Source organism: Capricornis sumatraensis, chromosome 2 (genome assembly GCF_032405125.1).
Source record: "Capricornis sumatraensis isolate serow.1 chromosome 2, serow.2, whole genome shotgun sequence".
NCBI classification, from domain to species: domain Eukaryota; kingdom Metazoa; phylum Chordata; class Mammalia; order Artiodactyla; family Bovidae; genus Capricornis; species Capricornis sumatraensis.
Genome location: NC_091070.1, coordinates 112,504,768 through 112,566,879, shown reverse-complemented (window position 1 = coordinate 112,566,879; position 62,112 = coordinate 112,504,768). Strand labels below are relative to the sequence as shown.

Here is a 62,112-nt window from a genome sequence, read left to right as displayed (position 1 = left end):
AGTCAGCCAAATTTAGGAAAATCACTTGGCCTTTCATATGCTCCACCTTTAGTTCCATATTGAAATGTATAGCCAGTGCTTTGGTTAATTATGTAGATTTAATTGTTTAATGTTACCATTATTAAGATTGTTTTCATTTTTGTCCATTTACTCACTAAAATTTCTGAGAATGAAAAAGATTAACAAAATGCAATCCATTTCCTTCATTTCTTTAACTGTAATGACTTTTCTTACTCAAAATAAACTAAATAAATATGCTGTAAGAAGTGGTACTGTAATTTCAGACAATGACACATTCACCAATTTTCCTATTACAGCAATTTCTAGTTAAAGAATATCACATAGAATTAGTATGAATTTTGTACTATGTCTGGACTAACCCAAAACATTTTGCTCATGTACATATGACAAATAACAAGAATAAAAGTTGACTTGTTTTCTATTTGTTAAAATTCTTCTTTCTGTTACCAATACATCTTTGTTTTTTCCACATAGTTTAAAGAGGTTTTTAGCTTTTATCTTACATTGAAAGATAAAATTTCTTTAAGATTTAATTTCATAACTTGTTTTTCAAGCACATGTCAGGTGCAAGATGCCTGTAAGCTGCACACACAATGTTCTTAAATGGTAAGAAGGAGAATGTAGCTTCCAAGGAATGACTGCCTTGCATCTTTTTACATTCCGTTTCTCAGCCCCTGCTTTATTTCTAAATGATCTCAAATCCCTTTGATGTGTAAAAGTTCCTTGACATACAAAATTATAGGCAGTGTGGTTAAATAATTGCACATTTGATGTAGGTAATGTTTCTGGAGATTATAGAATTCCATTAAAAGATTATTACCAATAAAGTGTTAAAATATTTGTAACCCAAAAGAATATCTTAAGATTCAGATAAGAAGCATTCATTATTAATTTCTGCAATCTCAGGAAGGTACAATGTCAGACAAAGCCTACACACGGCAGTGTATGTAACTTATTAAGTGTTTCAGACATTGATATTAAAATAATAATCATTTATCCTCACACTTAGAAGTCTGCTAGTCAGTTGCAATAGGGAGAGCTATGCTCAGCTTCAGACTCTGAGCTCTGGGTTGTGGACTTCAAACACCAGGCTTCAGGCAAGTTACAGTTCAGGTCAGCTCCATGTGTCTCTCATTCTCTGAACCACTGACTCTCGGAGACATGGTTTCATGTGAGTCCAGTGCTGAAAGGGGAGCAGTTATCTGAAGTAAACCTGACTGTAAAGGTACATATTCAGTATCTATAATATTCATTGCTTTCCCAAGAGTCAATTAAAGGAAAAGCCCAAACCAAATATGTGGGGCAGGAAGGTAAATGGTACTTACCATGAATCCATTCATTGCAAAATTATGGATTTATAAATATGTTATAGGGATGTGAAGAATTGGGACGAATGACTCCTTTTTTATAGTTGTACCACAAGTTCAGCTTGCCAGTGATAGGATTGATATTTTTCACAGAATAACTAGACTTTTATTTGATCTACACCTCAGTTGCCATACTACTGAAGTTGTAACAAAAGTGCTACACTAAGGCATTATTTGTGTAACCATTTACAAAATCAATATTTTTACCAAACGCTATGAACATTCTTTCACATCTGCTTTTAATAATGCAACTTCTTGAAATTTATCTTGAAACAGAAGTTTTTGAAATTGAAAAGGACTTTATGTAAGAAAATTATAATTGCCATATTTATAAGAATGTGTGTATGCATGTTTAGTCATGTCTGACTCTTCACAGCTCTTTGAACTGTAGCTCACCAGGCTCTTCTGTACATGGGAGTTTTTAGGCAAGAATATTGGAGTGGGTTTACATTTCTTCCTCCAGGGGATCTTCCCCACCCAGGGATGGAACCTGAGTCTCCTGCATTGCAGTGGGATTCTTTATTATCTGAGCCACCAGTGGTAATAGTTAAAAAACAATATAGAGAAGCAAGCAATAGAGAAACAAAATGGAAACATAATTTGCATGTTCAATCAATGAAGCAGTTTACAATAATTAAACTGATGATTATAAATACATAGTGGAAATAATAAATTTTAGTACATAATTTTAATATATGTATTGTCAAATTGCATGTATTATACTACAAATTACACTGACTCTAGGAAGTCAGAAGTAGGATTGATATTGCTGTCATCTCTGTAAATCCTCAGAAGACTTTCTTTACCAGTCTGTTCACCAGGTCATGGGGAATAAAACTCGGCTAATTGTATTATTCTTTGAAATTCTAGTCTCTTTGGGCTTAATATTTTGTGAAGAAGTTCCATTTGTATACAGGACTGCAGTCTAAATTACTTACCAGATATATTAAACACCTTTTGGGGAGCAAAGTAGCTTCTTAATAGCATCTTTCATATCCTTATTTCTCAAGCTATATATAATGGGATTGAAAAAGGGAGCAAGCCCAGAGAATGTTAGCGCAATGGTTGTGTCCCAGAATGGTGTAGCAAAGAATCTAAGATACATGAGAGCCACACTGCCGAAAAGCAGCAGGAAGATGGAAATGTGTGCTGCGCACATAGAAAAGGCCTTTTTACAACCCTCAGCTGAAGGGATACCCAGGATAACAATGATGATTCTGATGTAAGAAAGAGAAATAATCAGACCTGTTATTAGCAAGAGCATGAATCACATCTTGCACCAAGATCACAGAGGTATTTGTGCAATCTACATTTAATAAAGGTGTGAAATCACAGAGCAGAATATCTGATGGGTTTAGTTGGGACCACAGAAAGGTAGGGTAGAAATCCACACAATCTCAGGTAGAAGGATGAGGAAAGCAAATAAGCAAGAGCCTGCAGAGAGCTGAGCACGTAGTCGGGGAGTCATGATGGTTAGGTAATGGAGTGGGTTGAGGTGGCAACATACCTGTCAATGGCCATCACAGCGAGCAAGGCTCCTTCGGTGTTTCCAAATGGATGGAAGAAGTGCATCTGCAAGAGGCAGCCAGTGAAAGAGATGGTCTTTTGACTGCTGATCAGATTGGAGAGCATCTTAGGAATAGCAGCTGTGGTATACCACATCTCAAGAAATGTGAAGATACTGATGGGATTATACATGGGCTTGTGGAGACAGGTATCCAGTCTTACAGCAAAGATCAATAGATTCCTGACTATAATAAAGGTGTAGTTGAACTCTTGCCTGGAAAATCCCATGGATGGAGAAGCCTGGTGGGCTGCAGTCCATGGGGTCCCTAAGAGCCGGACACGACTGGGCGACTTCACTTTCAGTTCTCACTTTCACACATTGGAGAAGGAAATGGCAACCCACTCCAGTGTTCTTGCCTGGAGAATCCCAGGGTCGGGGGAGCCTGGTGGGCTGCCGTCTATGGGGTTGCACAGAGTCGGACACAACTGAAGCGACTTAGCAGCAGCAGCAGATAAAGAGTAAAGGAACAAAGTACAGGAGGCCACCATCTTGGACTCAGGGGACTCAGTGAAGATACATTCAGTCACTGCTGATAGATTTCCATCTTCCATGTCCCCAGAAGAGCTATCTGTGAATGAGGAAGATGGTACACCCAACTAATAGAGAAGGAAATCAATGCAGTGTAAATGTAAATGGTATTTTGGTTACCTGGTATTTTTGTGTTTTGCCTTTTTCCAGATTCAAAATAACTGACAATTTGTCTATATCACTAATCTTTTTATTTGAGAGATAATACAAAATGATGATTAGTAACATGGGTTCAAATCAGACATTCTGAGCCTGAATTCTCATGCTGCCACTTGAGTAAATAAGCAAGTTGTATAATCTCTCTCTGAACCTCAGAATCTTCTGGGAAAAATATTAGTGCAAAATTATGAATATTGAAAGAATTAATGTATCAGAGTATTAATATTGCTCAATATTTGTTAGTTTTTATTTCTTACCTTGAACAGCTCTGAAAGAATAGTAACAATATCTCATTTAACTCCTCAATCATTTGCTATGTGACTGCTTTCTCTCTCCTATACAGAAGCCATTCTGTCCCATGTGTCACTGATATGTTAACTGCAAAACAATGGAAAAGTTTCAGTCTTTATAACTTCACTTTGGCATTAGAAACTGCTGATTACTACTACCTGCAGATTGTCTCTCTGGGGTCTCATGAAACCACCCTCTCCAGGTTTACCTTCTTCCTGAATAGAAGCTTCTTCTTAGGTGTTTTGTTATAAAACTTTCTTATTTTATGTGTTATAAACTCACCTTCTTGGCCCATTCTCTAAGTGACTATGTGTTCCAGTTTCCTGCTGTGGTCCCTAAAATCATGTCCTGCCTTATTGTTGATGAATGCATGCCGTTCACAGTTTTTCAGTTCTTCCAAGTCTGTATTGCCAGCAGAAGTATGTTTCCTGAACTTTAAATCTGCACATGCAGTCTTCCCCATCTGCCACTCTCTCATGCTGCACTGTGACAGTTTTCAGAGTTCACCCTGATTTCTCCTGGATCGTTGCTTTTGTGAATGTTAACCCTCTTCCTAGAAGACCTGCTTACTCTTCTTCACTTAACTAACTCCTAGACTTTCCTCAAGTTTCAGCACAGGCATTGATCCCTATCAGAAGCCCTGCAACAGGTACTGTGGTTTCCTCTCCCTCCCTACATTTATACACACACACACATTTATTCTCATATATATCCTACAGAGGGTTTCTACCGTCATCCTTACTATGTTTTTATTATAACTTGTTATTTGTTTAACTTCACAAGATTGTAAGCTTCTATCAGAGCGGGATCAACATTTTGTGTTTCATAACCCTAGCATGCATTGATCGCTTGAAAATGGCCATTTTTAATGAATAAGTTTGGATTAGGCTTAGAAAAATATTGCTGCTGTTTTTTAGTTGCTATGCCATGTCCACATCTTTGCAACCCCATGGACTGCAGCACACCAGGCTTCCATGTCCACTATCTTCCAGAGTTTACTCAAATTCATGCCCATTGACTTGGTGATGTCAACCAATCATCTTATCCTCTGTTGCCCGTTTCTCCTCCTGCCCTCAATCTTTCCCAGCATCATATTAAAGCTAGAAAAATCTAGAAATAAGGCTGGTAGGAAGGAAACTTGTAAGCATTTATGTCTTGGACAGTTGTAAAGTCTGAATAACTAGATATTATTTCCGACTTTAAGTGTGAAAAGCCCAGAACCCCAAAGATGGAGCATTCTCATAAATTCTATTCCAATGCCAAAATTTAAGCCTGCCCAAATCTTCATTATTGGAATCTTTAGAGTGTGTCTCATTCCGAACATAAAAAATGAATAGTTTCTACCCAAACCTCAGTGACCCTCAACTCACCTCTGCCAAATGCAGTAGGGGGTCTTCCTTTTTCCTGGGTCTCTGCATTCTTAAATGTTCTCTCAACTTCTCTGGAAAGGATTATTATAACAATCCAAAGAAAAATACTAAAGGGGAAATGAGTTCCACTGAGACTTCTTCTCTTGGTAATAAATAGAAAGCACTCTTTCTTTTTCCCATGGGATCAGTATCAGAATGTGGTCGCACTTTTTTTCTCATCATATTTTCAGATCAAAGGAGAATCAGTGCTCCAAGGAAGATTTCAAGTTCTGGTGACCACTGTTACCTCTTTTCTTGTCATCATTGTGGATTAACCAGTCAACCTCGATTTAGGTGTGGAATTGGAAGTATACCATATAAAGGTATACTCACCTTTGATTGGACATCATCCTTTCAAAAACATAAGAAATAGGACAATGTCAAAAGACCCTTACTGACATTAATTATTGTGAACAAATTAATGAATAGAAAATAGATCAATTTTCATGAAAATATGTAAGTTAGAAGTATGCCATACTAAAGAAGATGGAAGAGTGCCAAGTTTTATCCAACAATATACACAGAGTTTTCCTTCAAATTGTTTTTGTTAATTCTGCTGAACTCTTTATACTTCCCCCTTTTCAGCACAAAATATATTAAAGATTTCTATGTGCTTCTTGTATACTACTTCCTTCCACTCCTTTCTTGCTGCTGCTGCTGCTAAGTCGCTTCAGTCGTGTCCGACTCTGTGTGACCCCATAGACGGCAGCCCACCAGGCTCCTCCATCCCTGGGATTCTCCAGGCAAGAACACTGGAGTGGGTTGCCATTTCCTGCTCCAATGCATGAAACTGAGAAGTGAAAGTGAAGTCGCTCAGTCGTGTCCGACTCTTAGCAACCCCATGGACTGCAGCCTACCAGACTCCTCCGTCCATGGGATTTTCCAGGCAAGAGTACTTAAATTCACACAATTCCTTCTCACCTCATGGCTATAAAGAAATAGCTACAGAGTAGTTAGTCCATGTTTATCATACTGTGAATGCTCACAAATTGTTTTCATGACTCAATATAAATGAGGCAAAAGCTTAGATATTTAATATTAACTTGCAGTGTATCTGTAAATACTATTGATAAATTTAGGTTAGTGTACAACTCATATATGTGTGTGCAAGCAGACAAGAGCAGGATATCATGTGATAACACAACTTATTCAAATGTTTTGGTTTTTTTGGACAGCATATTATTAAAGTTCAATTTTAATTTTGTGGATATTCACAAGCGCTCTAATTCAGAAAACAAATATTTTAATGATAAAGAATTCATGTAAAAAGTGCACAAATTATAAATACATATTTCAATAAATTTTTACTTTGTGAAAATACTTGTCTAACTCTACACAAATCAAGTATTAATTCTATGTTATCACTTACGTCCAGTTTGTTAATCTGTTTTTTAAGCTTCCACATGATTGTGAATTTCTCCATTGCTAATTTTGATTCTGTCAATTTTTGTCTTATAAATTGTAAGCCTACATTTTTTTGAAACATAGATAATACAATGTATTCCATTTTAGTTAGAAACATTTATTTTTTTCTGGCTTTGTTTTCAGATAACTTCTTTTATCATAACTACTGTAGAAATTTTACAGTTCCCTCAGGGTATTAGTCTCTTTATTTCTGGAATTTCAGTTTCATTAATATTTCATTTCTAGAATTTAGTTTCCATGCAATCTATTTTGCAGAACATTGTACATTTCTTCTTTAAATTTTATGATATTTTCTCAAGTCAAAACTCTAGATTAGTTTTCTAGTGTTCAATTTTTAAATTTCTTCCATTGAATACTATTACTGAACATAATCTAGGTAGTTTTTATCACTAACAGCACCATAACAAACTAGCACATGCCATACATTAAAAGACCTTTATAATTTCTTTATAGATTTAAATTTGGAATATTTAATTTTTTTTGTAATTCTTTCTTAGGGCATCTTATGGTTAAATATTTGCTATTATTAACAGAATATGCCCATTTTTAATGTACATTAACCTCTCTCCAACCATCACCTCGTACCTGAAAATGCAGATTCCAATGTAGTGTTCTCATAAATACACACATATCAATAAATGCCACACACTATTACATACACAGAGGCATATACACAGTGTGGTGCTAGGGAGTTAAATGGGGACATACGTGCCTTTAAAATAAACAAAATACAGAGATATCAAAAACTGATTGCTTACATTTCCAAAATTATTTTTCTCAACTAATCAAGAAGCAGAGCTTCAGATGCTAATCTGTGGTCAAGTGCACAAAAGTTTTGTGTGATATAGAATGAATCATATTTTCTGAATTCTAAGGCTTTATGAAATTTTCTGGCTAGAAATGTACTGTATTTTGCAAATAAACTTTCCTTGATTTTCTCCATTTAGTTTGTTTAAAAACCTTTTGGAAAATATAAATTTTCTAGATTGGAGCACACAGAGGGACTAAGAGAGTGGTGTATTCAGACAGGGCTTGGAAGATCCATGACCCATTCTGCCTCCTTGTACTACCTTGCTCTATACAGCTTTTCTATTTGTTTTCTTTAAAGATGTATCCTTTATAGCAAGCTAGTAGATGAAAAAATGTAAAAGTATCCTAGGACTCATGATCAGTGAACAAAGATTAGAAAAACACAGCCAATATCATGTTATGCCCTGATCAAAAAAATCATCCATCCAAAGAACCAACAAAATATGGTGAACTCATTGCTTAGGGAACAAAGACTGTCTCCCAAATGGTGATAAAGGAAGAAGGAAAAGTCTATTTGTTTTGTTTTTAAGATACAAACAAATAGAGTGAAGCCCAGCACTGTAGTTATGGCTTATTCTCCTTAGGTTACAAAGGAAATAAGCCACAAAAACCAGTATGGCATAGCATGGGGTCCAGACAGCAGTAACTGAATATGCTCATGACAGCAACATTTTTGTTTCAGATTGGTCAGTTCACTGAAAGTCTCATTAACTTTAACTGATATAGTTCCAGGAGTAAAAGTATTGGTGATTCTGACACACAGTCAGTGCAAAGCACTATATCAAGATTTGCTTTTAGAATTATATGTGAATATAATTTCCCTTTATATCACAGATATATGCTGCAGGATTTGACTCATCAAAAAACATCTTTCTGGGGAAGAAGAGTGGTATATTGAAGGAGTCAGATGGGCAGATGAATGGCTTGACCACTAATGGCTGTTTTGTTATGCATTCACATAATGGCTTCACAGAAGACTCTAGCACTGAAATATGGAGAGAAGTATCAGTGTGTTGAAATGTATTCAGCTTTGTATAAAACCAAATTAGCTCAGCAGAGAGGGAAAATGGTGGAAATTGAAATCAATAAGCTATAAGATGTCTTGTTAATTCAACTCTGCAGTATAACATTGTTGTGGCATACTCCAGAAGGCCTATTCTGCCTCCTGTAGTGAAAAATTCAGTTTTAAGGCAGAAAATCAATTCAGTGTTACCTCAGAACCCTATAGGATTCAAAACACTAGCATTTCCTAGCATGAAGAGGAAAGACGTCAATGAAAACAGCCATGGGTATTTCTAAACTGTAGCCATGTGTGTTGTTACCATAATGGGGGAAACAGAAAAACACGAGGGAAAAGGTTATAAATGTCCCACGTGTAAGTCTGTTGGTTCTTACATCCTTCTGTGGCTTGGATTTGAAGCTAGATTTTGTGTGGATCCTGGTCCTCCAGCTTTCGTATGTAGCACCTGTGATTATGGGAGTTCAGAAAAAATAACCTCCAATAGGCCCCAGATCCCACTTCTTGGTTCTCATGTTTCTTATGCAGCCTGGCCCTTTTATGTCTATTGATTGGTTGGAGAACATTGACATTATTCCCCAAGGACCTTTAACAAACAGTTTTCAAATATGTGAGGTTCCCAATCTGTTACCTACATCACATTTTCTCTAACTCTAGCTATTTGCATCAGGAAGAATAATTTGTAAAACTTTATGATAGATGGCAGCAATTTCCAAGCAAAAATATGAGAAACTCAGCAAAGAATTTTTGAAAGTACCGGACTTCTGAATTCTGAGTTTTGAAACTGTATTTTGACAAGAAAAGGCAAAATTAAATGGAAAAGTTAACCTGATGCCTTAATTTTAGTAATTGTACATTCTTCATTTTGAAAAATTGCTTTTTTTTAACTGGGGGTGCTACTGGTTCAAGCTGATTAGTTTGCAGTTTATTGTAAGCATTGTAAAATATAATATGTGTCTTAACTTTTTTCCCATTAGTATTTATATTTATTGTGGAAGACGCCTTAGAAATTTCTTGATAGAGTAGCATAATCATGGTGTCACATCCTTGGTGCATTCACAAACAGTGGTTTAGTAAGCACAGTTCAAGGATTTGCCATGCTAGGAAGAAGGACTAGAGAACTTCTCTCTTCACCTCCATCAAATAATGGGATTTAGTAGATTAGAATACATTGTGAAGTCAAATTTGTATTAACTACCATTGTGCATAATGTGTTTGTTTTTAACCATTGAAAATAATCAGGAAATATTTTTCCTTGATATTTCTACTAAATTTCTACTAAAATATAAATTTAAAGTTAAGAAATATTTTATATGCCCCTTTGAATATGCAATTTTCTAATTTTCTTCCATGAAAACCGTTTTTAGAATCAGCATCATTTGGCAGATTTACTTTTCAGATGTAATCTATGTTTCATCTGCTCACTATTTTTAGGAATAAAATTATTTCTATAAGAAAAGCATAAATTTACAAAAAAGGAGAGTGACAATTTGCTTTTAAAAAAGAAATACTTCATTAATTAGACTATATTTGTCCTTATCCAGGTGTTAGGAAATTTAGATAAAAAGGATAGAATGACAACAGTGCCTTCTTTGGTTAACCTAGCAGACTAGCTTTAACTGTGGGCTTGAATCCTGAAGAGAGTTGTCATGGCAACTCTAGTAAATGGTGGCAAATGGGCATCAATGGAAGCAGTGTGGAAGGACATATTTTCACAGTCTATTTGTTTTCTAATGTCAATGAGTTCATTGCTTTCAGAGCAAGAAAAAATTATTCTCCCTGCTCTTTTATAAAATGAGTATTTTCTTAAATTCCTCTATTCACAGATTATATAGTATCCTTGGAAAATCTGAGAAAGTCAATTACTTTTTTAAAAAATAATTTTGTTTACGTGCTGTGCTGGTACTTTATTGCTGAGTGGACTCTAGTTTCAGTGAGCTGGGGCTACTCTCTAGTTGCAGTGTGGGGGCTTCTCATTGCTTCTCTTGCTTCAGAGCATGGAATCTAGAGCAAGCAGGCTTCAATAGCTGTAGTCCATGGGCTCAGTAGTTGCAACTCTACAATTCTATGATTCTACACTCTAGTTTTCTTATGCACATGTCTAACAATATTGAGAATTTAGTCTTAATATATACGCTTATTGTAATAAAGAAGAGTTAATTATATAACTAAAAATTAAAGTGTAATTTACTTCTGCAAGTACTATTTTTGCTTTTTCTTAGCTATCTGTTTCTGGACAAACCTAATCAGGTAATGGGAATATCAGACCACCTAACTTGCCTCCTGAGAAATCTGTATGCAGGTCAAGAAGCAAGCTAGAACTGGACATGAAACAACAGACTGGCTCCAAATTGGGAAAGGAGTACGTCAAGGCTGTATATTGCCACCCTGCTTATTTAACTTATAGGCAGAGTACATCATGTGAAATGCTGGGCTGGATGAAGCATAAGCTGAAATATCAATAACCTCAGGTATGCAGATGACACCAATTTTATGGCAGAAAGTGAAGAAGAATTAAAGCACCTCTTGATGAAAGTGAAAGAGGGGAGTGAAAAAGTTGGCTTAAAACTCAACATTCAGAAAACTAACATCATGGCATCTGGTCCCATCACTTCATGGCAAATAGGTGGGGAAACAATGGAAACAGTGGAAGACTTTATTTCTTTGGGCTCCAAAATCACTGCAGATGGTGACCACAGCCACGAAATTAAAAGACACTTGCTCCTTGGAAGAAAAGCTATGACCAACATAGACAGCATATTTAAAAGCAGAGACATTACTTTGCCAACAAAGGTTCATCTAGTCAAATCTATGGTTTTTCCAGTAGTCATGTATGGATGTGAGAGTTGGACTATAAAGAAAGCTGAGCACTGAAGAATTGATGCTTTTGAACTGTGGTGTTGGAAAAGACTCTTGAGAGTCTCTTGGACTGCAAGGAGATCCAACCAGTCCATCCTAAAGGGAATCAGTCCTGAATATTCATTGAAAGGACTGATGCTGAAGCTGAAACTTCAATACTTTGGCCATCTGATGTGAAGAACTGACCCACTGGAAAACACTCTGATGCTGGCAAAGACGGAAGGTGGGAGGAGAAGGGGACAACAGAGGATGAGATGGTTGGATGGCACCACTGATGCAATGGACTTGAGTTTGAGTAGGCTCCAGGAGTTGGTGATGGACAAAGAAGCCTAGCATGCTGCAGTCCATGAGGTCGGAAAGAGTCAGACACAACTGAGTGACTGAACCGAACTGAACTGAATCAGGTAATCCATAATTCATAATTATATAGAAAATATTCCCAAGGTCTATTTCCTGAATAAACACATAATGAAGCACTTGGCCAGCTTCTGAAGTTTAATTCTAACCCTCTAAAGTGGTGAGAAATTTTTCCTTTAATTGTAACTTTTCAGAAGAAAGAAGAAAATCTCTAAGCTCCATAATAAATTTCTTGATGAAATACCCATCAAATTTCATAGAGATGGCAGAACATAAATGTGTTTTCCCAACACAATAATAATAAAATAAAATAATCAGGATAGCAGACAGATGGCTCAATGTGACAAAAAACTAGAGAGAGAATAATTTCATATTTTAATCTGTTAGAGAAATATTAAAAGGGTGAAAAGCAATCTGTGGCTCAGAATTAACCCCAGATGTGTTCAACACTATTTAAATGCAGAAGAGTTCTCTCTTTTTTTAATATAAATTTATTTATTTTAATTGGAGGTTTTGGAGGGAGGGGGTTCAGGATGGGGAACAGAAGAGTTTTCTAATTGCATCTTCATGTCCTTTTGCTCAGACTATAGATGATAGGATTGAAGATTAGGGGAAGAGTAAACATCAGTGCAATGGTTGTGTCCAAAATGAGTGAATAAGTGGCATTGAAACATAAGTACATGAGGGACACACTGCCAAAAGATATCAGGAAAACTGAGATGGCCTGGATAGGTACAAAAAGCCTTCTGTTGACTTTCAGTAGAAGGAATCTTCAAGATCATGATGATAATTCTTATATAGGACAGGGCAATGATTAAGACAGTAATGATGATGGCCGTAGCAAGGATCACATTCTCAATCAGAATCATGGATGTGTCTGTGCAGGACAGGCTCAGAACTGGAACCAAGTCACAGAAGATTTGATGAATTTGACTGGGACCACAGAATGGCTATGTTGAAATCATCACAGTCTGAGGAAGCAGGATGAGGAAGCCAAAGATGCAGGAGCCTGCAGAAAGCTAAGTGCAAAGACGGGGAGTCATGATCATTTGATAGCGAAGAGTGTTGCAGATTGCAACATATCTGTCAATGGCCATGGTGATTAGCAAGATTCCCTCTGAATTTCCAAGTGAATGGAAGAAATACATCTGCAAGAGGCAGACAGTAATAGAGATTGTCTTTTATTTCACTGATGAGATTGGAGATCATGTTGGGAATGATGGCTGTGGTATACCAGATTCCAGAAAGGAAAAGATACCAATGAAATTATATATGGGATTGTGAAGTCAAGTATCCAGCCTGACTGCAAAAAGATCAATCGATTTCCCATGACAATAAAAATATAGATGAAAAGTAAAGGAAAGAAGTACAGAAGCCTACCTTCCTGGATCTGAGGAAAGTCAATGATGACAAATTTAGTCACTGCTGATAGGTCCATATCCCCAGCAGAACTACCTGTGAAAAAAGGAAAGGGTACACACCACCTGAAGGAGATCAAACCAGTCAGTCCTAAAGGAAATCAGCCCTGAAGGCCTGATGCTGAAGCTAAAGCTCCAAAACTTTGGCCACCTGATGCGAAGAGTCAACTCATTGGAAAAGACCCTGATGCTAGGAAAGACTGAAGGCCAGAGGAGAAGGGGACTACAGAGGATGAGATGGTTGGATGGCATCACCAACTCAATGGACATGGGTTTGAGCAAACTCAGGGAGATGGTGAAGGACAAGGAAGTCTGGCATGCTGCAGTCCATGAGGTTGCAAAGACTTGGACACAACTTAGCGACAGACCAGTGAACAACATACCAGCTCACAAGGAAGAATATTTAGTGTATTGCTAAATAACTTGAATGAACAAGAAGAAATAACTTGAAAGTTTTGTTTTTCCCCTAATTTCATACTTTATAAAAAGTGACCAACATTTTATATTTTTTCTCACTTACTCCTCCAGAGTCACCATTGCAGAAATATATTTTCCCAAATGCTTTCAGTGGTAAAAAAAATTTTTTTTTTAAAGTTACGAGTATTTTTAGCTTCAGTTCAGCTCAGTCGCTCAGTCATGTCCAACTCTTTGCAACCCCATGAATCACAGCATGCAAGGCCTCCCTGTCCATCACCAACTCCTAGAGTTTACTCAAACTCATGTCCATTGAGTCGGTGATGCCATCCAGCCATCTCATCCTCTGTCATCCCCTTCTCCTCCTGCCCGCAATCCCTCCCAGCATCAGGGTCTTTTCCAGTGAGTCAACTCTTCGCATGAGGTGGCCAAAGTACTGGAGTTTCAGCTTCAACATCAGTCCTTCCAATGAACACCCAGGACTGGTCTTTTAGAATGGACTGGCGGATCTCCTTGCAGTCCAAGGGACTCTCAAGAGTCTTCTCCAGCACCACAGTTCAAAAGCATCCATTCTTTGGCACTCAGCTTTCTTCACAGTCCCACTCTCACATCCATACATGACCAGTGGAAAAACCATAGCCTTGACTAGACGGACATTTGTTGGCAGAGTAATGTCTCTGCTTTTTACTATGCTATCTAGGTTGGTCATAACTTTTCTTCCAAGGAGTAAGCGTCTTTTAATTTCATGGCTGCAATCACCATCTGCAGTGATTTTGGAGCCCCCCCAAAATACAGTATGACACTATTTCCACTGTTTCCCCATCTATTTCCCATGAGGTGATGGAACCAGATGCCATGATCTTAGTTTTCTGAATGCTGAGCTTTAAGCCAACTTTTTCACTCTCCTCTTTGACTTTCATCAACAGGCTTTTTAGTTCCTCTTCACTTTCTGCCAAAAGGGTTAACTTCTAATATAAGTGTTTGTATTTAAAAGTTATGCACAGGGACTTCCCTGGTGGTCAGGTGGAAAAGACTTCACCTTCCAATGCAGGGGCTGTGAGTTCTATCCCTGATCAAGGCACTAGGATCCCACATGCCTCACAGTCAAGACATAAAACAGAAACAATGTTTTAATGAATTTAATAAAGACTTTAAAAAGTAAAACAAAAATTATGTGCATGTACTATATTATGATGGACAGGGCATGACAACCAACTCCAGCATTCTTGCCTGGGGAATCTCATGGACAGAGAAGCCTGGGGAGCTACATATAGCCCACAGGGTCTCAAAGATTCATACATGACTGAGCGACTAACACACACACATGCACATATTATTTAACAATACATAATATCTTAAAGTAAGAAGCATTAGTAAAAATAAACATAACAGAAGTACGATTATTTTATTTTTCCACCCGTGGGCCATCTTGCACATTCCTCTTTGGAGATCTCTGTTCTAGGGCATGTAGACCAGGAGTCTACATTGAAATCTCAGTTAAGTTTGTTATTATCTATGTGTCTTTTGGCAACTTAGTTAACCCATCTGTCTCAAGTACTCATCTGCAAAATGAGATTAATAATAATACACATTCATAGATATACTGTAGGATTAAGTTAATGTCTATAAAAGACTTAAAACAGTGCTTAACAGGCAGCCTAGTGAAAGGGTAATAAAGTCCAATTCACCACACCTCTCATTTTCCTTTAACATTCTGCTTTCTGCTTCCTCCCCTACTAATCCATGAAGCTCATCTGACTATGTTAAGTAACACCCTCTCTGCTCATTACTAATAGAAACTAGCTCGTAAGTTTCCGAGAATGGTTAAACATAATAAAAGTGATAGTATAGCATGATATGATTTATATGATATTGTGAATTCTATAATAGTGCACTGATTGTTCAATCACTCAGACATGTCTGACTCCTTGTGACCCCATGGACTGTAGCCCCCCTGGCTACTTGGGATTTCCTAGGCAAGAATACTGGAGGATTTGTCATTTCTTCCTCCAGGGGTTCTTCCCAAACCTGGGATCGAACTCGCGTTTCTGCAGTCTTCTGCATTGGCAGGCCGATTCTTTACCACTGTTGCTGCTGCTGCTGCTGCTGCTGCTGCTGCTAAATCAAGTCAGTCATGTTCAACTCTGTGAAACCCCATAGATACCAGCCGACCAAGCTCCCCTGTCCCTGGGATTCTCCAGGCAAGAATACTGGAGTGGGTCGCCATTTCCTTCTCCAATGTATGAAAGTGAAAAGTGAAAGTGAAGTTGTTTAGTTGTGTCTGACTCTTCATGACCCCGTGAACTGTAGCCTACCAGGTTCCTCGGTCCATGGGATTCTCCAGGCAAGAGTACTGGGGTGGGGTGCCATTGCCTTCTCCATCTTTACCACTAGTGCCACCTGGGAAGGCCATACTGTATTACATAGTATTATGAATATTGTATGCATAGTCAGTAGTATATTATATGGTACTGAGTCACTGCGACAAGCACAAGTATATATTTCTCATTTAATGCTCAAAATGCTCTAATAAGATAGGATTATTAACTCCACTTTACAAATGAGAAAACCTAGCATAGACAAAGTAAATATATTTAAATGTTTAAAGTATGTTAGAAATGTACTAAACACTCCAAAATATTGGGCACCATTACACTGGAGTATCTGCATTATATTTATTGTATTATATAAGGATCATCATTATATTTGTTGTGTTACATATATTTATTGCATTACATAAGGATAATTTATTATATTACAACTTAGTTGTTTAACATTCTCAAGAATGAGTTCCTCCTGAAAAGAGCTGACAAGCAACATATGAGCTGGGGTCAAATAAATCAACTTGGAGCAAGGCCACCATGCACAATTATAATTAAACCCACAAGACAGTCATGAATAGTCTAGCAAAGAAAACTGAGGACTGTTTGGAAAGAAAAGTATGACAACTCAATTTTGATGAGAGTCATAATCAAGTCTGGACAAAGTAATCTTTCAAAAGATGGTATCATAAATGGAGTATTCTGTTTCATGTATTCCTCGGCCTAGTACCTCAGGAGGGAGGGTTTCTTCTAAACTTTCCATTGCCTCTCACCAAAATTCAAAGCCTTTAATTTTTATATGCAGTATAATAATAATGCAACCTATAATAATCTATATTATATAATAATATAATGCAATCTTCATGGAGTAAGATGATTCTTCTCGTGCACAGTGAGTGAATTCCTTATTTCCAAGCCTGAGTCTTCTACACTTACCTCTACCAAAGACCACAGAAACTCTTCTATGTATCTGGGGCTCTTCATCCTTGATATCCTTGAAGTCCCTCAACATGCGGACTTGCAATTATATTCACAGGTACCTCAGGGCATAACAGAAAGGGAAATGGGTTCCACAGGGGACTTCTCCCCTGCACTGCAGTAGACAGCATCACTTTCCCTCATGGGGTTAGTTATCAGAAAGCTCCCCATTGTACTTGCCTCTCATTAGTTTACAGGTCAAAGTTTTCAATAAATATTTATTTTCTGATTGCACGCCATCATCCTGAGAAGCTACTTTCTCCAGCCCTACGATCATTGTCCTTAGCTGTGCTACAGGGCACCTGGTAAATAACAGTTTTGTCATAGTCCTGTCATTACATGAACAAAGAGATATATAAAGTCTTGAATGAATATATTGACACCAGTAAAACATGTTGAAAGAAATATATAATAGAAAATAAGATTATTTTAAAATAATCATGTGATTAGGATTTTATACCAATATTGAAATGAAGGAATTTTTATTTTTTCTTTTCCTTATGCTACAAATGTATGTGAATCTCTTCAACCTTAAACAATTCTCTTTAGTCCTGTCAACCACAGTCAATATCTTATCCTTTTCATGAGATTATTGTGTACTTAATCTACTGCTCTGTTGAAAACTCAAAGTTATTTTTTTTTTCCAAATGTAGTTGATTTTATCTTTAATCTTCTTAAAAGATTATCTAATATGAGATTTTGGAAATATATTTTGGTATAGGAAGACATTCTTTCTCTGAAAGTTTTGTCTAACAATTCTTCTTGTGACTTGGAAGCTTATTTTCCTTGTCTATTTGCTTATATTTTTTCTTAAAGTTAAAACTTTCAGGTGGCAAAATTGTTTTTTTAATAATTTAGCATAGGAAGAAACCATCTTTCTTTCTCATCAGATTTATTTAAATATAATTTGTATTAAAAATTTTCTGGGAAAGATTGAAGGCAAAAGGAGAAGAGGGCAGCAGAGGATGAGATTGCTGGATACCATCACCGAATCAATGGACATGAATTTACGTGAACTCCGGGAGATAAGGAAGGACAGGGAAGTTGCAGCTGGCGTGCTACAGTCCATAGCGTCACAAAGACTTGATCACTATGAGTGACTGAACAACAATTTGCATACAAAGAACCATACATATTTAATGTGTACAACTTGATAAGTTTGAATATATTGCAAACACCCTTGACAGCATCAGAATAAAGGTAATATGCATATCCAATACCATCTAGAAGTTCCTTATACCCCTTAGTTTGTAGTTTGCTTGTTATGGTTTTCTCTGTGTTACATGTGAAGAACACAATATGAGATTTACCCCTTGAAATTTTGAAATGCCCAATGCCATATTCTTAACTATAGGCACTATGTTATACAGCAGATTTATAGAACTTATTCATGTCTCATTGTTGAAACTCTATACTTACTGAACAACTCCTCATTTCCCTCGCCTCTCAATTCCCAGCAACCATAATAATATTCTCTGCTTCTGTGAGTTTGACTATTTTATATACTTCATATAAGTGGAATCATACAGTGTTTTACTTTCTGTTGTTAGGTTCATTTAGCTTAATATCTTCCAGATTTATTAATATTATTGCAAATGGCAGAGTTTCTCTCTTTTTTTAAAAAACTAAATAATGCTCCACTATGCATGTATACCACAATTTTTAATCAGGTTATCTCATGATGTACACTTGGGTTGCTTCCATTTCCTGGCTATTGTGGATAGTGCTTCAATAAACATAGGAGTGCAGATATCTCTCAGTGATCCTGACTTCAATTCTTTTAGATGTATATCCTGAAGTGGGACTACTAGATCACATGGTACTTGAACTTTTAATTTTTGGGGAATCTCCATCAGTTCAGTTCAGTTCAGTCGCTCAGTTGTGTCCGACTCTTTGCAACCCCATGAATCGCAGCACGCCAGGCCTCCCTGTCCATCACCAACTCCCGGAGTTCACTCAGACTCATGTCCATCGAGTCCGTGATGCCATCCAGCCATCTCATCCTCTGTCGTCCCCTTCTCCTACTGCCCCCAATCCCTCCCAGCATCAGAGTCTTTTCCAATGAGTCAGCTCTCCGCATGAGGTGGCCAAAGTACTGGAGTTTCAGCTTTAGCATCAGTCCTTCCAAACAAATCCCAGGGCTGATCTCCTTCAGAAAGGACTGGTTGGATCTCCTTGCAGTCCAAGGGACTCTCAAGAGTCTTCTCCAACACCACAGTTCAAAAGCATCAATTCTTCGGCGCTCAGCCTTCTTCACAGTCCAACTCTCACATCCATACATGACCACAGGAAAACCCATAGCCTTAACTAGATGGACTTTAGTCGGCAAAGTAATGTCTGTGCTTTTGAATATATTGTTTTCCATATTTATGCACCATTTTACATACCCACTATACAAGGGTTCCAATTTCTCTGTCACCTCACCAATATTTGTTCTCTTTTGTTTTTTGGTTAATAGCCATCTTAACTGGTGTGAGAAGATATTTCATTGTAGTTTTGATTTGCATTTCCTTGATGGTTAATAAGTGCTAGTTGCTCAGTCGCATCTGACTCTTTGTGACTTCATGCACGATAGCCCATCAGACTCCTCTGTCCATGGAATTTTCCAGGCAAGAATAGTGGAGTGGGTTGCCATTACCTTCTCCAGGAGATCTTCCTGACCCAGGGATCAAACCCAAGTCTCCTGAAGCACAGGCAGATTCTTTATCGTCTGAGCCACCATAATGTTTTAATGCTGAATTTTTTTTATATACCTGTTAGCTAAGTGTATGTCTTATTTGAAGAAATATCTGTTCAAATACTTTGCCCATTTTAATTGAGTTATTTGAGGGGGTCCTTATATATTTTTGGGTTTCCCTGGTGGCTCAGACAGTAAATAATCTGCCTGCAATGTGGAGACCAGGGTTTGATCCCTGGATTGGGAAGATTGCCTGGAGAAGGAAATGGCAACTCACTCCAGTACTCTTGCCTGGAGAATTCCATGAACAGAGGAGCCTGATGGGCTACAGTCCATGGGGTTGCAAAGAGTTGGACATGACTGGGTGACTAACAAATGTTTTAGAAATTATCACCTCAGATATATGGTTTGCAAATGTTTCTCTCATTCTGCAGGTTGCCTTTTTGTTCTGTTGATTATTTCCTTTGCTGTACAGTAGTTTTTAGTTTGATGTAGTCCCACTTGTCTATTTTTTTTTCCTGCTTGTCTATTTTTATTTTTGTTGCCTGTGCTTTTGAAGTCATATGCAAAAAGTCATTGCCAAAATTTATGCTAAGGGTATTTTCCTCTGTTTTCTTCTAGGAAATTTACAGTCCCAGGTCTTATGTGAAACAGTCTCTTCTGATCTGCTGATTCAGTTATTCTTTAGCTCAAAAATAATTTCCTTTAATTTCAATTATTATATTTCTTCTACTTTGTTTCTTTGTGAAATTTCTATATTCATATGTATGGTAGAGGATGACATGATTGGATGGCATCACTGACATGAACATGAATTTGAGCAAACTCTAGGAGACAGTGAAAGACAGGGAAGCTGCAGTCCATGGGGTCACAAAAGTCAGACATAACTTACCTACTGAACAACAATAACAACAATATATGGTTTGTAGAATAAGTGAATATATTCCCTATATATTTCTTTCCTTACATTTAATCTTAGACTTTTCATGCTGGTCCTTTTTTTCTGAAATATGTCCTTTAGGCTTTCTTCTAAGTCATTATTTTCATTTTTGTAGTATTCAATTTATTCAATATTTCTGTTACATTTTATTTTTGTATTTTTTATTTGCCAGTGTTTTTACTAATAGATCTTAATACTATTTTCACAAATCTCATTGAACATTTAAATAAAAATTATTTTACTCATTTTTACATTAGATTTATTCTGTTTCATTTGTTTCCAATCCTCAAATATCTATCTCTATTTCATTATAGTAATTCTTCAAGTAATTATTGAGCCATGCATTAAACACATTTAATGGTCTTATAGCACTCAGTGTAGGGGAAGACTAAAGCAATTATTTTACAAAAGGATAATCTGGGTGTGTGGATATATGTGTGTGTGTTCATGTATGTGACTACATATACAGATACGAAACTAACTAGAGAAGAATGTGTCAATGATCTAATGGCTCATCACAAACATGGACGCATCTGCCATGAAGTCTGACATCAGCTGTAGATGACTGTTTCCGTGCCGAAAAGTTGTATGTTTCCGTTTTTGTTTTAGCAGCCTGAGATTACTTGGATATTTAATCACTTCTCTGGCTTGTGTATTTCAGACTTACTTTTCATACACTTCTCTGAACACAGCTCAAGGGACAGCTCCACTGTGATTCTATTTGATTCTATTTCTTGTATCTGGAGCTTCCGAATGAACCATGACTTCTCAGCATCTGCTTTTCCAGGTTTTGATCATTTTTTTTTTCATAGCTTATGTGTAGAATTATATCCATTTTCATCCCTAGATTCTTTTATCCTATTTCCTCTATCAATATCTGTTGATAAGTATAGTCTTCAATTGGACCTTGTATGTATGTATACTGGGGTAACAATTCAAGTTTAGGGATAAATTAAGGGCAATTTTTTACAGTATTTATAGTATTTTGGTTTTATATTATTTTACTTTTTGTATGTTCTGATTTACTATTCAGTTCAGTTTAGTCGCTCAGTTGTGTCCGACTCTTTGCGACCCCATGAATCGCAGCACGCCAGGCCTCCCTGTCCATCACCAACTCCCGGAGTTCACTCAGACTCACATCCATCGAGTCAGTGATGCCATCCAGCCATCTCATCCTCTGTCATCCCCTTCTCCTCCTGCCCCCAATCCCTCCAGCATCAGAGTCTTTTCCACTGATTTACTGTAGTTTTTATATATTCAGCTTTGATCATTTCTGGACTACCCAACAGATTCAGCTGGTGCTTTAGACACTTCAAATCAAATATATTAATTCTTTCTTGAAAGGAATGTGACATATGGTATTTCAAGGTATAAAAATGGCTATTATGAATGTCCTTGGACAATACAAAGAGAACAAAAATAAAAGCAAGAGAAGTAACTCAGAAAGGTCTGTATCTTTCTTTAATTATATGTATTATCTCTTTATTCATCATCTATCTACTTTTTATCATTTCAGAGTGTGTTTGAAATCACATTAAATCAAATAGCCTAATTCAATCAAATTGGACAAATTCAACCAAAATAGTTAAAGTGAAGATTAATTCCACTTGGCCCCAGAAAAACAATATTAACAAAACTCCATGAACAATAATCATACAGAAATGTCCCTAAGTATGAGATTTCATTTCCAATATATCATTATTTACTATAGCATTCTTTAAAACATCCAAAATAAATGCAAGTAATTAGTGGCAAATAAGAGTAATAACTAACACTTATTTTTGCATTTGCGCTATGTTGTAAAACATTCTAATTACTTTCATAGGGTAATTCACTCAGTTTTTATAACAACTATATGAAGTTCTACCTTCAATATATATTACTTTTATACCCATTTCATAGATGATGAAACTAAGATGCAGAGTGATTAATTAACATCTTTCTCAAGGTCTCAGAGCTAGTATGTGGTACCAGTGAAATATGGACCTCACCCTCTTCTCTAGATCTTATGCTTTTAACTGCTATATTTTATAACTTTCAGTTGTTACTAATGCCTATAACATTATAATACTAATATAATAATAATTTTAAAACATATTAACAATAAAATTGATGTTCATAAACAACAAAATAAATGTTCAAGAAAGCAAACAACAATAAAATTAATGCTCAAATATATTTTGATGGCTTAAACATTATATTTCCTTTCTATTATTTATCTATCTGTTCAAGTCTATACAGGTATTTATTGATATCTTAATTGAATACATATAAATGTAATAAACAGGTACGTGGGAAGAAGAACTGGGATAAACAGAAAATATCAGTATGACAATAAATTAGTATGTTAATTTTAGGATCTAGAACATTACAGTGACATTCAAATTGAGAGATTTGAATGATCAATCAATTCTTGGGATCTAGCATTAACTTGCAGATGCATAAAATACCTTCTGAAGGCAGAGAAGCTTCTTAATTGCAATCTTCATATCCTTGTTTCTCAAGCTGTAAATGATAGGATTGAAACAGGGAGCAAGAACTGCAAACATCAGTGCAATGATTTTGTCCAAAATTGGTGGGAAAGTGGCAGAGAAACGCAGGTACATGAGGGATACACTGCCATAGAACATCAGAAAGACACCAAGATGAGATGCACAGGTAGAAAAGGCCTTCTGACGGCCTTCAGCAGAGGGAATTCTTAGGATCACAGTGATGATTCTGATATATGAGAGGGCAATTATCAAGACAGAGAAGATGATAGCAATAGCATGGATCACATCCTCAATCAAAATCATGGATGTGTCCGTACATGCCAAGCGTAGCACAGGTTCAAAGTCACAGAAGATCTGGTGGATTAGGTTTGGCCCACAGAAGGGCAGTGTAGAAATCCATACAATCTCTGGTAGCAACACAAGAAAACCAAAGATACAGGAGCCTATAGAGAGCTGAGTGCACAGCCGGGGCGTCATAATGGTTGGGTAGCGGAGAGGATTACAGATGGCAACATACCTGTCAATGGCCATGGTAGTCAACAAAATCCCCTCTGAATTGCCCAGTGAGTGGAAGAAGTACATCTGCAAGAGGCAACCAATTACGGAGATGGTCTTCTTCTTACTGACAAGATTGGAGAGCATTTTGGGAATGGTGGCTGTGGTGTACCAGATCTCCAAAAATGAGAATATGCTGATGAAATTATACATGGGATTGTGCAGATGAGTATCCATCCTGACTGCAAAAAACACAATGAGATTCCCAATAATGATGAATATGTAGATGATTAACAAAGGAATAAAGAAGAGGAGGTTACCATCTTCAAACTTGGGAAATCCAGAAAAGAAAAATTCTGTCACCATAGACGTTTGGTTACTTCTCACCATGGTCTCAGCAGCCTTAATTGTTATACATAAAAAGACACAACTCATTCCCTAAATGAAGTGTGAAGGATCAGGTCAATTATGTTATATGAGTACAAAGAACAACACTTGAGGTAAATTATTTACTTCTATCATTCTTTGATTCATTAAATAAATATTCATTTAGTGCCTATTGTATGCCTCGGGCCTCCCAGGTGATGCAGTGATAAGGAACCCTCCTGCCAATGCAGGAAATTCTAGAGAGGTGGGTTTGACCCCCAGGTTGGGAGGATCCTCTGGAGAGGGAAATGGCAACCCACTCCAGTATTCTTGCCTGGAGAACTCCATGAACAGAGGAGCCTGGTGGGCTACAGTCCATGGGGTCACAAAGAGTTGGACACGACTGAGCACACACACACACGTGCCAAACACAACTGTAGGTTTATTGAGTTCAGTAGTGAAGAAAATAGTCTCTACTTTCATGAACCTTATATACTAATTAAGGAGACAGATAATAATCAAATAAAGTATTAATAATGTCATGTTTATAAGCCCATAGTAACTATAATAAAGTAGGATATTAGGGGTACTATTAATAATCACAGTTTTATAAGAATTCACAAAATCATTATTAATCACATGCTAAATTCTCTAATGACTCTTGGCTATAGGTTAGAAAAATCAAAACTTTTGGTTCCTATGATGATGTAATCATCATAAAGTTACATTTTGCATTTTCTGGAACATCCTCAGTTTCCAATAGTATGCTTCTTTATCAGGCCACAGAGCAGCTTTGAGTGTAGCTAGAGAAGAGAATAAGGCTTTCAGACACACATATCGATATAGAGATTTGGTAGGAAACTCCAGCAGCAGCAAAGTAAATCTAGTAGAAATTTGCCACCACAGAATGAAAGGACTGGTGAAAAATTCAGCACTAGAGCATTTTGTAAGTATGAAGGAGACCCAGTAGGTGAACTGTGGGCTCTCTCTTGGGAATCTGGTTCTTGAAATCTTTTCAATCAGATTCCTAAAACATCAATCTGTTAGAGATCTTGAAAAGAAGAAGAGATTCTGAATGAACAACTGTCTCTCTATTCAGTTTTCTTGGTTGAATTACAAAAAAAAAGTTGATTTTCTTAGAATTGGAACTTTAAGGTTAGTAGATTTGGAGAAAGTAGCTGAAATTCTTCAAGGAAAAAACTCAAAGATAATGACATACATTGCTTAGCTTTTGGATTTAGGGGTTTAAGATGGATGCATAAAAATGTGAAGACAATAAGATATTGATAATTGTATGGAAATGGAGGCCTAGAAACTGATATTCCCATGAAATTCAAGAAAAATTATAACAGAAATAATAATTAATAACATAAAAGGTCATATTCTTAAAGACCAATTATTAGAGTTTAAAACATGTAAGTAGAATAATTACCATATGTCGAAAATCCTAGAATGGGAGAAAATCAATGATATAAATTCATGGTAAAATTTTATGAGAAAAGTTGTTAACTGAGTCATTCCTGTGAACTTTAATGTCTTTGCATGACACAACTAAGGTTGAAGGTATCAAAGTATGTGCCAAAGAAAATAATTTTTAGGTAACAGCAATGTAAGGAAAGGGAGAATACCAATAAAACATTTTCCCTGGAACTTTTCTCAGCCTAGAAACACAAGGGAAGTGGAAGAGTTGGCAACTTTCATCTGAAAATGGTATTGTTTTTATAAAAGAGATTCACATAAGTTAAGCAAGAAGGTAAATAGACATTATAGGCACAGAGAAGACTATTTGCCAAGGGAAAAATGCCACTGGGTATTCATAGGAAAGAATAGGAAGGAACGGTATTAGTTGGGATTAGTAGGAACAAGGCTATATTAGGAAAGTCTTGGAGAAATTCACAGAAGAAGGTAAGAAACAGGATTGACTTCAAATTCACAGAAATGTTAGGCTATCCCAACACCCAAAGGGAAAGAATCAGAAGGGAAAGAATCATAAAGGAAAGACTTACACTTTTAAATAAAGGACGTGGATTTAAGAGTTTAATGCACAGGAATAAAATAATAAGAGAGTGGAAGATCCTTCTTGCTCTACCTTCCACCTCAAAAATACATGGACAGTGAAGAAACTGGCTCCTGATGAAAAACCTGTATGAGTTTTCAGATGTCTCCCGGCAGACTCTCCAGGAGATAGATGCTCGTTCCACTCCTGATTTGTGCACAGCCAGGTCATCAGTCTCTGCAGGGAGTTGCAGTAAAAGACCCAGTCTCCGCTGGTCATTCATGCTTTCTGAACAATTATGTTCACCCCGGCATTTTCATTCCTAAGTTGCTTTAGCTGAAGCCTTGGACCAAAGGACCAAAGTCATCTTCAGGTATCTCTACTGAGACCTCCTTAGGGGAGGAGAAGGAAAAACCTTTGAGATACTTTTCTCCTCTCTGACTTAGCTCACTCTGTGACTTCCCTTCTATTTCAATGTCTATAAAATGGTACAGCCTTTTGTTCAGAGCCCCTTCAACACTGCAATGACCTCCAAGTCTGTATTGATACCCCTGGTGCTTAACTGGTGCTCAGTTTTGTAGGAGATATGAAAAGGGCTGGGATGGGGGGAATTGGTCCTTTCTCCAGTCACACTATCACGGTAAGTGATTCAAAGCTTCACTTTTACTCTCACTTGTTTCCGTTGTTGCTTTAACCCACTGTTTTGACACCTGGCAATTCAATGCTCTTAGATCAGCTGAACTCAGGAAGAGATTAAGGGAAGGAGCAAAGAAGAGTTACATGAGCTCCATTTACAAATTAGTGGAGAAATGACTACTGCCAATTCCTTAGAACTGAGACATTTTGGACCTCTAAAGCAGTCACAGCTACTGGCTTCTTGGGTTTCTAGCATCTCTATTTATTTCCTCTAAGTGACTAGTAGTAATCCTTTCAATAGAATCCAGGTGCTTATATTCTAGCAAAATCAACATTGTACTCTACAGAGCTTCATATGAAATTTATCTGTTGGAGACTGGGAGAAGAGAAATGAGCTGACCCAATCCCACTGGCTTCCCTGGTGGCTCAGAGGTTAAAGTGTCTGCCTGCAATGCAAGAGACCTGGGTTCGATCCCTGGGTTGGGAAGATCCCTTGGAGAAGGAAATGGCAACCCACTCCAGTACTCTTGCCTGGAGAATCCCATGGACAGAGGAGCCTGGCGGTCTACAGTCCATGGGGTCACAAAGAGTTGGACTGAGCAAATTCACTTTCACTTTCAAAACCCGATTGGAGAAAGGAAGACGTGCATTAAAAAACTGATCTGGAGTTAAGACTAGTCAATTTGAGTCAAAACTCTAGGATATGATTTTCAGTTATAGGCTACTGACACTACCTTATCTCTCTTAATTCATGTTCTCATTTGGTTTATATTCATTTCATTGGGAACAGAAACCAGTATGTAAAATGACTTACTTTTGGACCAGAGTTAATTTAGAGAAACTCTGAAGGTGTGAAAGCAGAGAAACAGAATAATTAGGGAAAAGGTGTTAATTATTCAACCCATCATGCCTCAGATAAAACAAAACATTATCACTGGTTTTAAATCTATCACCTCCCTTCTGATCCTAATTCCATTCATGCAATCTCAAATATGTTTCTAAATATTGGTATTTAAGTTAACAGAAGAAGCCCTAGCTAAGTGTCTTTTCTTTCTACTTGGGAATAAATTTACTTTCTCATTAACATTGGACCAATCTCATCTCGGACCCGTGTGCATTTTCCTCTTACCTCTGGCAGAAACAACGAGGTCCCTTCCCTGTCCTGCATTTAAGCAGTTCAAGTCCCTTCAGTACCTCAGATAGGACTGTTATACCTGTCTAAAATCTTCTTGGGGATATTTCTCTACCAAAATATTCCCCCTGATGACTGAAGAAAAATAGCAGTTCTATTTCCCCATGGGTTAATTAGTAGAACCCTTCTCCTCTGGTCTTTTCTCATTAGTTCTCCTTTCTGTTAAGAACTCTAAGAGTCTTCCTTAACTATGACCATTTTTGATAGATATGCTCAGAATCAATACACATAAATACCATTATTCTGAAGAATTGCTTTCAACAGAATTAGGGTTTGTTTTTTGTAGTGTGTTTTGTTGCCGTTTTGTTTTTAACTATTCTCTGAAAGGATAGTGGCCTTTTTCAAGGCCTGTTGAATTTCCCTGAGGAAGATACAATATCATTTGCAATAGCATCGTTCACTGTAGCACACTATGCCATGATAAACTTGCTTACTTTGCTGAAGATACTCCTCTACCACAAGCTCTAAAAATAGACCACTACCTTTCAGTTTGAGCCCACATATACAGGATTAGTTCCAGTGGTTCCAGGGAAGATTTGAGCATAATTGGGGATACCAATCATCTCTATATAGCAAAGAAAATCACAAAATCTTAACTCTTCCCTGTATCCATGCCCTTTGCAAGCTAATTTGGCAGCTCTTTCTAGTGCAGTGGTAAACCATCTGCTTGCCAGTGCAAGAGAGGCAAGAGATGCAGGTTTGATTCTGAGTCATGAATATCCCCTGGAGACAGGAATGGCTATCCACTCCAGGATTCTTGTCTGGATAATTCCATGGAGAGAGGAGTCTGGTGGGCTACAGTTCACAGGGTCACAAAGAGTTGGACATGACTGAGCATTCATACACTTACTCACTCTACCAAGAAGTGAAATTTCTTTCCCTCCTCTAAGTGCCCCTTTTGTTGACTATGAGGGCTACTCCATTTCTTCTAAGGGACTTTTGCCCACAGTAGTATATATGATGGTTATCTGAATTAAATTCTCCCATTCCCATCCATTTTAGTTCTGATTCTTAAAATGTCAATATTCACTCTTGCCATCTCCTGTTTGGCCACATCAAATTAAACTTGATTTATGGACCTAACATTCCAGGTTTGTATGCAAAATTGTTCTTTGCAGTATCAGACTTAATTTTGACCACCAGACACATCCACAAATGGGCATCGTTTCCACTTTGGCTCAGCCTCTTCACTCTGGAGCTTTTTCTCAACTCTTCCCCAGTAGCATGTTGGACATCTACTGACCTGGGAAGCTCATCTTTTTGCCTTTTCATACTGTTGCATACTGTTCATGGGGTTCTCAAGGCAAGATTGCCAAAGTGGTTTGTCATTCCCTTCTCCAGTGGATCAAATTTTGTCGGAATTCTCCACCACGACCCAGCCATCTTGGGTGGCCCTGCACAGCATGGCTCATAGATTCATTGAGTTAGACAAGGCTGTGATCCATGTGATCATTTCGGTTAGTTTCCTGTGATTGTGGTTTTCATTCTGTCTGCCATCTTATAGATGAGAATAAGAGGATTGTATAGGCTTCCTGATGGGAGGGACTGGCTGTTGGGAAAACTGGGTCATGCTCTGGTGGACAGGGCCTGCTCAGTAAATCCAATTTTCTGCCCATGGGTAGGTATGTACTCCCGCCCTGTATTTTGGCCTGGGGCTGCCCACTCCTGGAGTCTGCAGTCTCTGTGGTAGAGCTATAGTCTCTGTAAGGGCTTCTCTGTTAGCTCAAATGGAAAAGAATCTGCCTACAATGTGGGAGACCTGGGTTCGATCCCTGGGTCAGGAAGATCTCCTGGAGAAGGGCATTGCAACCCACTCCAGTATTCTTGTCGGGAGAATCCCATGAACAGAGAAGTCTGACCAGCTACAGTCCATGAAATCATGGAGTCGGACATGACTGAGCAATTAACACTTTCACAGTCTCTATGGTAGGGCTAATGGCAACCTTCTCCTAGAGGACTTATGCCAACATGCCACATCTCTAAAGACTGATGCTGCCAGTGCCCTGACCCTGCAGCAGGCCACTGTAGAGACCTATGCCTCTGGCGGAGACTCACACTCACTCACAGGCAAGTCTGGCTCAGTTTCTTGTGGGTTCACTGCTCCTCTCCCCTGGGTTCCTGGTGCACATAAGGTTTGGTTTGTGCCCTCCAAAAGTCTCTGTTTCCCCAGTCATATAGAAGTTCTGTAATCAAATCCCACTGACCTTCAAAGTCAGATTTCCTGGGGATTCCCAGTCCCTTTAAGAGATCCCCAGGTTGGGAAGTCTGTTGTAGGGCCTAGAACCTTTGCAGCAGTGTGAGAACTTCTTTTGTATAATTGTTCTTCAGTTTCTAGGTGACCCACCCAGCGGCTTTATGGTAGGACTAATGGCAACCTTCTCCAAGAGGACTTATACCTCACAGGACTGCTGCTGCCAGAGCCTGTGTCGCCACAGGAGGCTACTGTTGACCCATGCCTCTGAAGGAGACCCTCAAACCCTCACAGGCAGATCTGGCTCAGTCTTTTGTGGGGGTCTCTTTTCCTCTCCCTGGGTCTCAAAGAATCAGATACTCCCGAACAACTGAACAAGTCCCCCTTTTAAATTGATTTGGCTGTAGGATGCAACAGAAGAATTTATGTGCCAGTAATGAGATGAGTCTCTAGAAGCCCATGTACTCAGCCTCTATATTAACACCCCAGCTAGCCATTATATACACAATAGGGGCTAGCCTGCTGCAAGATGAAAGACATGGGAGAGAGTATCACTGTCTTAGCCAGACAGAGCATTGTCCTAGTTCAGTCAGTTCTAACCAAACAGTTGCTGACTCTTAATGCATGAGTGAACCAGGACTAGAAGAACCAGCTATTTGACTACAGTGAAAATTAACCCATAGATTAAGAGACAGAGAGATAGTTTATGTTTCAAGCTCTAATTCTGGGGGCAGTCTGTTTTGTAACAGAAAAGCATTACTGTGTTCCCATAATTCATCTTTTCCACCTCCACATTTGCTGCACTCCAGCTTGCATTCATGGGCTTCCTAGCTGACTCAGAAGTAAAGACTCACCTGCCAATGCGGGAGACACAGGGGACAAGAGTTTGATCCCTGGATCAGGAAGATCCCCTGGAGGAGAGAATGGCAACCCACTCCAGTATTCTTGCCTGGATAATCCCATGGGCAGAGGAGTCTGGCAGGCTATAGCATATGGAGTTGCAGAGCTGAACATGACTAAGCGACGGAGCGTGCACACAATTTGCATTCATACAACAGCAGGGATGTTATTCTAAGAATCTAATAGCTTACTTCAGTGTCTTCAGTGTCTTCAGCTGGAACAAATTCCAGTATCTCATAATATGCGCTGCAAGTTGGCATATTTTGCTACTAATCTTCATCTCATGACTCACTGCGTTCCATTTGCACGTGTGCATTTGGTTCCTTTAAAATGGTTTTCTTAGAAACCCAGCTATTTCTAAACTCAAGCTATTTGCACAATTGTTTTATCTTATATATTTCCCTGGCTGATTCCTTCTCAGTATTCAACTATCAGTTTAAATGCTACTTCATCAAAAAAACATTCTCTGTCACTACTTCTAAATAGATATATTAATTCTTTTGACATATTGCTAAATTGCTCTGGGAAAGATTATACTATTTTAATATCATGTCAGTACTGTCAGAGAGTGTATATTTATTTTCTTCATCATATTAAAATTGCCATCACTTTTAAAAGCAACATTTTTTTAATAAAGTGTAATACTTTATTATAAATAAATTAGAAAACTATAAGCAAATACAAAGTTAAAAATAGAAACGGCTTATTAAATACTCATCCAAAGACAGCAAAAATTAAAGACCTAATTTCATCAATTTTTCACACTTATCACAATCCATTAGGAAGTGGTGAAATCAATTCTAAAAATGATTTTAAAGAAATAGAATGGGGAAAGGAAGTAAAGAAAAAATAAGAAGTACCATATGGATTAAGCATAAGTATTCTTTTGTAAAAATACTATTTTAGCTACAAATATGGATGTGAATGTACATTTATGTAGATATATGTATCCTATATTATGTTTAAAATATATTGTGACTCACCCTTAACTAAGTATTTTAATGATTCCACTTGCTCCTTATTACCTTATTTCTGTTTTCAGTAGTAGTAAAATTCCATGAAAGAATTATCTGTAATTGAAATTTCCAATTTTTATTTGATTCTTTTCTATCCAACCACTCAAGTCAGGCTTTTACTTTCACCATTTCATGCACACTTCTCTTATTGATTTAACAATGATCTCCAAGTGTCTAAGTTCAAAGTCAACCTTCAGTCTTTACCTTACTTGACTATTTTGCAGAATTTAACAATCACTTCTTTCTTGATGTATTCTGTTCACTTGACTTTCAGAATGCTTTATCTTTGTTCTTCTGTCTTATTGATCATGTCTTCTGAGTCAGGTTTTCACTAGCTTTTACTGCTACCTAGATTATTCATTATTTTCTCTCCTCATATTCCCATGAATCACAATTTATTCAAATCTTTGTTCAAATGTAACCTTATATGAGGTCCAATTATGGCCACTTTATTTAAAACTATGATCTCCCTTTCCACACCAAATCCTTTTATCTTGCAATAGCTTTATGTTTCTGTTTCATAGAGACCAGATGATTTTATTCTATTTTGGATTTTTTTCTTATTTTTAATATTTTTTTGATAACTTCCCTCATCATAGTGCAAGTTGCATAATGGCAGGGAACTTTTTTAGTCTCATCACAAGCACCGAAAACAGTGCTTGGCATAATAGTCTTAGTAAACATTTGCTGTATGAATAACAAAATGGGTCATATTATTATTTCTTTAGTTGGTTAATATCTTTTAAACTCGACAAGGTTTCAGAAATGTTTGATAGAATCAAAACTTATTATTTGTATTTTGCACTAAGGAATTTGTATATATTTAGTATTTTATGCAGTTGCATTATTTAAGGTAATTTGACCTATTAGAATACTAAATCTACCTTGCAATTCTAATTTTAGATTTCTAATTGAGCAATTAATTCATACATTTAATTTTTTTTATTTATTTACTTTTGGCTATGCTGGGTCTTCATTGCAGTGTGGGCTTTCTCTAGTTGCAGAGCACAGGGTCTAGGCATGTGGGCTTCAGTGTTTGTGGCATATGGGCTTGAGTTACAGTTCCTAGGCCCTAGAACATAGGCTTGATTGTGGTGGTGTACAGGCTTAATTGCTCCACAGCATGTGGGATTCTCCCAGACCAGAGATCATATCTGTGTCTCCTGTATTAGCAGGCAGATTCTTTACCACGGAGCCCCCAGGGAAGCCTTTACTTTTTAAAAAAATTTATAGTTTGTAAAATGCACACATTAAATCAAGATTTTACACTTTATTATTTAAAATTAAAATCTTACTATATTTGTCACAGCATTAAAACACTTAAAAGTATTTAGGATAAGCCATATTTATAACTTACTTTTTAGTTTTGGAGAGTTTTTTATTATAAAGATTGTTTTTTAAAACTTGTGGAGTCTTTGTTTATTGAGTCAGAAAATCGAGGTACTTAAAAGCAAGATAGTATATATCATGTGCTGTGCTGTGCTTAGTCATGTCCGACTCTTTGTGACCGCATGGACTAAATAGCCCACCAGGCTTCTCTGTCCATGAAGATTCTCTAGGGAAGAGTATTAGAGTGGGTTGCCATGCCCTCCTCCAGGGGTGCTTCCCAACTCAGGGATTGAATCCAGGTGTCCTGCATTTCAGGTGGACTCTTTACTGCCTGAGCCACCAGGGAAGCCCAAGAATTCTGGAAGGGGTAACCTATCCATTCTCCAGGGAAACTCCCTGACCTGGAAGTCAAACTCCCTGACCCAGGGGTCTCCTGCTTGCAAGCAATTTTTTTACTAGCTGAATTACCAGAGAAACCCAGTGTATACCATATTTAAATGTAATTTTAAATGATTTAATTGTCAAGTTTATAAACTGGACCAAATATTTGTAAAACACCTTTAATAGTGAATAATAAAATCTGTTAGATCTATAAATGGAATACTAAGCTTTTAAACCAGGAGTTCAAAGGTCAAAAGTCTAGATTTCTAAACAGTAACCTCAAATAAGTGTATTTTAATTTTACAACCAAGAAAAGTCTATATACTTTTCTTTACTCCCCAAAATTTTCTAATTGGTATCAAAAAACTCACATTAATATAGGAGATAATTTGCATTTACTGGATTGAGAGGGGATATAGGATAGCACTGGTTCCCTGAGGCATGAGAGGAAACGGGGCCTGGAGCTGATCCTAAGTTGAGAGCTAGCACTGTCTTCCACCTTAACACTCCCAAATGCATTTAAGAATTTATCTCCCTGATCAAAGCTGCCTGAACTTTTTTTTGATGTTCCATATTACTGCTATTTCTATTTTTTGTCACCTGTCTTCTCTCACCTGTGGTTGCCTTCCTGCTATTTGTGATACCACTGAGATGATTGGTTTGCTTTCAACAGGAGCTGGAAAAAATTTTTTTCTAGAGACAATTTACCCTTAAAATCACTAGAGCACTTTTATAGGAGGAAAGCATGGACTCTTAGCCCAGAAGATAAAATGTGTGTGAATTCCAGTTAGAATGGCAATCATCAAAAAATCCACAAATAATAAATGCTGGAGAAGATGTGGAGAAAAAGGAACCATCCTGAACTGCTGGTGGGAATATAACTTGATACAGCCACTATGAAGACAGTATGGAGATTACTCAGAAAACTGTGAGTGGAACTACCATATGAGCCAGCATATCCCACTACTTGGCATATACCTTGAAGAAACCAAAATTGAAAAAGGCACAAGTACACAAATGTTGATTGCAGCACTAGTTACAATAGTGAGAATGAGAAGCAACCTAGATGCCCAACATCAGATAAATGGATAAGGAAACAGTGGTACATATATTCAGTGGAATATTACTCAGCCATTAAAAGGAGCACATTTTTTGAGTCAGTCCTCATGAGGTGAATGAACCTAGAGCCTATTATACAGAGTGAAGTAAGTCAGAAAGAGAAAAACAAATATTGTTATTAATGCATATATATAGAATCTAGAAAGATGGTACCAGTGAACCTAATTATAGGTCAATAATGGAGGCACAGACATAGAAACCAGACTTATAGACACAGGTGGGGGAGAGGAAAGAGAGGGTGGGGCGAATGGAGAGAGTAACATGGAAGCATATATGCTACCATGTGTATAATAGATAACCAATGGGGCTCTATAACAACCGAGAGAGGTGGGAAGGTATGGGAGGGAGGTTGAAGAGGGAGAGGAAACATGTATACTTATGGCTGACTCATGTTGATCTGGACAGAGGTCAATGCAATATTGTGAAGCAGTTTTCCTTCAATTAAAATTAATAAGTTTGAGGCGGGGAAGGAAAAAAAATGTGTGTGTGTGTGTGTGTGTGTGTGTGTGTGTGTGTGTTTTCTTTATGTTGAGTGTAAGTTACAAGGCAGAAAATAACAAAGAGAGAAATATTCCAGAGCAGAAAGGCAATAAGAAGAGGGACACTGAGGTGTGAGACGGGCCCAGCATTTTAGTATAACATAACATAGAACATTATTTATATAGTCATAGTGATTTTTTTAGATTAGCACATCAGATATAATTATATATATTTACATAATTTATGGGAGTTTTTTGATCCAAAGCCTATATATTTTGTCTATTTAACCTTCAAGCTTTCAAGAGTACTTGGTAGAGAATTTTCTGAACAATATAAAACAGAACCCAAAAGAGTTAATAAAAACAGCAGGACACAAGCATCACAAGGTCAAAGGCTATATGGACTGCACAATCATTGTTATCTATCATTAGACAACTTCCCTGGTGGCTCAGATGGTAAAGCGTCTGTCTACAATGTGGGAGACCTGGGTTCAATCCCAGGGTTGGGAAGATTCCCTGGAGAAGGAAAGGGTAACCCACTCCAATATCCTTGCCTGGAAATCCCATGGACGGAGGAGCTTGGTGCAGGCTGCTGTCCATGGGGTCATAAAGAGTCAGGCACGACTGAGTGACTTCACTTTCACATAGAGGTATAAATGACTCTTAGATGAATGTTAGGAAGCCAGGTTTCTCCTTCTGTCTTAAACTACTTTACTGCTGCACATCTTGTTAATCTTTTTTAAATGAAATAATAATAATAATGATATAAGAGTACTATGAATATAAAATGGAAGATTAGGTAAGGGAAAATTTTAGATTTGCAAGAAATAAATATGATTATTATTTAGTTCAGTATTCCCATTGATTTGGTGTTTTAAAGTGTACAAAGTACTCCATCATAATCTATAAATATTATAAAAATAGACAAATCACTGATAACTTCCTTTATTAGATTAAGCAATAGTACTTACATTAGAAAAGTGGAAATCATACCCAAACTACTACATAAAAATAAATTATTCCCAGTAGTTTTAAAAACTGATTTGTTAGCATTTTAAACTTATGAATAGAGATGCTTGAACAGATAGAGTGAATTCTCATTGGCTTCCAGAGACATTGAACATTTTTTGAGAACAGAGGATTTTCTTTCTTTTTACATTTTTTAAAAAAAATTTACTTATTTGTTTGCTTATTTGGGGGCTGTGGTAGGTCTTAGTTGCTGCACAGGGATTTCTCTAGTTGCAGGGGTGGGCTACTCTTGTAGCGTATGGGCTTCTCATTGTGGTGGCTTCTGTTGTTGCGGAGCACAGGTTCTAGGGCTTGCAGGCTCAGTAGCTGTGGCTCACGGGCTCTAGAGTACAGTCTCAGTAGCTGTGGTACACAGGCTTAGTTGCTCCATGGCGTGTGGGATCTCCCTGGACCAGGGATTAAATCGGTGTCCCTCGCATTGCAAGGTGGATTCTTAACCATTGGACCACCAGTGAAGCCCCAAGAACAGAGGACTTTCTTGATGGCATCTTTCATGTCTTTGTTCCTCAGACTGTAGATTATCGGGTTGAAAAGTGGGGCAAGGACAGCAAACATTAGTGCAATGGCCTTGTCCAGTAGTGGTGGGAAAGTGACAGAGAAACGCAGGTACATGAGTGTCACACTGCCAAAAAACAGGAAGAAAATAGTAATGTGGGCTGCACAAGTGGAGAATGCCTTCTGACGGCTCTTACCCGAGGGAATCATCAGGATCACAACAATGATTCTTAGATAGGAAAGGGTGATGATACAAACAGAAGTCAGGATGGAAATAGCATGAATTACATCTTCAATCAGAATCATAGATGTATCTGTACAGGCTAAGCGTAATACAGGTTCAAAGTCACAGAAGAGTTGATGGATTTGGTTGGGACCACAGAATGGAAGAGTAGAAATCCACACAATCTCAGGCAGTAGCATAAGGAAGCCAAAGATGCTAGAACCAGCAGAGAGTTGGATGCATAGTCGAGGGGTCATAATGGTTGCATAGCGGAGGGGGTGGCAGATGGCAACGTACCTATCAATGGCCATCACTGTGAGGACTAGGGCTTCTGTGACCCCAAGTGAGTGAAAAAAATACATTTGCAGGAGGCAGCCAATGAAAGAAATAGTCTTCTCTTTACTAACAAGGTTGGAGAGCATCTTGGGGATAGTCACTGTGGTGTACCAAATCTCCAGGAAGGAGAAGATGCTGATGAAATTGTACATGGGATTGTGGAGACGTGCATCCAGCTGGACAGCAAAGAAGATCATGAAATTTCCAACAATAATGAACACGTACGTTAAGAACAAAGGAATGAAGAATAAGAGACTGCCCTTCTCAAACTGAGGGAAATCAGAGAAATAAAACTCAGTCACCATTGTCTGATTCTCCTGATCCATATTTTCAGGTGTTTCACTTGTTGGCTAGTGAAATCAAATATAAACAGTCAGAACTCTACCTAAGTTAAATAACCACTATAAACTTTCTTTTCAAGCAGCTCATCAGCCTTGAGATGAGGTTGATTAAACAAAATATGTATGTGCATTGCTTTGCAAATTATAAAGTGAGTATGTCTAACTTGCAAATACATTTTTAGTAATTATAACACATTGTATTATCAACTATTCTGAGAGCTAAGCAAACAGTTTTGCTATTTGGACATTTAAATTGGTACAAACTCTCCTGAATGGCAATTTGGCAATCTTTTTTAAGAGTTTTGAGACTTTTTAGATAATTCATTTCACCATATAGCCCAAGAAAATAATGTTAAATATTAAAACAAATACAAGGATATTCATTGGAATATTTATTATAATAGCAAATTAGAAATACCTTAAATAGGTAAACATTTTTATTTTTCATATTAAATATTGGAGACACAAAATGAGTTGTGACAAAATGATCCCCTTTGTGGATAAAAGTAAAAACTTTTTAAGTGGGTATCTTACAAATCAAGTGCAGGTACTGTCTTTTCTTGCTGGCTTCATAGTTAGAAAAATAGAGTAAAGAGAAGAAGTAAGTATCATACTGAATTCAATTTACTTTAAAACACAACAGCTTAGACCCATGCAATATACCTTTGTGTGCAAATTAATCTAGGTTAGTTAATGGTCAATGGTAAAGAGCATTAGCTAATAGTTGAGATATACTAATTGAGAAATCACACTCTAGGAGTGGTTTGATGACACGTCAAAAGCTTTGATTAGCAGTCTATAGCCAGAGGCAGATAGTTTCAAGTATCCAGAATGGCATCTTCACCATGTGTGCTTAGATGCTCAGTTGTCTGATTCTTTGTGACCTTTTGGATTGGAGCCCACCAGGCTACTCTAGGGGCTTCCCTGGTGATCAGATGGTAAAGAATCTGTCCACACTGCAGGAGACCCGTGTTCGATCCCTGGGTAGGGAAGATCCCCTGGAGAAGGGACTGACAACCCACTGTAATATTCTTGCCCAGAAAATTCCATGGACAGAGGAGCCTGGCGGGCTACAGTCCATGGGGCTGTGACTAACACTTAGACTTTCAGGCCACTCTGTCCATGGGATCTTTCAGGCAAGAATATTGCAATGGGTTGCAATTTTCCTTCTTCAAGGGATTTTCCTGACCCAGGGACCAAGCCTGCATCTCCTGTGTTGCCTTTATTGCAGGTGGATTAATTAACTGTTGAGCCTTCAGGAAAGTGGGCTCATTAATTAGCACAGGGCAGGTTTTCTCAACTTCAGCACTACTAACATTGTGTATCAGATAATTTTTTGCTAGGGATGAGGAAGAGAGAGCTTTTCCATGCATTGTAGGATATTTAGCATCAGTTCTAGCTTCTACTAGAAATCAATAGCCCAGACCCTTTCCTCAGTCATGATAAACAAAATGTCTCTAGAAATTGCTAAATATTTCTGCAGGGGAACAGTGGAAGTAAAATTGTCCCAGCTGAAAATCAGCAGTATAAGGAACTTTAGGTTTCTTTCTTTAGTTAAAAACCAGGTGACCAAGATATGTGGCCTGGCTAGAAATAAACCTAAACCATTTCTTGAAGTAGCTTTAGAATAAGAGCTTGTCATGCTGCCTATACAGTGTGGAAGGGTGGAATAGACCCGTGATTCATTCATTTCTGCACTCCTCCCTTAGCAGAGGATCTATCACATGATTTCACCATGTTAGGTTTTCCTCCAGTGAGAATTTGGCTACATTTTATCTTTGATAGAGCCTTTCATTCGTTCTAATCAGAGGGACTAAGGAATAGAGTTGGAATTTCCTTGGGCTTCCAAAACCAGATTTAATATTGGTTTTCGTACCTGCTCGTTAGTAAATATTTGTGTGCCTGGCAAAATTCTGAGACTTGCCTTCAATGAACTAGCTGATAGTTTAGCTCTTGTACATGGGACATCTATAATTTTGTGATGTGACAGGAGTGATAAATAACACTATAATGTTAATTAGACTGCAATATATAAATGCATCAAATAAACACAAACACCTTAAATTTATACAGTGTTATATGTCAATTATATCTCAATTATTAAAAATTTAAATAAATAAACAAGTCAGCAGAGGTAAAGAGTCATAATTCTAGTGGCCCAGACAAAAATGATCTCTCAAGGGCTAATGTCCCAGACAAAATTTAATAGATTATCTTATGACCATCTCTAGTCCTATAACACACATTATCCAAAATCCCTCATTCCTGAACTACTTACTATCTTTCCCCCTACCTCACAAGCCTACAAAATGTCAACAGATCTTCTACAAGTCTTAATTTAAAACCAACAGAAAAATAATCTGATTTTCTGGGCTTCTTCCCCTATGTAGGGCACTCACCCATATGTCAAAGTACAGAGCCCACCCTTCATCCCATACCTACCTCTTCCAGAAATTCAGAGGGCTCCCTCCTATTTCCCAAATGTCTTCATGTTTACTGTTCTGCAGTCCAGCAAATCAGAAGGTTCTAGCCACAATCACAAATCTACGTTCTCAGGGACTAGTTGGTAGGGTAGGGAATAGCTTTCTTCTGTAGGGCTCTCCCTCAGTGCCTAAAGGAAATCAACTCCATGTCCCATGTGGTTAATTAGGAATGCATTTGCTGCCAAGCTCTCTTTCAGGGAGTTGCCATACCTATGGGAAGTTAGGTCTTTGAGTCAGGCTAGAAATCAGATGGAAAGAGATACTTTGTTTCTTTTCTGAACAAAGTGTGAAAGAATTGTTTGTATAAAAAGTGTCTGCTGAGACACAGGAAGGTTAAGGAACAAGAGGAGCTAAGCTAACAAAATGTGGTTCAAAGGAAGGATTATCTTCACTCTTCATTGAAACAGATTCAGAGCAGTTTGGTGATAGCACAGCACAACTCTGAAGTATATTCTAGAAAATTCTGTCCGCAGCTGTGCAGCACACCACAGCAGAACTTCTTCAAAAGGATCTAGGGTATTAAAGGACCATTAGTAGTGGTAGTGGGAGGGAGGGGTTCACATGCATGAGATTTCACTGACTTCAATGGTTCCAGAGGCAGATGGCTCCAAAAGCTGGGGTCAGGATTTAACACTCCTTGACTGCAAGATAAAGCTTACTATTAAATTATTTGACCCAGTTTCCTACTACTTGCTCTAGTTATTATCTCTTTGATCTTCAGTATCTTTAGTTTCTTTTTTACTACTGACTCCTCCCTCTCTTCCAAGCATGCACGTTTTACTACTATATCATATATCTAAGAAACTATATATCTACTAAAACTTAAAGAAAGTAATCCTTGGTTACATTACCTTCTCTAGTTCTCCCATCTTTTCATTATCAAACGTCTCAAATATCATCCATATTGGTTGATTCATTTGTATTAGTTTTATTCATTCATCTTCCACAGACTATGCAGAAGCCATATGGCTAAAATTATATTAACTCCTCATTTGCCAATGTTCCACGAACCACAAAATTTTATTGCCATTTTTTTCAGTTTTCATATTCCCTGACAAATATTCACTCAGCAAGTATATCCAAGGTGGTTTTAAGACATTGGTGGGCTTCCCTGGTGGCTCAGAATCTGTTTTCAATGTGCGAGACCTGAATTTGATCCTTGGGTCTGGAGGATTCCCCTGGAGGAGGAAATTGCTCCCCATTCCAGTAGTCTTGCCTGGAGAATCCATGGACAGAGGAGCATGGAGGGCTACAGTTCGTGGAGTCAGACAGAGTTTGACATGATTGAGTGACTAACACTCCCAACACTTTAAGACATTGAGAATAAGGAATAATAATAAGACTAGATCATTTCCAAATCTCACCCATTGATCATTTATTTGTTCTTGTACTTTTTTGCCTTGATTTTCATGACACAGCTGTGTCTTTGTTCTCTTAGTTCCCTGGATATTTTGGAACAAGACAGTAAGATAGACTTAGGTTCTAATTCTGACTTTGTCACCTTCTTAGCTACATGACTATGGGGATGATACATAAGTCATTTAAACTTTAGTTTCCTCAATTTAAAGTGGTTGATAATAATGAATAACTTATAAAAATACTGAAATGAGAAGAAATATATAATTGCCTCTGTGCATTTTTAGTACATACTTAACCCAGTAAATAAGAATTATGTATTATATTCCTCCACCCACTAATTATGACCTTCCAGTCTCTCTTGCTATTTCTGACACTGTTTTCAACTATCCAATGCATCCTCATAGTTCAATTAGAATCTTTATTTAACACTTATATCTAAGTCCATAGACTTTTCATCTCTCCTGAAGTCCACTTCTTCATCCTTAATGGCAATAAGAGATATCTGTTTATAAGTTTGCCCACACACTCAGAATAACATATCTATAACTCATAATTCCCCCCCTTTACTAGCTTTTGCTTTAGCTGTTACTGTATTTATCAATAATGGTGCCTGACTAACTCAAACTTAAAATCTGTCTCTTTAATGCTCTTCTTTCCAACATGCCCTACATAGTCAGTTGTCAGACCTTATTGATTATTCATATTTATTCTTATCCCTTTTATCCTTTAGCTTCATTATTACTGTCTTATTTAGACCTTTATTCCAGACCATTGCAGAAAAGAGTCTGATGCCTGAATAGTGATGAATAAATGCTAGTTAAATGAATTAATGACATTTCTCACTTCCATAATTTCTCTGTATTCTACATATTAAAGTGCAATTTTGTGCATTAGTGTCCACTCTAAAATTACCTAATAACTTCATACTGCTTGCAAAATATATTTTAAAAATCCCAACGCTTGACATTCTAGATCTCCAAATCCACCTAACTTAATCCTCCATTGTTATTTCTCCACTGATTCACTCTACAAGCCCTCTGTTTCAAATCAAATATATTTAATATCCTACAAACATAGTTCTTGTACTTTCACGGCTAGACGTTTGTTTATCTTCTTCATTAAGCATATGTTACTTGAGTTCCATGTAAGTCCCTGGGCTGTGTACTAGAAATTCAAATATTAATAGATAATTATAGATCACCATTAAATTTCTTAGAATCTGGACATATAACTAAATAATTTCAACAACATATGTATGTACGAGATGCTTTAGGAACACAAAAGAAGACCCCCCAAAACAACCTGGGAACCAAGAAAGGCTTCCTGAAGAAGAGGGTAGTGTACTGAAACTTGAAAAATTAATAAGAATTACAGAGGTGAAGTGTGTGCCTATATTTGGGGTGGAAAGAAGGCAGGGTTGAAATTTTAGGAAGAGGGAAGAATAGGAAAAAAGCCCAAAGCATAACAGCTTGGTTGCTGGGACTTACAGTTCAAGGCAGGGAATAGAGTAGAAAATAGAAAAATGTAAAGTAAAAGTCCAGGAATGTCCTTATTTTCCCTGCCTTTCTTCTTAGTTAAACCAAGTCCTATTAAATGATGCTGCAAGCTAAGTGAAATATCATTTTAGAGAATACATATTTGGGAATAATTAAAGTTATATTCAAAGGGAAAGGTTAATCTTTAGCTAATTTTGAGTTTTGAGGCTCAAGGTTCAATTTTGCCCTTGCATTTTTTGGCTATGTGAACTGGATCAAGGCTTTAACTGCTCTGAATTATTCCATCTGTAAAATGGGAATAACTCTTGTCTTTGCTATCTCATACAAACAACATTTTATACTTAATTGTGGTAAAAAAATGTGTAATATAAAATTTACCATGTTAATCATTTTAAGCTTACAAATTCTTTTTCTAAAGAATTAAATGAGGGGGAGGGAGGCTCAAAATGGAGATGATACACACACACACACACACACACACACATATATGTCTGGCTCTAGGTGATTGATCACACCATTGTGGTTATCTGAGTCATTGAGATCATTTTTGTACAGTTCTTCTGTGTATTCTTACCACCTCTTCTTAATATCATGTGCTTTTATTAAGTCCATACTATTCTGTCCTTTATTGTGCCCATTGTGCATGAAATGTTCCCTTGGTATCTCTGATTTTTTTTAAGAGATCTCTAATCTTTCCCATTCTATTGTTTTCCTCTATTGCTTTGTGTTGATCAGTTAGGAAGGCTTTCTTATCTCTCCTTGCTATTCTTAGAACTCTGCATTCAAATGGGTATATCTTTCCTTTTCTTCTTTGCCTTTCACTTCTCTTCTTTTCTCAGCTATTTGTAAGGCCTCCTCAAACAACCATTTTGCCTTTTTGCATTTCTTCTTGGGGACAGTTTTGGTTACTGCTTCCTGTACAATGCTAGGAACCTCTGTCCATAGTTCTTCAAGCACTCTATCAATTCTAATACCTTGAGTCTTATTTGTCATTTCCATTGTATAATCGTAAGGGATTTGATTTAGGTCATACCTGAATGGTCTAGTGGTTTTCCCTACTTTCTTCAATTTAAGTCTGAATTTGATAATAAGGAGTTCATGATATGAGCCACACTCAAATATACAAAATTGTGACACATTCACATAGTTTTATGGCAGAAACCAGCACCTTATAATTATCCTCCAATTAAACAATAAATTTTTAAATAAGAATTAAATGAATGTGTATTTAAAACTTCAAAAATATATTATTATCATCATCTCAGCTGAAGTTGAAAACATAGTGAAAAATGAGTGAAAGGCTGAGAAGAAAGTAGTGTTTGCTGGTGGTGTGTTTCAGAGAGGTGTGATCTTGCGAGAATTCTATTCTGACACCCATTGTCATTCTGAGCCCCAGTGCCTAGATCTATACTCCCTTATGAGAGATAAGATTATTTAGCCACAGGAAAGTTTTGAGACCTGACCCCCTCAGGAATGTCTAATTACCATGTGACATGTTTCCTCTAATAGGTCCCTTAGAGTGGAGAATGAGATGCACCACTTTTTAAAGATCCTGTGTTATCTAAAAAGAAACTCCCAGGCAAGATAATCTTTCCATTCTAGATACTCCAGAAAGAGAGTGCAGAAACATCTATAGTCTCACTGACAAACTAGCAGGAGGGGCAGGTTGCCACAGAGATTCTGAGAAACATTCTTGTGGTCTCAGACAAGGTATGTGATAAGCCAGCTGAGCATGCTAACCTGCGTTTGGTACCCAAGTTAACCTGTTTTTTCAAGTTAAATTTTCTTTTCAGGGTAAAATTTTCTTAGAATATGGAGCAAAACTTCATACGTTTAGAACTGTATTATATAAGTAAAGAAATTAGAATAAGTAAAGAAATTAGAAAGGATATTAGGAAGAATATTGCTCATCTAACAGATGAAGATATTAATGATATCTAAGGTCTTTCCAACACTAAAATGTTAAAGTCAAAAGAATTGTGGCTTCCTGAGGACTTAGAGAATTTTACTTCTTTATTTCCAGGACTGCAATCTAATTCAAGTTTCTTTTTACTCTACAGTGAAAATCTGTAGGCTGAACTCCTTGGGCATTGCTGATTATCTGTCATGCCAGAATTTTCTTAAGTGTACTTTATGTGTCTCAGGAGCAAAAATTAATGTTTTATTCAACTTCATATAGCCCTTGAACCTTCAGCGAGCTTCCCAGGTGGCACTTGTGGTCAAGAACCTGCCTGCCAATGCAAGAGATGTAAGAGACACAGGTTCTATCTCTAGGTTGGGAAGATCCCTGGAGGAGGGCATGGCAACCCACTCTGGTATTTGTGCCTGGAAAATCCCATGGACAGAGGAGCCTGGCAGGATACAGTCCATTAGGTTGCAAAGACTCAGACATGGCTTAGCACACACTTATGCACAAACCTTCAGCAGTGATTGGCACCTAGCAGAGGATCAATAAATACATGAATGTAATTGAACTGACGTGCAGATGATAGATAACAATGTAAACTTGCTAGTGAGAAGAGCCTCACTCAAAGTAAGAAACAGTCACTCTAGATGCCTTTAATAAGCCACTTAGCTCTGAAATTCCACTTTTCATAGCTCCATGGTCTCTTGCTTTATCCATCTGTGTTCTCTATAATGACTACTCAGGATGGCCATTCTCTGGCATTTTAGGCTGAGAAAAGATAATACACAGGAGACAGAAATGTGGCTGCTTCCAACAGAGAAAACTCAGATCTCTCACATCTTTCTCAGTGCATGCCCTCTGCCCTTCTGCTTCACTGGTGCCTGCTCCCTTCCAAAACCTGGCTCTCCTATCTTTCTTCCTCAAGGCTTGAGACATAAAGCAAGAGGCATCTTCTAAAACTAATTTTCCTAGTCTTCAATGCATTTATTTTAACCTCTCCTTGACCTGAGCGGGGGAAAAACACATTACCTCTCTCATCTCATACCTAGGACAGTCATAAACACATAGTGGTACTCAGAGAAGAAAACAGAATGAATGATGAATCCTGATCTAAATTTTGCAGTGTGGTACAAATAATAATAATAACTAAAGACCTAAAGACCAATATTCCAATTATTGCTTTGGATCCATGTGAATTTGGTAAATTACTTTTCCCCTCTAGTTCTCAATTTCTCTACCTGTAAAACAATGATAACAATCTCCCTAGCATGCCTGCGTGCCTGCTGAATTGTTTCAGCCATGTCTGACTCTTTGCGACCTGATGGCCTATAGCCTATGACGCTCCTCTGTCCATGGGATTTCCCAGGCAAGAATATTGGAGTGGATTGCCATTTCCTCCTCCAGGGGATCTTCCAGAATCAGGACTCAAACCCAGATCTCCTGCATTGCTGGCATATTATTTACTGTCTGATGTGGGTCTCCCACATTGCAGGCAGATTCTTTACCATCTGAGCCACCAGGGGAAAATGCAAAAAAAGATGTGTAAATATCATGAAAGAAGAAAATATAAAGTATTCTTAAGAGAGGGTGTTTACTTCTGGCAGTGAGAATCAGTGAGACTTTTATGATAATAGGAGCATTACTGGATATTGGCAATTGGATTCCAATAGGAAGAGATCAAGAAAATGGAAGAAAATAATGATATAAAAATAAAATGCAGAAAATTGGTCCTATATGGCAGAGCTGATGAGCGTATAGAAAAATATTTGGCTTAAAACTTTGACTAGTAGACGTGAAAGACAAATATATGACACTGCTTATATGTGGAATCCAAAAAATGGTACAAATAAACTGATTTACAAAGCAGAAATAGAGAAGCAGATATAGATGACAAATTTATAGTTACCAGGGGAAAAGGGGGCCAGGAGGGATAAAATGAGAGATGGGAATTGACACAGACACAGTACTATTGTGTTATTCAAAAATATATCAAACAGACAGGTCAGGGGCAGAGACTGAGAGGAACTACCTGACGTCCAAGGTAAGGAGCAGTGGCTGTGCTTTGCTGGAGCAGCTGTGAAGAGATACCCCCTGTCCAAGGTAAGAGAAACCCAAGTAAGATGGTAGGCTCTGAGAGAGAGAATCAGAGGGTGGACAGACTGAAACCACAACACAGACAACTGGCCAACCTGATCACATGGACTGCAGCTTGTCTAACTCAAAGAAACTAAGCCATGCCATGTGGGGCCACACAAGACGGGCAGGTCATGGTGGAGAGGTCTGACAGAACGTGGTCCACTGGAGAAGGGAATGGCAAACCATTTCAGTATTCTTGCCTTAAGAACCCCATGAACAGTATGAAAAGGCAAAAAAATAGGACACTGAAAGATGAACTCCCCAGGTCGGTAGGTGTCCAATATGCTACTGGAGATAAGTGGAGAAATAACTCCAGAAAGAATGAAGGGATGGAGCCAAAGCAAAAACAACACCCAGTTGTAGATGTCACTGGTGATAGAGGCAAGGTCCAATGAATAAAGAGCAATATTGCAGAGGAACCTGGAATGTTAGGTCCATGAATCAAGGCAAATTGGAAGTGGTCAAACAGGAGATGGCAAGAGTGAACATCAACATTCTAGAAATCAGTGAACTAAGATGGACTGGAATGGGTGAATTTAACTCAGATGACCATTATATCTACTACTGTGGGCAGGAATTCCTTAGAAGAAATGGAGTAGTGCAGTACTTGGATGCAATATCAAAAACAACAGAATGATCTCTGTTCATTTCTGAGGCAAACAATTCAATATCACGGTAATCCAAGTCTATGCCCCAACCAGGAAAACTGAAGATGCTGAAGCTGAATGGTTATGAAGACCTACAAGATCTTTTAGAACTAACACCCAAAAAAGATGTCCTTTTCATTACAGGGGACTGGAATGCAAAAGTAACAAGTCAAGAAATACCTGGAGTAACAGGTAAATTTGTCCTTGGAAAGCAGAATGAAACAGGGAAAAGGCTGATAGAGTTTTGCCAAGAGAACACACTGGTCATAGCAAACACCCTTTTCCAACAACACAAGAAAAGACTCTACACATGGACATCACCAGATGGTCAATACCAAAATCAAATTGATTATATTCTTTGCCACCAAAGATGGAGAAGCTCTATAAAGTCAGCAAAAACAAGACCGAGCGTGGACTGTGGCTCAGATCGTGAACTCCTTATTGCCAAATTCAGACATAAATTGAAGAAAGTGGGGAAAACCACTAGACAATTCAGGTATGACCTAAATCAAATCCCTTATGATTATACAGTGGAAGTGAGATATAGATTTAAGAGACTAGATCTGATAAACAGACTTCCTGATTAAATATGGATGAAAGTTTGTGACATTGTACAGAAGACAGGGATCAAGACTAATCCCACGAAAAAGAAATGCAAAAAAGCAAAATGGTTGTCTGAGGAAGCCTTACAAATACCTTAAAAAGAAGAGAAGTGAAAAGCAAAGGAGAAAAGGAAAGATATAACCATTTGAATGCTGAGTTCCATGAATAGAAGGGAGAGATAAGAAAGCCTTCCTCAGTGATCAGTGCAAAGAAATAGAGGAAAACAATAGAATATGAAAAACTAGAGATCTCTTAAAGAAAATTAGAGATACCAAGAGAATATTTCATGGAAAGATGGGCTTGATAAAGGACAGAAATGGTATGGACCTAACAGAAGCAGAAGATATTTAGAAGAGGTGGCAAGAATACACAGAAGAACTGTACGAAAAAGATCTTCACGACCAAGATAATCATGATGGTGTGATCACTCACCTGGAGCCAGACATCCTGGGATGTGAAGTCAGGGTGGCTTTAGGAAGCATCACTACAAACAAAGCTAATGGAGGTGATGGAATTCCAGTTGAGCTATTTCAAATCCTAAAAGATGATACTGTGAAAGTGCTACATCAAAGAAAGGCAGTGCCAAAGAATCCTCCAACTACTGCACAATTGCATTCATCTCACATGCTAGTAAAGTATGCTCAAAATTCTCCAAGCTAGGCTTCAGCAATACATGAACTGTGAACTTCCAGATGTTCAAGCTGGTTTTAGAAAAGTCAAAGGAACCAGAGATCAAATTTCCAACACCCGCTGGATCATCGAAAAAGCAAGAGAGTTCCAGAAAAACATCTTTCTTCTTTGATGACTATGCCAAAGCTGTGGATCATAATAAACTGTGGAAAATTCTGAAAGAGATGGGAATACCAGACCACCTGACCTGCCTCTTGAAGAGGAAAAGTCGCTCAGTCGTGTCCGACTCTTTGCGACCCCATCAACTGTAGCCTACCAGGCTCCTCCCTCCATGGGATTCTCCAGGCAAGAGTACTGGAATGGATTGCCATTTCCTTCTCCAGGGGATCGTCCCAACCCAGGGATCGAACCCTGGTCTCCTGCATTCCAGGCAGACACTTTAACGTCTGAGCCACCAGGGAAGTCCCGACCTGCCTCTTGAGAAACCTATATACAGGTCAGGAAGCCACAGGTAGAACTGGACATGGAACAACAGACTGGTTCCAAATAGGGAAAGGAGTACATCAAGGCTGTGTATTGTCACCCTGCTTATTTAACTTATGTGCAGAGTACATCATGAGAAATGCTGGGCTGGAAGAAGCACAAGCTGGAATCAAGATTGCCAGGAGAAATCTCAATAACCTCAGATATGCTGATGACATCACCCTTATGGGAGAAAGCAAAGAACTAAAGAGCCTCTTGTTGAAAGTGAAAGAGGAGAGTGAAAAAGTTGGCTTAGAGCTCAACATTCAGAAAACTAAGATCATGGTATCCGGTCCCAACACTTCATAGCGAATAGTTGGGGAAACAGTGGAAACAGTGGCTGCCTGTATTTTGTTGGGCTCCAAAATCACTGCAGATGGTGATTGCAGCCATGGAATTAAAGGATGCTTACTCCTTGGAAGGAAAGTTATGACCAACCTAGACAGCATATTAAAAAGCACATTACTTTGTCAACAAAGGTCCATCTAGTCAAGGCTCTGGATTTTCCTGTAGTCATGTATGGATGTGAGAGCTGGACTATAAAGGAAGCTGATCGCCGAAGAATTGATGCTTTTGAACTGCGATGTTGGAGAAGATTCTTGAGAGTCCCTTGGACTGCAAGGAGATCCAACCAGTCCATCCTAAAGGAGATCAGTCCTGGGTGTTCATTGAAAGGACTGATGTTGAAGCTGAAACTCTGATATTTTGGCCACCTGATGCAAAGAGCTAACTCATTTGAAAAGACCCTGATGTTGGGAAAGATTGAAAGCAGGTGGAGAAGGGGACCACAGAGGATTAAATTGTTGGATGGCATCACCAACTCAATGGACATAAGTTTGGGTAAATTCCGGGAGTTGGTGGTGGACAGGGAGGCCTGGCGTGCTGCAGTTCATGGGGTCACAAAGAGTCGGACACGACTGAGCAACTGAACTGACCTGAACTGTATAAAGACCTGCTGTATAACACAGGGAATTCTACATAGTACTCTCCAGTGACCTAGATGGGAAAAGAATCTGAAAAGTAATGGATCTATATATATGTATAACTGATTCACATTGCTGTACACCTGAAACTGAGCAACATCATGAAGTAACTACACCTCAATAATTTTTAAAATTAATAAATAAATTGAAATCCATAAAAGATAAGAAAAAGAAAAATGTTGATTGGAACCTGTTGAGAAAAGACAATAAATATAAGGCTATGATCTTTGGATTTATCCTTTAATGTTTTTGAAAAGACAAGGGACAGTAAGACCACGCATAGAAATATTCATCTGTAGATTGACTTCATGGAGGTAAGATGAGTGAAAAAGATGTTGAAATAGTTAATAGATAAGCATACTGCTATACTTAAGTTTAATTAGCTTTTCAAGAAATTTATTTGCCCTTTCTTCCAAACATGGCCTGATTTCTATTGCAGCTGATTTTTGTGACATTTTCTTCCCAAAATTGCCAAAGTTATTAGAGAAGCTATTTTTTTTTTAAATTTCAGGATGATTTTCTCCTCCCTTTGGTTCTTAGATGTAGTCTTTCTAGAAGGAATGGGATGAGCAAGGGTGAAATTACATGTTTGTCCAAAATTCAATAGCCACTTTTCAGATATACTGTGATTCTGAAGAGACTCTTGGTCTGAGCACCTATCAATATCAATCACTGAGGGAAGAGAAGGAGAGGGAGTTACAGAGAAAGCAGAGGAGAGGAGGGATATTTTCTTGTGTCTGGGTTCCTATGCTCTAAATGGAAAATAGACTTGCTGCTGTGAAACCAACAGAAAAGAGGCAGAGTGATAAAGGTAGCCAATCTAAGATTAGATAGCAGAGCTAGAAAATATGAGTGAGCAACTGAAGACTTACTGAGTGGAGTGTTTTTGATGGTGTTTTATATTTTTTAATTGCTTTTCTAAAAACAGGAATTGAGAATAGTCAAAAAGAAATGTGTGTGTTTTAAAGCTAAGCACAGAGTGGGACAAAATACTCAGAAATTAAAAAATTGACTGCACCTCCAGAAAATAATTCATAGAATTAAAATTGTGTGCTGCTTTGTGTTTTCTTCATATCATTTGAAGATGTTTACAAAAAGATCCATGTAGGGGTTCAAAAGCAAGTATTTCAGATGTTCCTGCATAGAGGTGCAACTGGAGAGATTTCTAACTGGCCTGTTTAGGGCCCCAGCATCAGGTTAAATAACTGATTACAGAAAAAAGCAAAGCAATTTTCAATAAGTAATCGCCATCCCAATTTCAGGAGTTTTTGGTCTCCTTTCTTCCCTTCCCAGGTGACACAGGTGATGACCAGTGAGAACCAGACAAGGGTGACTGTGTTCCTCTTCTCTATGTTCCCACATTTACATGAAGGTGGCCTCTTATTCTTTATTCTCTTACTTCTCATTTATGGATTTATCATAACTGGAAACCTAATGATATTCATTGTCACCCAGCTGGATGTGGCCTTGCACACTCCCATGTATTTCTTCATCCGTGTCCTCTCTTTCCTGGAGATCTGGTATACCACAACCACCATCCCCAAGATGCTCTCCTGCCTAGTCAGTGAGCAGAAGACCATCTCTCTTGCTGGCTGCCTTCTGCAGATGTACTTCTTCCACTCACTTGGCATCACAGAAGGTTGTGTCCTCACAGCAATGGCCATCGACAGGTACATAGCTATCTGCAACCCCCTCCATTACCCAACCATTATGACTTCCAAACTCTGTATCCATCTGACAGCTGGATCCTGCCTCTGTGGCTTCCTCCTGGTGCTCCCTGAAATTGCATGGATTGGCACCCTGCCTTTCTGTGGCTCCAATCAGATCCAGCAGATCTTCTGTGACTTCACCCCTGTGCTGAGCTTGGCCTGCACAGATACATCCCTGGTGGTCATTGTGGATGTCATCCATGCAGTGGAGATCCTGGCCTCCTTCCTGGTCATCGCCCTATCCTACCTCCGGATCATTGTGGTGATTCTGCAAATGCCCTCGGCTGAAGGCCGCCACAAAGCTTTCTCTACCTGTGCTGCCCACCTTGCTGTGTTCTTGCTGTTTTTTGGCAGTGTGGCTGTCATGTACTTGCGATTCTCAGCCACTTACTCCGTGTTTTGGGACACTGCAATTGCTGTCACTTTTGTTATCCTCGCTCCCTTCCTCAACCCCATTATCTATAGCCTGAGAAATAAGGACATGAAAGATGCAATTGGGAGGCTCTTTGGCTATCAGAAGAGGGCTGGTGGGGTTGAGAGATAGATCTAGATCTCTCTAGACTCTAAAAAAAACTCTTGGAAGTTCAGCTTTGCACTGTCCCTTGTCTTGTTCATGATTATGCTCTTTCTCTATTGTCACAGCTACTTGTTCTATTATTATAAACAAGGATGGAAAACTGCTGCATCCAAGTCACTGGTAGCGGTTGCAGAGCTTATTTACATTGATGTAGTTGTGGTAGCTGAAAGGAGTATACATGGGTTTTCCTGCTTTATGGTGCAGGCAGGCTTCTTCCTCACACTCTATTAGCAAGACTCCTGCCCTTGTCTACTGTGGTCCCAAGTGCTGGTGAGGCCAGAGAGCAGGACTGAAGAAGCATAAAAGACATCATGGTTCTTGACATTGCTGTTAGCTTTTCCCCAATCCTCTTTCCAATGATGAACCCCATGCAGTTCCACATTCCACATCAATAAATAATTTCCTGAAACTACAGAGAAAACATCTTCACTTTTAGCTTATTTAATGCACAAATTTAACTCAGTGGCCATGTTCTGATCTTGTATACCATCTGTATAGAATTTTAGCACAATAGAGTGGCATAGTAATTAATAATAGTCCACTATTTCCTTTAGTAATTTACTATTTTAAATATTTTCACATATATGAATCCTCTTGACTTGAAAAAAAAAAGCAATAAGGTCAGATATCACCATATTAAATGTGGGAACAAAGGTTCAAAGAAGTTTAATGATTTGCCTAAAGTCATATAGATCATTAGTGACAGACCTGGGACTTAACTTCAGGATTCTACTTCATGCTCCGCCCCCAATAAATACATATGTTCATTTAATATATTCTGTGTTGAAGAAAATAAATTATACACATTTCTTTTCCTCAAAGTTTCATGAAACCTTACCAGTCTTTAATGAGTACTAGGAGTCATAGGGTTCTTTCCTTTGTGAATTTCCTAGTCCTCAGGTGATTGTTGAAAGACTATTGAACTATAGGATTCAAGGACAAAATGTTATGTCTTTTTCTGCCACTAAGCTGTGTCATTTCCTTGTCTTTAAAAATACATGTTTCCTGGAACTGATTGATTATCAGAACTTATGACTGAGAAAATCTGAAAAAGAAAACCATTCTTGTGCATTTCTGAGAAGTTTCCAAGAATATTCAATTACTAAGCCTAATCTTCCAAAGGAAATATGATATTCAGTAAATATGATAACTATTAAACAAAAAGTGATGAAACAGTTTGCTCCTGGAGACTTCAAGATTTATTTAAAAAAAAAAAAAGTTTGAGTAGCAATTCTGTTACGTACTCTGTTAAGTGCAGAGGACTTAATTAGTGGTTATAATATTAGTGTTTTTGATCTTTGGAGCCCTCAGAGTCTGATAAATAATTATTGTTGCTATTTTAATGAGTGTTGTTATTCATTGAATTCACATTTTTTTAACATAAAATGTAATGGTCCTTATAGACTCTGTATTCCCAGCTTTAGGCTATTTTATTTCATCTAAATCCTCTAAACATTTAGTATTTGTTCTTCAAGCCTCTTTGAATATGTATAATTTTTTCATCCTTTCTTCTCTCTTTCAATCTAACATATTGATTCTTTTCACAAGGATAACCTTAACTTTTGTCATTGAAGCTCAGAAATTATTGTTTTTACTATTATTGTCCTCCACTTCTCAATATTAACTGCAAGCTTCAAGAAATATTCCTCATATTCAAGTATGATATTCTGGGTACTGACATCAGGACCAATATAGGCCCTTGTTTTGATGTGACTTATTTCCTATCTTTTTGTTTGTCTTGCTGTTTCTTGCTTGCTCCACATCTCCCCTTGGACTAAGGATCCACAGGGATAAGGTTTCCTCATCCTCTGAATGTTATACCATTCAGCATAGCATCTGTTGACTATTCAAGGTTTGCTGTTGGCTAAGTGACTGACTGCTTGAGAAGCTGGGCTGACTAACAAAGGTGGATCAATACCTGTGAGAACAAATGAAGGAGAGAGAAAAGATGATCTTGGTAAAAACCAAGTATCCATATCAGTCTCAGTTCAGTTCAGTCGCTCAGTCGTGTCCAACTCTTTGTGACCCCATGAATTGCCGCACGCCACGCCTCCCTGTCCATCACCAACTCCCAGAGTTCACTCAGACTCATGTCCATCAAGTCAGTGATGCCATCCAGCCATCTCATCCTCTGTCGTCCCCTTCTCCTCCTGCTCCCAATCCCTACCAGCATCAGAGTCATTTCCAATGAGTCAACTCTTCACATGAGGTGGCCAAAGCACTGGAGTTTCAGCTTTAGCATCATTCCTTCCAAAGAACACCCAGGGCTGATCTCCTTCAGAAAGGACTGGTTGGATCTCCTTGCAGTCCAAGGAACTCTCAAGAGTCTTCTCCAACACCACAGCTCTAAAGCGTCAATTCTTCGGCACTCAGCCTTCTTCACCGTCCAACTCTCACATCCATACATGACTACTGGGAAAACCATAGCCTTGACTAGACGGACCCTAGTCGGCAAAGAAATGTCCCTGCTTTTGAATATACTATCTAGGTTGGTCATAACTTTTCTTCCAAGGAGTAAACGTCTTTTAATTTCATGGCTGCAGTCACCATCTGCAGGGATTTTGGAGCCCCCAAAAATAAAGTCTGACACTATTTCCACTGTTTCCCCATCTATTCCCCATGAAGTGATGGGACCGGATGCTATGATCTTCATTTTCTGAATGTTGACCTTTAAGCCAACTTTTTCACTCTCCTCTTTCACTTTCACCAAAAGACTTTTTAGTTCCTCTTCACTTTCTGCCATAAGGGTGGTGTCATCTGCATATCTGAGGTTATTGATACTTCTCCCAGCAATCTTGATTCCAGCTTGTACTTCTTCCAGTCCAGCATTTCTCGTGATGTACTCTGCATAGAAGTTAAATAAGCAGGGTGACAATATACAGCCCTGATGTACTCTTTTTTCTTATTTGGAACCAGTCTGTTGTTCCATGTCCAGTTCTAACTGTTGCTTCCTGACCTGCATACAGATTTCTCAAGAGACAGGTCAGGTGGTCTGGTATTCCCATCTCTATCAGAATTTTCCACAGTTTATTGTGATGCACACAGTCAAAAGCTTTGGCATAGTCAATAATGCAGAAATCCCAGTAGCAGATGCTGAGTACCCAAATTTCATAACATGAGTTACCCAAGGCCAAGCACTGAAATTGTTGTATGAACTTTTGGCACAAACTAAAGGACACCTAGCCATTGTACACATAGATTACAGAGTCCTGGCTAAGATGTGATCATGTCTCCCCATGTTGGAAATTTACTGTCTTTCAGAAGACATATTCTTTACATTTTGAAACTGATAAATGATCAGAGCTATAGCCAAACCCTTTAGCAAAATAGTCAGTACCATCAGAGCATGGAATTAAACACTACTTCTCTAAAACTGTGATTGGAGAACCTCATTCTCTGCATTTACATTTCATTGCTCCAGGGAACAAAGCACCAGGTTGGCATAAAGCTGGTTGGTTGTGCAAAACCCTGGTTTGAATCAGTTTAGCCAGTGATATTCCTGAATCCAATACTTATTTTTCCTTTAAAAATAAACTTTTTATTATTCATTTTGCTACACTGCATCCCATCCCATATATCTTATATCTTTGGACTAATCAACTTCCATGCAGGGTAAAGTAAAAAAGATCCAAGAGATAACATTTATTGTTGGTAATATCTCCTTTCAATAATCTCTTCCCAATCCATCCCTCCCATCCACTTAAAATCACTATGTTCAGAGAAATTAATCAGTAAAATATCTATATTTTGAAATAGAATTTGTTTATAAGACTTTGTTTTCATATGCAGAGTCCCTGATTCTGACTTGCTCTATAGTTTTGGCAGGTGTTTTATCTAAGTCTAAATTTCTAATTTTGTAAAATAGAAATAATTATTGCAATTATTGCTTTCATAAATGTGTCCAATTGGGATTTATCCTTCAGTTTTATCTTTAATGTAGCTTATTTGAGTAGAGATGCATGTGTGCATGCTAAGTCACTTTAGTCATATCCAACTCTTTGAGACCCTGTGGACTGTAGCCTGACAGGCTCCTCTGTAGATGGGATTCTCCAGGCAAGTGTACTGGAGAGGGTTGCTATGCCCTCTTCCAGAGGATCTTCCAAACACCCTAATCAAACCCATGTCTCTTATATCTCCTGTATTGACAGACAGTTTCTTTACCAGTAGCCTCACTTGGGAAGAGAGTGGCAATTACTAATTGTGGCAATTACTGATTGCCACAACTTAAATAAATTAATTGTAACTAACTGCAAATTGAGCACAAATTTAATGTCTAGAATCTTCAACTCTTTGAAAACATTTCTAAGAACAAGAACTTTAAGAAAAACAGAGTAACATCTACTTTGTACATCATCATTTTATATAAAGTTTAACACGGCATTTGATATACACTAATAGCTAAATAAATATGTGCTGAATTAACAGATGGAAGATTGCATAAATACAGATACTTTGGCTCTTTATTTTGTCGATCTATGTAATTCTACACAGAATTAAATATTTTCTTACAATCAACATTTGATAATCTACCAACAGTAGATAGCCAATGTATAAATAATCCCTAACACCAAATAATAATTAAAGACTTGAATTTCTCAGATGCTAAACCATAGGATTATTTTTCATATATTAAGGGAAGTAATTAGTTTGAAATGAAATAAAGTAGTCCAATATAAAAAGTCATCCTATTTCCTGCCACAGACTCCATTTTCACACTTTTTACTGGGAACAGATATTAAGACCACTGAGATAAACACATCTCACAAAATCTCCTTTTGGCTAGTTTACCCCTATTTTCCTTTTAAGAAAAATATCTGGGAAATATTTTTGCTTAATTATGTTTTCTTGGATATTGTTCTAACAGAGTAATGATGAGAAGTCTGGGCAGAGTTAAAGAAATAAAATGCAACTCTTTTTTTTTATCGGTTTATACCAGACATTTTGTACTGTGGTTTACAGACCTTATCAGCAATCCTCAAAACAACCTTCAAAAATAACAAAAGATGAAATTGACTCATCTATTAAGAAAGTTTGAGTTATAGAAATTATGTATTTAATAACTGATTAAATGAACTAGAATTTAAACCTAGATATATGTGATGTTGAAAGAAAGCTTTTCTCTACTACATCAGTGTTTTTCATTTTAATACATAGATGTTCAATAAACATGAAATGATTGTAAATGATACATCAAATACCTTTTTTTCCCTAAGCTGTATTTTCATTTCAGTTCAGTTGATCAGTCGTGTCTGACTCTTTGTGACCCCATGAATCCCAGTATGCCAGGCCTCCCTGTCCATCACCAGCTACCGGAGTTCACTCAGACTCACGTCCATAGAGTCAGTGATGCTATCCAGCCATCTCATCCTCTGTCGACCCCTTCTCCTCCTGCTCCCAGTCCCTCCCAGCATCAGAGTCTTTTCCAGTGAGTCAACTCTTCGCATGAGGTGGCCAAAGTACTGGAGTTTCAGCTTTAGCATCATTCCTTCCAAAGAAATCCCAGGGCTGATCTCCTTCAGAAAGGACTGGTTGGACCTCCTTGCAGTCCAAGGGACTCTCAAGAGTCTTCTCCAACACCACAGTTCAAAGCATCAATTCTTTGGCACTCAGCCTTCTTCACAGTCCAACTCTCACATCCATACATGACTACTGGAAAAACCATGGCCTTGACTAGATGGACATTTGTTGACAGAGTAATGTCTCTGCTTTTGAATATGCTATCTAGGTTGGTCAAAAGCTTTTCTTCCAAGGAGTAAGCATCTTCTTATTTCATGGCTGCAATCACCATCTGCATTGATTTTGGAGCCCCCAAAAAATAAAGTCTGACACTGTTTCCACTATTTTCCCCATCTATTCGCCATGAAGTGATGGGACCGGATACCATGATCTCCGTTTTCTGAATGTTGAGCTTTAAGGCAACATTTTCACTCTCCTCTTTCACTTTCATCAAGAGGCTCTTTAGTTCTTCTTCACTTTCTGCCATAAGGGTGATGTCATCTGCATATCTGCAGTTATTGACATTTCTCCCGGAAATCTTGATTCCACCTTGTGTTTCTTCCAGCCCAGCATTTCTCATGATGCACTCTGCATATAAGTTAAATAAACAGGGTGACAACATACAACCTTGACGTACCCCTTTTCCTATTTGAAACCAGTCTGTTGTTCCTTGTCCAGTTCTAACTGTTGCTTCCTGCCCCACATACAGATTTCTCAAGAGGCAGGTCAGGTGGTCTGGTATTCCCATCTGTCTCGGAATTTTTCACAGTTTATTGTGATGCATACAGTCAAAGGTTTTGGCATAGTCAATAAAGCAGAAATAGATATTTTTCTGGAACTCTCTTGCTTTTTCCATGATCCAGCTGATGTTGGCAATTTGATCTCTGGTTCCTCTGCCTTTTCTAAAACCAGCTTGAACACGAGGAAGTTCATGGTTCATGTATTGCTGAAACCTGGCTTGGAAATTTTTCAGCATTACTTTACTAGCATGGGCGATAAGGGCAATTGTGCGGTAGTTTGAGCATTCTTTGGCATTGCCTTTCTTTGGGATTGGAATGAAAACTGACCTTTTCCAGTCCTGTGCCCACTGCTGAGTTTTCCAAATTTGCTGGCATATTGACTGCAGCACTTTCACAGCATTATCTTTCAGGATTTGAAATAGCTCAACTGGAATTCCATCACCTCCACTAGCTTTGTTCATAGTGATGTTTTCTAAGGCCCACTTGACTTCACATTCCAGGATCTCTGGCTCTAGATAAGTGATCACACCATCATGATTATCTGGGTTGTGAAGATCTTTATTGTACAGTTCTTCTGTGTATTCTTGCCCCTTCTTCTTAATATCTTCTGCTTCTGTTAGGTCCATACCATTTCTGTCCTTTATCGAGCCCATCTTTGCATGAAATGTTCCCTTGGTATCTCTAATTTTCTTGAAGAGATCTCTAGTCTTTCCCATTCTGTATTTACAAGTTTTATTTTTTATCATCTGATGAAATGTATTTACATTGTCATGTAAATCTGAAAGACTTATATATAAGGAAGACATAGATTTGACCAACATCCAAAGCATGGTGTGCAAACATCCAAGATTTGAAAATCACAGCAATGTATCATATTTCTAGAGAGGATTGCCAGTCTCTGATCCCAAGTCACATGTGGTTGCAGCAGACATTATAATAGCTGTACTATTACTGAAAACTAGGCAGCATTTGCCCCAGTTCAGTAGCCCATGTAGAAAATCCTTGAACAGTTTGTATTTCATCTATGACTACTGAGGACCCCCAAGGTCACCATATCCTCAGCTTCACACTTGGTCTGCTTCCTCCAGCTTCACTTCAGTATCCCCATCCTCTTTAACTGCCTTCTCACAGCCTCCTTGATCTCCTTGTTGCGCAAGCTATAGATAAAGGGGTTGAGGAAGGGTGTGAGCACCGAGTAGACCACAGCCAAGGCCCGGTCATAGTCCAGGGAGTAACTCTTCTTCAGCCGCACATACATGAAGAGGATGCTCCCATAGAAGATGAGGACCACAGTGAGGTGGGAGGCACATGTGGAGAAGGCCTTCCTCTTGCCTGCAGCTGAAGGAATGCTGAGCACTGTGCAGATGATCTGCACATAGGAGCCGAGGATTAACAGAAAGGTGGCCAGGCTTGCAAGAATTAATAACAAAGTCCACTAGGACATTGATTGATGTGTCAGTACAAGCCAAGCTCAGAACAGGAGGGAAATCACAAAAGATGTGCTGAATACGATTGGGACCACAAAAAGGGAGGCGAGAGACCAAGGAAATTTCAGCCACTGGCCCAGCCAATCCTCCCAACCAACAACCAACAGCTATCTTGACACAGAGTGCTGGGGTCATGCGAGTAGGATAGTGCAGGGGCTGACAGATGGCTAAGTATCTGTCATAAGCCATAGCTGTGAGAAGATAGCATTCAGTAGCCCCAAGAGAGTGGAAGAAGTAGATTTGCAGAAGGCATCCTGAGAAAGAAATGGTCTTCTTTTCACTGAGCAAGTTTGACAGCATCTTGGGGATGGTGGCAGCTGTGTAGCCAAGTTCCAGTAAGGAGAGGATGCTGACAAAGAGGTACATGGGTGTGTGGAGCCGGGAGTCCAGGAAGACCACCAAGAATATCAGCAGGTTTCCCAGGATGGTAGTGAGGTAGATTAGGAATAACAAGAGGAAGAGAAAAGCCTGAACACCCTGAAGAAGGGGAAAGCCCAAGACGATGAACTCTGTTACCTGGCTCCAATTCCCGGGCTTCATCGCTCTCCATTCATATCCCTGGAATGTAAAGTATGGAGGGATGAGAAACAATGTTGAGCCAAAGAATATCTGAGAAGAAGGAAATGCTCAAAGTCCATTTGTCCTTCCCCTGCACCTCCAGAATAGGTGATCTTAGTACATGCTGTATGAAGCCAGAATTTCTATCCCTCCCCTGAACAGTTGTCAACAGCCTCCTTCAGAGTATCCACTCTTATAACCAGACTTAAATTGTCTTCTCTAATTATACAACCCATTTTTGGCCACTGTAATCCATTCTATAATCAATTTATCTTTCTTAATAGAATCTATGCTGCTACTGCTGCTGCTGCTAAGTCGCTTCAGTCGTGTCCAACTCTGTGCAACCCCATAGACAGAAACCAGCCAGGCTCCCCTGTCCCTGGGATTCTCCAGGCAAGAATCCTGGAGTGGGTTGCCATTTCCTTCTCCAATGCATAAAAGTGAAAAGTCAAAGTGAAGTCACTCAGTCGTGTCCAACTCCTAGTGACCTCATGGACTGCAGCTAATCAGGCTCCTCCATCCATGGGATTTTCCAGGCAAGAGTACTGGAATGGGGTGCCATTGCCTTCTCCAATAGAATCTATAGGGGTTTTAAAAATTTAAATATTTCTCAACCAGATTCATATCATAATTTATATACAATTCCTTGTGTGAGGTATAAATCATCATTTATACTAATAAAATATTGGTAGTTCACTCCACTAAGATTACATCATTTGAACCATATATTTTTATTTCCAATTTTAATTCATTTTCTTCTTCAATTTTCTAGACACCAAAGAATCAATGCTTTCACCCCAAGCTCCATTGCATTTTCTTATAGAAACACAGGTCTAACAGCTTCTTTCCAGCAGGTAGATCAGAGTTTCGCCTCTTTTGGACATTGGTGAGAATCCTAGCCAAAGAAAAGCAGGGGGGTGGGGGGGATTAAATAAATAAAAGGGCCACCAAAAACCAGAAGGCAAATCTATCTCTGCATTTATACTCCATACTGTGGCCACTTTATCAACTCTTCATACCACTTTCCCCCTCCACCAACTTCAAATGCATTTTTCTGATTTGTTGCTTCACAGATGGTAAATATTTGTATTTCACTGTGTTGAGGTCAATGTAGCAAAAGTTAACTGAACATTTTTGTATGTGTAAGCATTATATCAATACCTAGAACAGGGGCTAAATCGATAAAGAAAATATGGCATCTGAAG

At 38.2% G+C, this 62,112-nt stretch overlaps 4 protein-coding genes and 3 pseudogenes across 4 annotated transcripts; 2 read left to right on the top strand and 5 right to left on the bottom strand.

The window, feature by feature from the left end:
* Positions 1-2,313: 2,313 nt before the first annotated feature.
* LOC138073944 (olfactory receptor 6K3-like) lies at positions 2,314-3,536 on the bottom strand (annotated as a pseudogene).
* A 4,435-nt stretch (positions 3,537-7,971) lies between these two features.
* Positions 7,972-9,146, top strand: LOC138097679 (E3 ubiquitin-protein ligase pellino homolog 1 pseudogene; annotated as a pseudogene).
* A 3,193-nt stretch (positions 9,147-12,339) lies between these two features.
* LOC138097670 (olfactory receptor 6K3-like) lies at positions 12,340-16,976 on the bottom strand (annotated as a pseudogene).
* Positions 16,977-22,985: 6,009 nt separating this feature from the next.
* On the bottom strand, positions 22,986-23,936 carry LOC138074020 (olfactory receptor 6K3-like). Its single transcript, XM_068966004.1, has one exon. The coding sequence runs from the start codon at positions 23,934-23,936 to the stop codon at positions 22,986-22,988; it is 951 nt and encodes a 316-aa protein (XP_068822105.1).
* Positions 23,937-36,537: 12,601 nt separating this feature from the next.
* LOC138097660 (olfactory receptor 6K3-like) lies at positions 36,538-37,560 on the bottom strand. The gene has a single exon (XM_068993952.1). The coding sequence runs from the start codon at positions 37,558-37,560 to the stop codon at positions 36,538-36,540; it is 1,023 nt and encodes a 340-aa protein (XP_068850053.1).
* A 14,010-nt stretch (positions 37,561-51,570) lies between these two features.
* On the top strand, positions 51,571-52,593 carry OR6K6 (olfactory receptor family 6 subfamily K member 6). Its single transcript, XM_068965540.1, has one exon. It carries the CDS (start codon positions 51,646-51,648, stop codon positions 52,591-52,593), a length of 948 nt encoding a protein of 315 aa, XP_068821641.1. The 5' UTR covers positions 51,571-51,645.
* A 7,359-nt stretch (positions 52,594-59,952) lies between these two features.
* On the bottom strand, positions 59,953-60,889 carry LOC138074344 (olfactory receptor 6N1-like). Its single transcript, XM_068966473.1, is given in 2 exon segments — positions 59,953-60,271; positions 60,273-60,889. Coding segments are annotated over 2 exon segments (936 nt in total).
* Between the last annotated feature and the right edge of the window lie 1,223 nt (positions 60,890-62,112).

Bases quoted from the DNA above. Each gene is read 5' to 3' on its own strand.
- LOC138074020 (XM_068966004.1), bottom strand. From the start codon at position 23,936: ATGGTGAGAAGTAACCAAACGTCTATGGTGACAGAATTTTTCTTTTCT.
- LOC138097660 (XM_068993952.1), bottom strand. From the start codon at position 37,560: ATGGATCAGGAGAATCAGACAATGGTGACTGAGTTTTATTTCTCTGAT.
- OR6K6 (XM_068965540.1), top strand. From the start codon at position 51,646: ATGACCAGTGAGAACCAGACAAGGGTGACTGTGTTCCTCTTCTCTATG.